This window comes from Kryptolebias marmoratus, linkage group LG3 (genome assembly GCF_001649575.2).
Source record: "Kryptolebias marmoratus isolate JLee-2015 linkage group LG3, ASM164957v2, whole genome shotgun sequence".
In the NCBI taxonomy this organism is placed as follows: domain Eukaryota; kingdom Metazoa; phylum Chordata; class Actinopteri; order Cyprinodontiformes; family Rivulidae; genus Kryptolebias; species Kryptolebias marmoratus.
In genome coordinates this window covers 18,582,030-18,654,118 of record NC_051432.1, presented here as the reverse complement: position 1 = coordinate 18,654,118, position 72,089 = coordinate 18,582,030, and the positions used below count along the sequence as shown (strand labels likewise).

General features: G+C 39.0%; 2 protein-coding genes and 2 long non-coding RNA genes across 6 annotated transcripts in view; 1 reads left to right on the top strand and 3 right to left on the bottom strand.

Moving 5' to 3' along the window:
• Positions 1 to 385, bottom strand: part of tmem187 (transmembrane protein 187) — a 2,321-nt gene extending 1,936 nt beyond the window's left edge. Inside the window, exon 1 of the mRNA XM_017426572.3 lies at positions 1 to 385. This exon is cut by the window's left edge and continues 1,936 nt beyond it. Within this exon, the coding sequence (XP_017282061.1) occupies positions 1 to 259 (259 nt within the window). The 5' untranslated portion in view covers positions 260 to 385.
• An 18,452-nt stretch (positions 386 to 18,837) lies between these two features.
• On the bottom strand, positions 18,838 to 20,659 carry LOC119616913. The gene is made up of 2 exons (XR_005233001.1): positions 20,309 to 20,659; positions 18,838 to 19,241 (listed from the first exon to the last, which is right to left on the bottom strand). It is a non-coding gene; the product is annotated as an uncharacterized LOC119616913 (long non-coding RNA).
• A 5,014-nt stretch (positions 20,660 to 25,673) lies between these two features.
• LOC112450281 lies at positions 25,674 to 31,785 on the top strand. 2 transcript variants are annotated; one of them, XR_003038839.1, is made up of 4 exons: positions 25,674 to 25,829; positions 28,543 to 28,632; positions 29,320 to 29,482; positions 31,310 to 31,785. It is a non-coding gene; the product is annotated as an uncharacterized LOC112450281 (long non-coding RNA). The 2 variants fall into 2 exon arrangements; XR_003038838.2 differs by lacking the exon at positions 31,310 to 31,785 and having other exon boundaries at positions 29,320 to 30,332.
• Positions 31,786 to 40,385: 8,600 nt separating this feature from the next.
• LOC108231768 (vasorin) lies at positions 40,386 to 65,037 on the bottom strand. 2 transcript variants are annotated; one of them, XM_017409060.2, is made up of 3 exons: positions 64,791 to 65,037; positions 59,922 to 59,997; positions 40,386 to 45,233 (listed from the first exon to the last, which is right to left on the bottom strand). In XM_017409060.2, exon 3 carries the CDS (start codon positions 45,213 to 45,215, stop codon positions 43,086 to 43,088), a length of 2,130 nt encoding a protein of 709 aa, XP_017264549.1. In that variant the 5' UTR covers positions 45,216 to 45,233; positions 59,922 to 59,997; positions 64,791 to 65,037; the 3' UTR covers positions 40,386 to 43,085. The 2 variants fall into 2 exon arrangements, with proteins under 2 accessions (XP_017264549.1, XP_017264540.1); XM_017409051.2 differs by lacking the exon at positions 59,922 to 59,997 and having other exon boundaries at positions 64,791 to 65,036.
• Positions 65,038 to 72,089: the final 7,052 nt, after the last annotated feature.

Genomic DNA, 72,089 nt, shown 5'->3' with positions numbered 1-72,089 from the left:
ACACCTGCCTCAGGTAGCGGCTGTGCTCCGTCTCCGCTACTCCCGTCCTCCAAAACAGCCAGTACAGTCCCAGAAAGACGTAAGCCACGTTAATCAGGCAGTTAAAGGGCATCGCCAAGAGCGCGGGCATGGAGTCGACACTTTTCTCTGCATAATGTTCGTAAGTCAAGTCCACTTTAACCCGGTCGAACAGACTCGTGTTCGCTAAAAACACACAAAACACGAACGGAACCGACACGTGGAGCAGAGCCGACCTCATACCGCTGAGATATAATTTTTAACTGCGTAGAAATCAAAACCAGAGAGGTTAAACGACATGAACGCTGTTCTGTTTACTTAACAGGTTCGCAACGTTCAAAGTCGAAGCTTTGTTTTCTTCCGGGGTTCTGAATCACGTGGTGCTTAAACTCAGGGTTTGGATTGGCTGCCAAGCGCTCGTGCTGCCGCTTCGGCTGTTAGCTGCACACCATTTATAACCCGGCTAAAATAGAGCGGCTGTGAAAGCGGGGTCTCAACCAAACAGCTTGGTCTTTTTTTTGAAATCTGACAGAAAAATTAACTTAATAAAAAAACACATTTGAGGAGAGTTACGGAAAGGAGAAAGAAAGAAAGAAACAAACAAACAAAGCACAAATTTTCACTCATCGCAGATTACTCTATTGTAAGTTATTAAAATAAGGCATCTAAAAAAATTGCAAGACACACCTTAGTTCAATTTTGAAGGAAATGAAAGATCCAGATGGCAGGTGCGAAATACTGTCAGATCCAGATGTTGACTCCAGATAATCTAAAGTCTGGTTAGGTCTTTAAAATGTCATTCTTAAAGTGGGCAGCGGAAAGAATTCCTCAGAAGTGCCATATATAAAAAGTCCTTCTGAATATGAACACGTTTTGAGCCAGGCACCAGAACTTAATGAAAGATAGTATTTATTTAGGTTGAGAAATATTTCCTCTAGTCGGTGAAGTGATTTCACTCAAATTTTAGGATTCTTTTGGAGTTTGATCAAAAAATTGTATTGCTTATCAACCAAACCATTATGGACTGAAAACTGATTTTTGCAGTAACATGAAAATCATTCAGTCAGATGCTGTAGAACTGTTCAGCAGGGCTAATTGGCAAAAATCAACAAATTTTCCTTTAATATGGATTAAAACAGTTTATTCTGGTGAGTAGCTCCTTAAAACTTGTTGCCCGGTCACAGACTTGGAGCCAAAGTTCTGACAGATTAGTTTCTATGGAAAACTTTTCCGTGATTTTAAAACGACACTTTACGACGCAGGCAGTGAGAGTCCGTCATTAAGGCATCGTAACTTTTAGTGTTCAGAACAGAAAGTAGAAAAAAAATTGACATTAGAAGCCAATACCCCTTAATTTGTGAGTCTTAAAACCATCACTTCCTTTTGCCTTTTTAGGACTTTAAATCAGTGTGATTCACAACCATTCCCAGTCATTATAATGTCATAATAGCCATAAATCACTCTTGTTCGCTCATTACATTATGTCATAATGAAGGGGTTGTGATGTTGCTCATGCTTCTTTATCTTTTCGGTGGAAAGAGAGTGATTGCTTTTTTTAGTCTGGTTTCTGGTTTGGATGGAAAGAAAAGTTGGCAAGAAAGAAGAAAAGAACAAATGAGTTAATGGCTGAATATTTTCTTTATGTGTCTGTGTTCCTGACGAAGATAAAATAAGCACATCATAAATGTTATAAGATACTTTCATTTAGGCAGGACCTTTCATTAAAAGCTGTCCACCTGAGCAAACAAACAGACATTTATCTAAAGGATTCAGTTAATGAACATAAATGCTTATGAATGGCACATCTGCAGCTTTAAAGATGAATAAATTTGTGACTGTGTTTGCCCACAGACCAAACACATGCATGTTAGGTTAACTGGTTAAAGGTTAAATTGTCCCCAGGTGACTTTATATGGCAGGACTTGCCAGTTCAAACAATCAAGAATATTATCTCTTTGTAACAAAGGCCGTTTTCGGCCTGTTGGTCTTGAGTTTGACTCGTGCTGTGCAGGTTATAGAAGTGTCTGTTCTAAACAAGCCACAGTGTTTTTGTAATTCTTGTTAATTACCTTTTAATGTTCAAGTCACAGAACTTTCTTGGCGTGAAAACTCAAACGAGCAGCAGCTGACAAAGGTTTCAGTCCAAAGCAAGTTTAGAAAGTATTGGATCAAATGATAAAACATATTAAATGACAATTAAAAGATTTCAGCAGGATTATCAGCACTTTTTTCTGTTTTATATTTAAATGAAAAGATGTCTGACACTGTTTGGATGCTGCATTTTCTTTGCTGGAGTTTTACCTACTTCCTTTTATTTCTAAATTTACTGTTTATTTAAACTTTTCTTGATTTATTACTCTTTTTGATAATGGTTTAGATCAGGGCTGCATTATATTTAGATTTTAAAAGAGACTTGTGTAAAACCTAAACGACATTGCTTTTAAAGTCATGCCTAAGTTTTTAGAATAATCTTTTCCTTGTGTGTGTGTTTTTTTTTTCTTTCCGTTCCCACTGTTTAATTGAATAAATCAGCCTTCGTGGTAATAAATAGTCTCTGACCTTTCTGGATGTCAAAAGTAAGATTTCTGCCCATCGATGCCAACGGAAAATGGCTTTTTCTCAACAGCTTGGTATTCAAATCCGCAACCACATATTACTTTAAATGCTGAAAGTGAATAAGCAGAAAACCAAGACCTTTACAAAATGACTAAGTGGTCGATTTTCTTCCATTCAGCAAGCCTTTACCAAAGTCAATAACAGCCAATTAAACTCTGGCCACTACAAGCGACTTAAAGACATTATTTAACCTTTTCCAGAAATAAAGGCCAAAAGCTATACGGTCCAAACAGATAAAAGCTTCTGTCTGCCAATCAAGTGTGACTGACGAGTGGTTGCTGGGAGTAACTGGGAAAAGTAAAATGGAATCACGGGGAGCTCTAAACGACTTGGACCTTCCAAGAAAAGCCACCTCACAGCTTCTCACGGCTCGGCACAAAAGGTTAAAAACAGAGTGTGTCTGGTAATTGGGCTTGTAGGGTTGCTCTTGTGCTCCTATGGCAGAGCTGATGGATAATTATATTTCGAGTGCAAGGATGATGTCCTAGCTAACAAAAAGCCAGCGAGTGAGTGACAGGAGGCACTGGCTGCGTTTGTGTGGAGACGGATGGGAGTTGGTGACGAAGTGGGAGATCTGGGCCTGAAAGCAGCAGATTCAAATGGTGAGGCTGGTTTACCAGGATTATTGCTGAGCTTGTCCTTTTGACTGGGAGATGGATTTTGTTTTATGTGGAGAGCATTAAGCCTGGGATTGTGTCTGTTTTTTGTTTTTCAATGGGCTTCCCTGGCTGTCGAGAAGGACAATTGAGGTTTGCAGAAGAGGCACTGAATTCTTTATCCTTCAAGAAAGTGACAAATGGAGTAAGACCTTCACAACCAATCAGTCAAATAATAAAAAAACAACACCTGTAATATGTAACCTTGAGATTATCCAGGGTAGCTGCTCTTTATAATTAAAGGCCTTGCATTCTTTAAAGAAATGCATATCACCCACTGCCTTTCATTCCAGAGTTTTAAACTAAAATCATCTTTTCCTGAGAAGGGACGGAGTTGTAATCATTTCGGTCACACCTCGTCTTGGCTCACAGCTCGTCAGATCTCATTCTCAGAGAATGTTTTGTGAATGATTCTCAGCGACTACCACACCAGATTTTAGCCCAATATCTGTAAAACTGACTAAGTTTTAATCATTATTGTGTTGGCCAATGTTAATTAGTTATGGTGGCCATCTTAAATTGGGCTGACTTTCAACTGTTTCTTACTGTCTTGTTTACTTTTTATCTGTTTGCTTTGTTAGGCACTTTGTATTTGAAAAGCCCTATGTACATGAAGTTAAGTGAGGCTGATTTTAGTAGGGCATCCTTCTTTTCATAGTTGTCAGACACTATTTAAAATTTCACCTTTGTATGAGTGGTGTGCTTTTAATAAAGTAGAAATATTTTTAAGCTTTGTCCAGACACACACACACACACACACACACACACACACACAGAATTTGGATCTACTTACTCACTTGCCTACAAGGCCTGAGTGACATTCATCACCAATTTAAAGGTTGCTTCTATTCCTCCTAATTTCTGCTGTTTTATTTTTCCAGATAAGTGTCAGTTTCTAAGCTCTACAAGAAAACCATGGGGTTATGATACTGGTAAACTATGTGTTTGAGGAGTGAGTAATCCAAACCAGATTATCCTGTGATTCATCCCATAATCAGAGCTGCAATCAAGTTGTTTTAGGATGACCAACTTTGGCAACAAGGAACTGGCAACTATAACCACAGTGGATAGATATGCAGCAAAAAGAAAAGCCAATCCACAGATATTTCATTCCTGATCAGTAGAATTCAGTGTGTGTGTGTGTGTGTGTGTGTGTGTGTGTACAAGTGTGAAGCTAAATTGTAACACTGGTTTCAGTCTGTTTCCCATTTCCCCTCAATCAGGAGAACCTCTCATCCAATTTCACCCTTCCCCTTCCTTCAACCCCCATTTTCAGCTAATTATGGTTTCAGATCACTACCACATGCATGTGGGCACACACACTCAGGGTGTGTGTGTGCGTGAATGTATATTTATGCCCATCTCAAGAGGTCAAGGAGAAGTTTTGTACCTCTCCAGCTATTAAAAGCCTGACCCCAGATTTAGTATCAGATCACCAGATTGCCAAATGTTTTCCATATGGGTCTTTCCATATCGGTTCCCATATTAGTCCACAGTCGTCCTCCCGTCACTCTGCTACAGGAACACAATGACACAGAGCGCACAAACGGATGACCTCAGGACCTGTAATGTTTTTCAGATTTCCTTCAGATGTGTAACACAGACTGAGGAGCCTGTTTGCTTTCAGCCAAGCTACCAAATGCCCCACCCCCACCCCCTCCACCCTCTGCATTTTTTTTGGAAGGGGGGGTTGATTTATGGGGCTCCTGTGAAAGGAAGTATATCTGGGTGAAATCACTTTCTGTTGGGAAATTTTTGCAGAAAACCAGCAGCCCAGCCTGTGGAAAATATTCAGTTTGGCCCAAAAAAACCTAAATGTACTGAAATAAAGTGTAACTGGACCTGAGTGGCCTTCTGTGGGTGTGTGTGTGTTTAAAGTTTGCTATATATTGCCACCACACACAGAGTTTTATCCCTGCAGTAAATTGTAAAGGAAAACTGACGTAACTGGGTTTTTTTTTCCTGAATTGAAGCAAAATTTTGTTGAACAAAAAATTAATAAACTTTACTGACTATTTTCAAATTTATGCGACACAGTCAAGACTTGCGGTCCCACCGTTTGTGTGTTGTGGTTGCGCAGGTCGTCCTTGCAATCTTTGAACAATATTTTTTCAAATTTCAATAGTTTGCAGGCAGCTATTTGCCTGATCTGTTGACCTGATCTAATGTACCTAACCAAATAAGGTGAGTGAGGGTTTCACCTGTCAAATTACAGCTTTAATTGGATCAATGAAACACCAGATTTAATTCATTTATAAGTCATGTTTATGATGTATCTTTGCAGCAGACTAAACTCAACTATTAATTACAGGAAATTAGTGATAATTTTTGCAGCTGTCATATTGTATAGTTTGTTCGAAGTAGGATATGAACTTGTGTTCAGTATATGCTTGGCATGTATGCACGTGTGTGTAGTTCTTGTCTGCACATGTGTGTGTCATGACTGAAACGCCAGCAGGATAGCAGACCTGGAGAAAACCCCACCAGACTCCTGTGCTCCGAACACTAATCATTCAGTTAAAGAAAATCTCCTCTGCCGTCTCTCACACCCACTTTCTCTCTCAGCCAGGCTTCTCTGGTGGCCTGAAGCCAAACAGTCTGAGCTGTAAATTATAAAATGTTGGCAGCGTGGTCAACAAGAAGCACTTTGTGTATTATTAACAACTGCTGCCACTTCTGGTAAATCTTGTCGTTCAAATTGTTGCTTAAAGGTGGTTTGGTTAGGTTTAAGTGGACTTACACTGATCATCTATGAATAAGGAGTGTGTAATATGCAGTTGTTTCCCTTTTTGTCACTAAAACAGCAGTTATCAGGTTATTCCTGGAGAAATAATATGAAGCTCCGGGAGGTGCCTCAGGTTGCACAGGAAGTGCTACAGCTAGCTGTTTTATTAGCATTTGAAAAATAACTAAAGAGTTTTCTGTAAATAACTATGTAGTACAAAATTAACAGCATTGTAAAGGGTTATAAAATAAAGCTTGTGGGAACCGCTATTAAATTTATGCAACTGAAGTTGTTTTAAGAAGGCGGCTGTTCACTTTGGTCTTGGCATTCAAAGAGCTATCAGCTGAGTGTGGTGTCATTTAGCGTCATTCTTCCCATCTGTTATCATAATTCTAGTGTTTAGTTTCTTGTACTCAGTATGCTTTCAGTTCACTTAGGTTATTGGATTTTTCTCTGTGTCAGCCTTTGTTTCCTCAGCTCTCCTTGTTGCTCAGCTGCGCTCACCTGAGGCCCATCCACTCATCAACTCACCTTATTCTCTTCTACTAATCAGCTCTCACAATATATCTAGTTTTTACGGTTTACCCATCTTCTTTTTTTTGCTTGTGGCCTGGATACATGCCTTTTATTTGTGATTGAGATCTGCCTCCAAGTTTCCATCATTTCTTCAACTCCAATTGATGACCATAAGAATATTGTTTATAGTTTTTTTTTTTCCCAAACCGTCACTTCAGAGGATCTGAACTATTCTTTTAATTTTTTTAAAGATATCTTTTAAAGATGACAATCAGTTAAATAATCCACACCCAACCCTAACAACACTAGCAATAGTTCCTTGGTTGCTGTCCCTAAGGGATTGGCTTTGTTGCCAACATTAAAATGTGTGTGTAAAAATGGGGGTACCAAATTTTATAATTTCCCATCCATCAGCATAAATGAAGCTATGTAAGGATAAAATTTTCATTTGAGGTGAAACTGCACCACACCAACGTATGACTGTGCTGCATTTTTGCAATGTTTACTAATGTTTATTAATGTTTATTTGAGTTAAAAGGTAGCACAGATGTTACAGCTTCATCAACTTAGCATTTAAACACAATCTTCCAGTTAGTTTTCCAAACCACATTAGGCTCTTTAAGAACTGTTCATTTTCTGCTAAATTCTCCAAGTCAGCATGTCGCTTTGAGGATAATATTTGGTCTTATTTAATTGCTGACTGATGCTGCTGCCAGTCACAGATTCTCAGAATTGTCTAAATGTACAGTATATTGGCAGCTTGTGGTCAGTATGGACTAAATAGTCCAAAGAAATGCTGTAGCTGTCAGGCGGGTGGAGTCTATTTGATTTATTGTCTCTGCAACAGGCCAAGAGTTTTCTTTTAAAGCAGAAATGCAACCCAACCCATTCTGATTGTTCCCATGCTGCAGGTGGGGTTCTTTTTCTGATTTCTGTGGATCTTTTTTTTTTAAATTTTGTCTAGCTGACCTAGTTGTTAAACTAGGACTAATGATAAGAAGATATTTTATGGTGACAGTCTGGCACGGGAGCAAGCAGACAAAAACCTAACAAAGGAAAATTAGACTGGAACAGGAAGCTGGAACAATACATTGGGGTGTTGAGACAGAAAATATAAACAGTTTGAAAGTAGCAGCATCCACATAAAATACAGCCAAGAGAAACAGAGGACATGCAGGGAGGTCATTTGTCTGGAAGATAGATTGAAGTTTCTGTTTATATTAGAAACTTAGATGGGGAAGAGAGGGGGAACAAACCCTGTCCACTTTAAAGCTTTAAACTCTCTGCCTTTGGTGACAGACTTTGGCAAATAGAAGCCAAAATCTTATTTTTGCTAATTTTCAAAATACATATAAGAAAACAATATCTAGGATTGAGCAAAGCAGCTGGTAATTGTTTGAGATAAAAAAAGATGTATATTTGTAACCAAATTTTGTTTTTTCTTTTAAAACTTGAGATATGTGAGCTGATATCACCCACCTCCATGAAAAGTGAACGGTCATGTAATTGTGTGAGTTTGTCTGTATTTTAGCTAAATATATCATGGAACCACTGGATGGATTTCAATAAAAGTCAAAGTAATTATTGGACGTACATCTACAGCTGAATTCAATTAAAGATGGCCACCACAGCTAATCAACCTTGGCAAACACCAAAATGGGTATAATGGTCAGTTTTACAGATGCTGAACTGAAATATGGTCCGGTGGTAGCTGAGAGTCATCGCCAAAACATACTCCGAGTGCTAACAATCCGCACGGGAACTTAGTTTAAAACTTCTGCATGCAAGGCAGCGGCTGATATGCATTAGTTCAAGGAATGCTAACTTCAAATTACGTTGTATTGTCAGTTATATTTATGTTCAAAGATCTTTCTTTTTTCCTGATTGTCTCATAATTTCTTGTGCGGCTGTTAGTTACTGTAACTGTTACTGTGTGTTTAGAAACGGCACAAAAATGGTCAAAAGAGACAAGAAATTGAAGCCTTGCGTTTTCAAAGCAGTTGCTTTTGTCTATTTTAGTATCTCCATCACTCTGCTTTCGGCTTCCCCTCACTTTTCTGGAAAGTGTGCCAGTCTAACCAAAGACTCGCAGCCTCCCTCTCAGAACGGATGGGAATCTTCCTCAATTTGCCCCCAAATTGTCCTTAATTACAGGAACCCACAGGCGCAAAGAAGCAAGTGCTCTGTAATTAGTCGAAATGGAAATAGAGTCACTTTGTGTTATTCTGAAGAGATTACCGAAGACAAAGGTGTCAGACTGCCCCGTAAAAACACAGCTCTTTACTCCCTCATTTCAGGGTCTGAACTCTGTTATTTGGTGGTCAGGCGTATATAAATGTTTAACCTCGTCGCGAAAACACAAATTCATCTTGTCAACATGGGGAATGTTGAAAAATATAAGTATTCAAGCTCCTAGTGACCATGTTCTTGTTAAAATGTATCTGAAGTCTGAAAATGTTATTCCAAACGACGGTTTGCCAGAGGATTTTAGGGCAAAATTGCTGCTCCTGCATGAAGGGAAAATCCATGTTTTCATATAAAACTGTATCTTTCCTAACAAAATACACATCTAGAATTTTGTCCTAATGAAGATATGGACCCATACCCTCTGTGCAGGTTGTAATAGCTCCACATCACAGCTCAGTTGGTTGAAAAATTTTGGCTTACCACCCACACATGTCAGTGACTACCAGTGGTGCCACTTATTGTACAATAATCATTACAGAATGCATGAAGTCTACAATCATGTTTCAACTAAAACACGCATTTACTGCCTGAAACTAAAAAGGCTGTGCAAGCTTTATTTTTTTTAAATACTTTGATTCCAAGCAGCTTGACTTTCTTGTAGCTTTTAATATTCTGCTAATATTCTGCATCTTGACCTCGAAAACAAGGTGAGTGATGCCACTTGAAAATTATTTGGTGCATGAACAGGTGGAAAAAATTAAGTTTATTTTCAAGTGTAAACAGAGAAACATTTCAGATCCAGTTGTGGTTTCTGCAGCAATGGCTCATTTTTTTAAGCACATGTTGCACAATATGCTGTCACGATCAAAAAATGAGTAAAAAAAACAACCAAAGTTTTAAGAAAATCTTTGAAAGACCTTCAAAAAGCCTGAAAAACTATTTACCCAGGCCAGCTTTTAAAGATTACAAGAAATTCTGCGCCAGCTTTAGCCCACCATATTTGTTTTCATATTTTCAGTTGTTAACATGCTTTTTCCTTTGGTGTCACAGATTGAATAATTTGAACAATAAGCAACCCTTTATTAAATCTATATTTAGTTTAGAATGGCCTTTCTCAAACATTTACTGTGTTTCACTGGGAAACTACCGACACAAGCTTCTTTTTCTCAAAGATCCACATTTCCCTGCCAGTCTCTGAACTAAACTCAGGCTAAATTTATCCAGAATTTCAGTGTAAAACCTAATAATTATAAGTTCAAAAGCATAGTTCAAGGCCTACCTAGTTAACACCCTTCCCCAAATAGCATATATTTGTAAGTGGAAGTCTGTTTTTTGGTCAAAATAAATAACAGTAGCGTTTAGACTGATGTGACCACAGGCACACTGTACATTCTGAGTTCTTGTGGCTTTTTTCTTTAACATCGTTTGTGTGTTTTTGCTTACATTTTTGTCTGTCTCCCTTTCTTCCACTTTAAATATCACTTACTCAAATAGAGACTGTCAGCGGTAAAGCAGACGGACTTCGTTCCACACGAGTAGATAAAAGTTGGGGTTAAGAGGGTCCTGCTCTGTTTCTCCCCTCCTGTCAGTTTTACAGCAGGCGCCTGCCTTCATCTGGGCTGCGCTGCACGCTCGGCGCAGATTTGCTTTTGGTGAAATGTACACAGATGTTGACACTGTCGTGTAAATACAGCTTGGCTGGGGGGCCCAGAGGGGCGTCATGTAAGGGAGGTGAAATCCACAAAAGGTACCTAAAAGTAGTGCATGTGCTCTGGTTCAAACTGAGTGAACGCAGATGCTGACGCTCCACTTTACTTTTTTCTTTTTTTTTTTTTTCCGCCCATTCACAACTAGGAACTACTGTTCCACTGTTTGCAGCTGAGCAGCTCCATCCAAACATTTAGTATTTAGGTGTCATTTTTAACCCTTTACACTGTCATCATTATTTCAGTGGAAATATTGTGAAATTCCTGACAGTAAAGCCCCCAGGCTGTACTGGAAGTGCTACAGCTGCTCCTGCTGCTGTTTGTGCTCACGGACAACCACAGAATTTTCTGTGAATAACCAAGTAATCTGCAATTAATGATGATGAAATGATTAATCATGAAAATAGCATTTGCATGAACCTTTCTGAAGTTTTGTTTAAGGTACCAGTGATCTGCTTTAGTCTTTGCCCAGCTTGGACTAGCCGTAGGCTCATCAGTCCGGTCAGAACTAAAATCCATTTCTCCAAACTGAGATTTTTTTTACAAAGAGCTATCTACAACAGGTAAGATGTTATTTGTTCATAACCTTTCCACAGAGCACCATGTTAAACCTTTTAAGATACATTTTCCAGTTTAAAAAAGCAACATTAATGAAGTATTTATAAAAATATAAGCCTAATATAATTAATCACAGCTAATTATGACATGAATATTCATTATTAGATGTGCTGGTGTTTTTTGGCTGTAGCCACAGCTGCCATTTATTGTTTATATTATTAACATCCTGTCCTCTTCGGCAAGCTGCCTCACGCTCTTCTGTGAGTTATCTTTCTGCAACAATTCACATCAACACAACAGTTTCTTCAGGGACACTTAAGTCCACAGACACAACAATCTCAGCCCGTCAGCTGCAAATACAAGCAACATTTCAAGCATGTGGTATTTCTTGGTAGCTCTTTATCAGTATCCAGTCAAACTGCTCCCACTCAGTATGGGTCAGATTTTATTTTTTGGAGCATTCGTTTCTGTTTCGGGTCAAAGTTGTGCTAAAGCTTGTTGCAGTTGTCATCAGGTATGAGGAGACCCGGCTGCTCACACAGACACAAGACGGAAAACCACGCAGACTGACACTCGCTGCTAAGGTCAATTTAGTATCACAAATTAACCCAACATGCATGTTTTTGGTCTGGGGGAGGAAACCAGAGAACCTAGAGGAAACCCACTGAATGAACACAAGCCCCAGGCAAGATTTAAAGCTGAAACTTTATTACTGTCGAGCTGCAGTACTAAAGTAACGGTGCCATAACAGTGTTCTGACTCACAAACAAAAACTCTGGTCCGAGTTTATCTTTAAGGAGGGTAAGTGGAACTAAACCATTCCAGCTCGATGCTTTCCACAGCGGAACAGTTTCCCTCATTCCAGGCAGCAAGGATTCAGATTTTTCCTTTCATTTGTTGGTTGTTTTGTAACTTACGGAGAAAGATGAGCGCTCTCTTTTTTTCCAGCCCCAAAGACTAGAACTGCTTTCTGAAAAACGTGCCCGTTACCAAAGTGTAAAACCTGTTAAATGACTTGAAAATCATCCTGACGGAGATGTAAAAATCTTTGCCAGATGTATTTTAAAAGCATCGCGTTGTTTCATATTCACCAGTCTTATTTGTGTATTTACAAAACTTCTACTCTTTTTCTTTCATTCACTAGCCTCTGTGATCAAAAATTAAGAACTAGCAAACAACAGAAAAGCTGATTTCCCTTTTATCTTTCTCAATAGCTTCAGAGTTTTCATGACAGTTCTTTATCAGATTGTGCGTCATGTGCTTAAGGACTTTGAGTTTTTATTCAGCTCTTGGGAGCTCTTTGAAAATCCACTTTCTGTCCTCTCTCTCCTCAGTCTGTCCTTTAAGGCAGTGCTGTTTCAGCAGGGGGTAAAAGGGAGTCCTGCGTATGTCCGCGTGTGTTTCACAGTTCACGAGCCCGCGAGTGCTTTTGTTGCCGCTGTCAACACTTAAAAAGACCACAAATCAACCTGAGCATGCATACTGGACTCATAGCAAGTTTAATTAGCTGCATTGGAAGTGCACGAGTGATTATGTTACGTCTGTTGTAAGCACTGCCATTCTGTGTTGACAGAAGCGTTGTGGCTGTTTTGGTGAGAACGGAGGGTGGAAGCAAAAGTTCTGAAACCTGAGCAACATTTCATAATTTCTCTGCTGCTTTTCCTGCTTTAGGGTCTTGTTGAGTGAAAGGGGAGAAAGTGGAGTTGCAGGGTACAAAAGAGAACAATGTGGGAGTTCATGTTTTGAGTAACTGGGAGATTATTTCATGGGTCTGAGGAACAACAAGTGTTTTTCGTCAGCAGATTTTAGAAAAACAGCGTTCTTCTGTAACACATCATGGTCTGGGATTAATCTTTAAACATTTCTTAAACGGCAAACATTTGCCTCTATCAGTGATTTCAGACGTTAAAGTTTGCCGTGAAAGTAGCTGAGAGTCAACCTCAACACATACTCTGACCACTAACACATTTTGAGAGACATTTTGCAATATCGGATGAGATTGTGCATGATTTGACTAAAATGGCTATAACCCTGTCATTTTTTTTACATAAGATAATCTTATTTTAAAACTCTGGCATGAAAGTCAGCAGAAGATATGCACTCCATTAAGGAATGTCAGGCCTTTAATTTATATGCTTTTTTAAAATCAGTTTTAACATATAAGTCAACTAAATTCAGTACTTTTCTATTAATTTATGCATACAGAACAGTAAACGTGTAATATTCATACACAATATAGACAGCATGTTCAATACTCCAAAGGTAAAACGCATCCAGAGGCCTTAAATCAAAACAAAAGCTAACAGAAGAGGATTGTGCCACATACTGGACGCAGAGGGGGTTTATTTTCTCTTGTGTTGTAACAGCTGCAGACGAGTGGAAAGAGTCATCACTACATATTAACATAATGCCGTAGCGGGATTTTACACGGTAAAAGTGTTCATCATAAGGATTATCCATAATGGACGACGGGAAACACACCCAAGCAGACTCACGCAGACAAGAACAATTTGTTTTCGCACATCTGCGCACATTCCTGCGACTGTCAGCGCCGCATGATTTTTGGCTCTGGTAATGGAGTCTGCAAAGGCAACATTTCAATAAGTCACCGCAATTAAAAAAAAAAAAGAAAGGAAGAAACATCTGCGAGCTCAGACTTTCACTGTGACGAAAACCTTTTTGCTAAACACGTTTCGGTCCCAGCTCACGTGGTGGAGGCTGTTGCCAAAGTCTGCCTTAAATTCACTGGGGAGAAAGGTTTCTTGCTGCAATCAAGAAATGTAAATTTGAGATCTCCCTGATGTTATAACGCAGATTGTTAGACGCGCAGTACCTTTCCATGTTTGGAAAGATGTTGGTTTTTTTCCCCCCTTAAATTTTAATTTCATCTGCCTTTCCTGCAGCTGACTTGAATTTTCTGGCCAATGCCAGTCTGAAGCTGCTTTAGGCTTCACTGTGTTCATATGATCTGGTTCATCCCATGTAATAAGAAACAGACTTTTCATACTTTTACTTCTCATCTTTTGAAAAATGCAAGCACCACACATTAACTAAACTTTACTTGACTTCAAGCAGGCCAGGACTGTGCAGGTATCCTTATAAACCCAGTATTGGTCTGAAAAGTTGAGTTCACAAAAACAGCCCGACGTTGCCATAGAGACCAGTCAAACACATTTACAGCCCACCTCGTCCTGCTGTTTGTGAGACGAACGTCTGTCCTTCCTCTTTCCACTCGGCTGTAAACACCAGGACGTGACAGTTCTCATGGCTTTAAAGTCGAGCTGAGCGCACTGACAAGTTTACACCACCTCCTCGCTCTGTCGACCAGACTGTTTCTGTTTGCTCAGACCACATAATTCAGCTTTTATTTGATTCCAGGCCACACGTAGGTGGGATTCTTCACAGTGCCGTAATCAAGACTTGTGTCAGGTGTCTGTGTTTGTGGATGATGTTTTATTATTCTCCTCAGAGGATTTGCAGGTGTTTAGTCTGCGCCATGACTCGATGGGCAAATAAAGATGCAAACAGGAAATGACAGGTTGATGGTTCATCATTCATGGTCCTGGTGAGACTGCCATAGTCTGAAAGAGGAAGTGGTAAAGAAAAACCCACCTCCCTTCACATCCCTTTGTGTTTAAAGAAGGCTCATTTTGCAGAGCAGTGAGGAATTCTGTGTTTGTCCCAGTTATTGCTGAGTTTCCTGTTAATAGTCGGTGCATAAACTAAAAAAAAATAATGTCTGTCTTTTTGTTTTCAAACTAAAAAATAAACAAATTCTGTAATAATGAAACTAGCAGTACTTAAAGAAAGTCATATTGCCTGCCAGAGTACGTATTACTGATGACTCTCCAGTACTACCACACCAATTCCTAGGTATCTGTAAAATTGACTGATTTAAAGTTTCTTTTTTGTGAATGGTATGAGCTTTATCTCACTGGACTACATCTGACAGAGACTAGTTGATGACTCAAAATTGCTTAAAAAAAAATAGGCAAATTTTCTGTTGCAGTCTCCAAGCATAGCTGTGTGGTTGTGTTTTGTGCACCATTTTTGAAAATCGCAGCCTATTGTCCCGTTCACAACTTTTAAAACTGTATTCTAGGCCATTCGCAGTAATTTGTTGCCCACATTGTTTCTGCCTTGCATACTTTGCTCTCACCTGGACAGCCACTCCTTATCATTTAATCTAACTCCAGTCCACTTTTGAAATAAAAATATGCAGATTTGAACCAGTTTTATAACACAATTATTTACTATCTGTATGATTTTTAGACCTGGATATTTGAAGCTGCTGTTTTCTGCCACAGGAGAGCTCTTGAGCAGGTGTCAAAATACTGCTGTAGTGCTCTTAACATTTATGAAAACTAAATTGAGAAAGGTCTGAGAAAGGTTTCAGAGCCCTGCAACAACTCGATTTTGGGAGAAATATTTTGAACATGTTCAAAATTCAAGTGGGAAGACTGATAAAATTATGTCACAAATATTTACTGGTTTTCAGAAAAACTCAAAGCAGAATTGTGCAATCAGTTGTGTATACAGCAGAAGTGAATTAACATTGTTCTAAGATATTTATCTCTCTTTTTTGGGCTTTAGGAGAGCCATATTCTGGGAAACTGTTCGTGGCAGAATTATCAGTCAACGATGATGTTTATTCAGTAGCAGAAAGTTCAACAGCTTCTGGGATGTGACGCTAACTCGTGTAACTGCTCACTAAAAACATGACATACAAGAGAAGTTTGTTCCTTTTCAACGAGGACTCATTATCCTTGATTAATTCAGGCCTGATACACCAAACTGCAGTGGTTTCAACAAAACAATGACAACAGACGAGAGTGGTGCCAGTGGTGCTGTTTACGTCCTGTCAGTCAGTGGTCTCCTAAACAAAGACCTGAAAGAACTCCGCTGAATTTAATACGTTTAAAGCCCATTTGGATCTTGTTGAGGTTTTGTTTTGTGGTTTCAAACATGAGGCCGCTCTTTCTTTTATACCAGTTCCAAACAAGCTTTTAGTGCATTTCCTTCTCTTGTTTTTGCATTCTTTCTTTATTATGTTGGTTTTTTTTTTTCATTTTAAATGTTCTTGTCCACATTTCTTTTCTTCTAATGATGCTTGGGCAATGTTAGATGATGTGTTGTCAGGTGCTTAAAAGACAGATTTGTGAAAAACAATAAGTGGCGGTGGGTGATTGTCACTGCAAACATGCACACAAATTATTGTCATTGCAAACATGCACACAAATTAAAACCTTGATTAAACTGAGTAATCATTTATGTGCATAGTGTTTCCTTGCAATAACGTTAACTAAATAATCATTTGAAAAACAAATCAAAAACATAATTTTTTCTGTATATGAAGGTAATTGCTCCTTGTGTAGTGTAATATTATTATGATATATAAATACATATTCAAACAAACTACTTTTGTATGTTTGAATCATGCACAATTTAAATTGATCCAAGTTCCTATGTACCATATTAGTTTTCTTTTACTTCAATCTGTTTTCAAAAGCACAAAAAAAAACAACACACAAACCTCCTCACACACACTGCGACCATCAGTCCAAGTCTCTTTGTCTGAAGAAGCTTAATGGGAAGGAAGCTGCTTTTTAGAGCACAGAAGTGAGTCAGCAGTATGAAGCCAAGGGTCCACTTCACCTCTCCGGGCCAACGTTTGAAAGGCAACATTGGTGAGAAAGCAGCCCTGGTGCAGCCGTCAAATCTGCAGCACGGACCACCCGCCTCTATCGACAGCCCACACTCAGGCTATTTTTAGCAGCTTAGCAAAAACTGGGTTTTAAATTTGGCTTATTTGATTGCTAAATGTTTGGTTTGGCTTGATCCCAGTTTCCTTCCACACATTATTTATATAGTAGATTTTTTTTTTCTAGACTTCTCAAAAGCATGACAAGATCTTACTTCACTCACCAATCAGCAGATCAGGTGAAACAGGTGTTTATTGTCTTCCACGAGGACAGGTCAACATGTGGATTGGGGACACCAGGACTGATCCGCCAGCCTTCTGAGTGGCAGAGAACTGCTCTTCCTGCATCGCAGCAACTCTGACGTTAGAATTACAGTTTCTTTTTTGTTTATCTTTTGTTAAGTGTTTAATTTGGTCTCATTTGGATTATTATCAGTTTTGCTGATTGGTTTTATTTTTTTGTTGTTGTTGTGGTGTTGTATCATTGCCACTAAATGTCCTCCATAGCTCATGTTTCCAGCTCCTTTCAGACCACTTGTATTTCATTAGTAATCAGCACACCTGTTCTCATTTAGTAATCACCTCTCTCAGCACAAACATTCCCTGTAGGTACTCACAGTATCTACCGGGGTTTTCAGATCCTCTTGTTTGTTTCTGTAAACTGTTTATTCTTATGAGTAATCTTCTGCTCTTCTTACGCTGCTTTTGGATGCTTTCACTCCTCATCCACCTGCTTCCTGTTTGCCTGCATTTAGACCCAAATGGGACATTTTTATTATCTTGATTTGTTTAAAAAGGGGGACTAAAAACTCTGCCTCAGCACTGAAACCTTCTGTAAAAACACCTCTGACTTATAAAGATATGGATTCTAGAAAACCTCTAAGCGTTACTGTCATGGAAGATAAAATCTGATGTTTGGTCTTTACCAAGTTTTGAAGTCGAGACCATATTTCCTCTTCTTTGATACAACTTTTCTGCCTTTGACGGTGGCTGGAGCACAACTGTATTAATAAATATTAGTGACTATTCTCTCAAAGTGTATACATATTACTCCCCCCTGAGACCTTCTCACCAACAAACTCTGGTTGTGGAAACTTCTCACCTCAATGAGAAATACACAAAATATACAAGTTGGGTTTTCCAGTCTCATTCCAGAAAAGTGTACTTTGTTTTAGCCATGACAGTGACCTTTGATATGAACCAAAAGCTGTGAAGTGGCGCATCCATGGATAAGAAAATTGTTGGATCCCATTTGTCTTTGCCTTTGGTGTTGGAGTCTCATTAGAGGTTTCTTTGAAATGACACATACATTTTAAATAACCTGTTTATTTGATTGCCTCTTTAGTTGTGACTTCTTGGTACAAATGAGATTATAAAAAATGTCCCCACACCTCGTAGCTTCCACTGACCTAGCTCAGTTTAAAGTTGCTAATTAAAGCCATCCTAATAAAATGATCACTGTCTTTTTTAAAATTGATATTATGCTACGCTGCCAATAATCAGTTTTCATTTTGTTCTGGGAAAGTAGATATTACTTCTAGTCAGTGAGACAAGCACACAGGTATTTTTATGCTCCACCACACGGACTGAAACACATTTTGCTCCTAATCTTTCTCCTTCTCCTTTTCCAAAAACAACAAGACCATGCTTTGACTCAGCCCTTCCTGCCTGCTCTCTTCTTTTCCACCAAACGGGACTTTCCCTCCTTCTTCTCCTCCTCATCCTCTCTGACAGCATTTGGATACCCCTGGAAGTTTTTACCCAGACAATCACTTTCACCTGGTATTGTACTTAACATCACTGCAGATCTGTAAAGAATACTATGTAAACGCCATGATTTGTAGGTTTTTATTGTTTTATTATTATAAAACTAGTTCATGTGTTCTGTGTAGTTCTGATTGTTTCTCACCTGCATCATATAATAGGTCAACCTGTTAACTTGTAAATGAAGAGATCTTGCAGACAATAACTGCCTTCAGTTTAGTTTAAGAAAATGAAATGTTCAAACAAATAAAACTAATAAAATACTGGATATACAAATCCAGCTTTTGAACAGCTTATTCCTACACAAAGCAGATTAGTTACTTTACAATGTATGCATCATATGCCAGTTTTTTATGTGTTTTTGTGAATTGAATGTTTTTGATTTTAAGAAAGTTTCAATTTTACAGCTAAAGTTTGTCATTATGTGTTTGGAGAAATGAATTAGAGGCTGTGAGAAACTGTCTCAGAGATGAATGTGCGACTCTTCTGGTTTACTGGCCATGCCATGAGGATTTACTTGTGTGTGTGTGTTACTTTGTCAGGACAAATCTGTGTTACAGTCATCTTGTAGGGACTCCCATCTCTTCAGGGGATAAAAAGCAAGTTTCAGAATTATAAATGATTAAGTTTTTCGGGTGACTGCTTGGTTTCAAAGTTCAGGTTAGGGTTAGGCAAGTAGCTGTTATGAGAGACAAACATTAGTGACACTTGTCCTCCTTTCTCCTCCCCTCTGACCACAGCGGATCTCCGTCCTCCAGGCTCCATCCCAGCCAGATCGTGGGAAGATACTCCTGCTGGAAAACAAAAATAAACAGATAAATAAAATAAGATAATGTGAATAAACCAATAAAAGCACAACTGCAGGAATCTGTCCAATCAGCAATGAGTCCAAATTTAGATGCAGACAGGAAAAGGTTTGGTATCTGTGTTTACTGTGTGAATTATTAAAGAGTTCCTTCATATGGTTGTGTGTGTATGTTTGTCTAGCAAAGGTTAAAGTACTAAACTTAATAATAAGCCATGCATTAAAAAGAAAAATTTTTTATTTGTCCCTCAAGAGGGAAACTTCCTTTGTTTTAGCAATGAAGTCAGACAGCACAATAAACACAGTATTACAATGTTTAGAAAAAAATGTATTATTATAAATAAAAACATGCATGTTCGGCTGCCTTCAGGACCAGGCCTCCTTTGAAAAAGAGATCTGTGACCTCAGTGGGGTTTGCCTGGTTCAATAAAGATTATTAAAATAATATAAATAAATATTTTGTTAGTAGTTTTTAAAACGGCAGCAGTTCTCTAACACTTGAGCAGTGTAATTTTACTGGTTGGCTAATGGTCTCTTGGAAATATTTCCCACTCTCTTGGCTTTATGTTCATAGAGTCACTCTGTAGGTCCAACTTGTGTTTTAGTGCTCTTTGAACCATTCCTGGTAAACACATTTATACCAGGTTCACTGCTGTTTAGTGTCAAAGTAACGTGCGCCTCAAGGATCCTGATTTTCTTTGCAGAACAGAATTTAACAAAATGATTTATTTCACTTCCTACATAATCATGATGTTTTAGCTAATTCAGTGTAAAAAATCACAATCCCATCTTTTAATAAACTAACTCATTGATGCAATCTGGTTAACTTCTTTTAGATTAAATCCGTCTTTGCGGGTCTTTTTGAGAGGAAATGGTTCTCCTGGGCATTGAGAGGTTTTCTTTGGGAACTCCAGTTTCCTCCCACAGTTCAAAAAACATGCAGGTTTGGTTAATTGGCAAATCTAAATTGATCTTAGGAATGAATGTGAGCGTGCATGGCTGTTTGTCTTGTTTACTGACTGTAATGGATTGGAAACCTTTCCAGGCGGTACCCACCTCTTGCTTGTTAAGACCTTGGACAGGTGCCAGGCGGACCCTGAACAGAACAAAGTGAGTCTGGAAAATGAATGGATGCTTTAGTTGATATAAGAAATAAATCAAAAAGAAAAGTTAGAAGCAACAACACTGATTCCGATGTGTCTGTCATTTGCACATTTTGAAATTTGCAAAAGTAATTTGTCGCTCAGTTGTTCCTAGTTTATCAGAAAACGCTCCTTTCAGAGACTTGAACCAAGGAAGCAGATGTCATGTTACCACCCACGTGGTCTGATTGACAAGTGGTTAACTAATGAGAAGTTCAAAGTGAATACAAAAAGAATTTGTCTGAAAACAAATGAAACTACACAAACAGATGGGCTGTAAATAAAAAGACTAACTAGAATCTAAAATAAAACCTTTAGTGACAAATGCAAGTTATGTCTGACTTTTTTTTTTTCATCATTTATCCACTGCTGAGAATCACTGAGCTAGGTGGAAAGAGAGGACCCACAAACAAGCAAAACACTAACTAGAGACAAATGGTGCATGTCATGTATGTGTGTGTGTGTGTGTGTGAGAGAGAACAGGCGGTGGGGAAAGAGTGGGCGTCGTACCTCAAGGGGAGTGGGGCAACTTTCCAGGGGACTGCACTGAGGTTTAGAGGAAGAACAGAAAACGGTGAAGGAGAAGAGGAAGCAGAAAGGAGGAGGGTTTGTGGATTAGGATGTAGGAGGAAAAAAAACTAAAACTGACTCTGTAGATCTAACCGTAAATACTGAGGTGACGTGTGAACGTGTGCGGGGGCACCGGGATGAAAAATGAGGCTCATTAAATGATGGGAAAAAGGAGGAAAAAAAAATCAGAAAAAGAAAGTCAGCAGAAAGGTCACGATGTCCTGATTTCCTCTTTGTCCACTCCTCTCTCTGCTTCACAAACAAGGAGCTGAAAGGTAACACACTTGTAAAAGTTACCTCAAACGGCTTTGTAAAGCAATAGTTCAGATCTTTCAAAGTGGGGTTTTGTGGACGGGTTATGAACAATCACTATCTTACCTGATGTAAATAGCTCTTTGAGCAACCTAAGTTTAGAGAAACACAATTTAATTCTGACTTTATATCATCATCAGTTAAACAACACTTTGTTATTTAAATGAAATTCTGTGATTGTTTTGCAAGTGCAAATAGCAGCAGCATCTAGCGTTAGCACTTTTGGTAGGAATACTGTAATATTTAAAAAAGCTAAAATGCAAAATTGATAACAGTGTTGAGATTTAGAAACTACTGTTTGCCTGAACGACTATGAAGGTTTTAAGATTGGATTTGTTTTAAGGAGGTCAGAATCCATTTTGGTCTTGGCTCCGCTCAGACTACGTATTAGCTCAGGAAAAAAAACTTTATTTCAATTAACTGAGGTCGTTAAAAGAGATATCTGCAACAGGTAAGATATGAAATGTCCATATTCTTTCCACAGAACCCAGCTTCAAAAGCTCTAAACCATCTATTTAACCTTTAGCACACACATTTAATGCCACACTTCTCCTCTTGGTACGCTGCACGCAACCACATGCTGTGCCCACACTGGCTGCAAGAATACAGATTTCAAATCACACACACACATTCATATTGCACAAACAGTCAAACACATATAAGTACCTCAACCATTAAAGCAAGCACCTAAGTACACACACCAGGAGCCAAGCTCAACAAGCACAACCAGCCTCTCTCTCACGCACACACACACACACACACACACACACAGTATGTTTATATGTGCACACTCAGAGGCCCTGGACTGTGGATGAGGGGATTTCCAGCCTGATGCTGCACAGCTGCAAGGCGACACCCAGCACACCGCCGTCCTGACGCAGACTGATGACCTCATCAGATGGGAGTGACTGAGAAAACAAATCGCACACGCCGAGAAGCAGAACTTTGACTTAGGCCTTTAAAAAAATATATATATACAATAATACAGCACACGTTGTGAAGTTTTGTGCAGAAGAGAAACAGAAGGAGATATTAGTTTCAAAAGTGAATTGCTTAGTTTAAAATTATTCAAATACATCCATTTCCTGCACCTGATGCCCATTTCTATCATTTGCTGCGCGAAAGGCGGGGTACAGTCAAAGATTTGTCCCAAAATAAAAGAGATTATTTTAAGAGTTAGCTCTAGAAAAGTCCTGGGAATCCTCTTTTATGAGTTTCTCAAATTTAAATGTCATATTGATGATCTAATTAAAAAACCAAAACGCTAAATATCCTTTTTTTAAACTAAGATATTTTATTCCACTTTCTCCACTTTTAATAAAACCTTATTTGAACCTCATAGACATTACTGCAATACCATAAGATGTAACACATTTCCATCATATTCAAAAAACCAAACTCACCAAAGAAAGGTGAAGGTGCCTTAGTACCATCTACCATCTTTTCTAACACAATTGTCTGCAGCTACTGTCAGAATCCTTGCATGTTTCACCAAAAACTGGAACCCAATATAATCTTACTTACTACACATACCTACACTACCAGGAGAAAAAAACAACTGGAAAGAAATGAACATTAAGATATATCAGATTCAGCTCTGCATGCAGAGAACCACAGATTTGGAAAGAGCTCGATGAGAAAATAAAAAAGTAACAATCTATCTTCACTTTCCAGGAAAAGCTAAAATGGAAGCTCCTTTCAATGAATCAGTAATTTAATGATTATATTTTGAATGTGTGGATTTTTGCTTCAGTGTTTCAATGCCTCTAATCTCATTCTGTTTTGACTTATTGCCACTATTGTTTCATATATTTGCTATTTTAAATGGACTTCCATGCTACTCTAAGGTAAACTGGGTGGTGGGATTGTTTGTTGTATGTTTAGTATAAATGCTGTTGTTGTTGTATATATGGGAAACTGGGCCCTCTGGTAAAGGCTTTAAATAGCTTCCTTGGGGTAAATATTTCCTGTATTTAAAAAAAATTGCTCAAATTTCTGCAGACTAAAAGATTTTCTGCAGTGAAACTAAGTGGTCTGCCCATTTTGCACTTATAGGAGCAGTCCATGCAACTTTTTTTATAATCTGTAACTCATCTTGATGTGAGGACGATACATTTTTGGGAGTTTTATGAGCTAAATAACATGTTGCCCTTCAAGTATACATGTTTAAATAAAAAGTGTGACACAAATGGAAGCAGAAAAGTTTAACTTTTATACCGCTGTTAATGTGTTCTTTAAGCGAATGCTATTAAATTTATTTATATAATCAAGACCCATTGTATTCAGATTTATAGGAAGTTTTAAGATTTTATTGTTCGTTTTGTTCTTGAAAGTTATTTGTTTGTTTTCACCCTGATGTATCAGAGTCAAATATGTTAGTGACCACTGCAGAAGAAGCAAGGACAATTTCATGATCAGTTTGGTGACGTATTTGGTTTTTATGCAAAAAACCCAAGTTTGAGTTGTTCCTTTAACCAAACATTTCTGAGACTTAGCCCCAGTTTTTGGTCCGCTTACCTACTTTGCAAAGTTTCCCAGGTCAGTAAAGTAAACTCAGCGTTGCTTAATGAGAAGACTGCAGACAGAGTTATAGGTGGAATGGGAGAGTGGGAATAACAAGATGCCTCCCTTGTTAGTTATTGACTGCTGAGTTTTCTCTTGAAGGATTTGTAGATGATTCTCACCATCCCTGTCAGCGGAGGAGTGATGAAGAGCCACATAAACCCCAGTGTGGCTGTGCCACTTCAGCTGAACATCCTCTATCAATTATCGATATGTTGAGAAGGGATGGAAAACTGCGATAATGCAACTTTGGAAAGTTTGTAGACACATTCTAATCCTGGGTCTGAGGACATACGGATGAAGAAATGGCGGTAAAATGACTTATTCAGCATGTTTTTTATAAAGCCTTCATTCTCTGCTCTGCTGGGTTGTTTTCCCCTCTGAGCTCCAGAGCTGCCAGAAACAATTTAACGACTCGCATATGTCCAGTTTGGCTTGGCGTGTCCACCTCAAACTGTTTCACACTGTGTGCAATTCACATCTGATCATCATCTGTTTCTGCTCGTTTTACTGCTCTCATTAACTGAACACAAGCCTCTGATGACAAATCAGGTTAGACAAAAAGTAGTAAAATTCAAAGGGCTTTTTACTGGACGGTTATAATATTATCAATGAAGGGAACACTTTGATTTGGATTTGTTGGAAAGTTTATTGCCAATGAATATCTTACCTGTTGTAGATAAGACCTCAGTTTAGCGTACAAATCTGACCTGACTGATGAGCTAATGGCTAGTCCAAGTGGGGCCAAAGTGCATTTCTGCCGTCCTACAACTTCAGTGACAAACATTTCACTGTAATTCAAATTAACAGTATTTAATAAACCTTTACACCACCGCCAATTTGTCACAACACATTTGTTTCCAGCAAAACTATATTATTTCTGCTGAAAGTGCCCCAACTTTCACCAGAAGTGCTACAGCTACCTGCCACTGCTGATAATTGTGCTTGCACCGTATTTTATGTACATAATCCTTTAATGTGAAACTGACAGGGATGTAAAGATTGATAAAACAGTGTTCACGTGAACCAGTAAGATATAATTGAGACTGCAGTTGTTTGGAGACAGCAGCAATCCACTTTGGTCTTGGCTTCGCTCAGACTAGCCTTTAGCTCATCAATCCGGTCATAATTAAACTCTATTTCTCCAAACTGAGGTTGTGCCAAGAACTATCTACAACAAGTCTGACAAAGTCTGTTTCTTTGCAACATTTAATTTGTTACAGTTCTGTGATAATCTGCCATGAAAGGCAAGTGATCTTGTGTGTCTGTCTGTTAACAAAATATCTCACGAACCACTGGACAGGTTTTAAAAAAAACTCAGGAAGTAATCACATAATCTACAACTGATTCAAGATGGTTGCCACAGCAAGCAAAGGTCAGCAAACACAAAAAATGTCTACAACTCAGTGATTTTTACAGATGTTTGGCTAAAATGTGGTGTGGGTAGTAGCTGAGAATCATTCTCAACACATACTCTGAGCACTAGCACATCACATGACATCTTCGTTTAAAACATTGGCATGCTAAATGGTGGGCAAATCCCTTTGATAAACACTTATTTCGTTTTTAAAGGTTTGCAGACAACTTTATGTACTTGTGAAGTGCTGTAAAAAAAAATCCCCTCTCCTTTCCTAACGTGACTTTAACATGGCAACATACAGTATCACCTCAGAATATCAGGTTAAAATGTAGTTCTTGTTGCTGTTTCCATCAACCACTAATTTCCACACCAGCTGACAGAACATGTGTTCAAAGGATTTGCTGGAGACACAAATAATCACCTCTTAAGTGAAAACAGACCCGGCAGGTTGGAAAGAGGGTGCAGCAGAAAGGTTAATTCCACAAACTGTGACAAAGTGGCTGTTAGAATCACTGATGTATGATGATTTAAGAGCCTCCGGTGAAGGAATATACACCTCTTCAACGTCCAGTTTCTCCAAAAAGGCGATTCGGTGGCCCACACTGTAGTTACGCATGGGGAACTTCCAAGTGTGAGTTCATTGAGGACTTTGCCTTCATGCCAAAGGTTTTCCACACCACAGCATTTAGTAGCCATTAGAATCTGCCAATTTCATGATGAATGTGATTATATGGGATACTCACAAAGCCTTTTGGTGTCTTTGGCCTGCAGCTTTAAAGCACACTGAAAAGACCAAAGAGTTTAAGTCTGGAGAAATCATTACCAGTCGGCATCAGGAGCAAGTAGGCAGAACTTTAGCTGAATCAGAGAAATCAAGTCCCAAAAACATATTTTGTTTTACAAAGTGGGAACAGTGATGGTACAGATGGTACATTTTGCTGAAAGGCAGGAAACAGTGAAGATAAACAGGATAATTTTACAGGTTTGGGTTTATTAAAGTCAACAAATTTTCAACAAAGACTTTAGGAAGAGATTGAAAATGTTTGTAATCTGTACGGAGCTTTTCTTCTACAGTTTGAAAACATATTTGCGTGAACAAGGGCAGTTTAGAGTGTGTGGAGGTCAGAGATGCCTCTCAGCAGTTCATGGTTCAATTCTCTGCTGGCTTCATTTTTTTTTCCGAGTTCGGTTGCTTTCTCACTAAAATTTTACACTGTACTGAACTTTTGCACATATTCAGAAAGTAATCTAATAGTTTTAATCTTAAGACACAACTTCCTTTTATTTTTAAATCATTAAGTATATCTTTTCATAATTTGATGTCAAAATTTTCCATCATGTTCTGAACTTTGTAGGTCTTCATTTAGAAAGTACTGACACAAATCTTTTTGGTAAGGATAGGTAAGAGTTGTTTCATTGTCAGCTGTATTTGTGACGATGTCACATCACAGTGAAGGTAGTTTCTCACTGGGCCGCGACACATATACATCATTCTTAATTTCCTTGCAAGTTGCAGAGACGTGTCATCTTGTTGTTTGAGTTTTGAATATGTTCAAGAAGATTTGTGCGACAGAATTTCAACTAAGCAATCAATTCCTAGAGAACATATTAAAAAAAAACATCCTTGGTTGACCAAAGTGGCAAACAAAAGTTAAACTATAAAATCATGGCAGGTGACCCAAAGCACAATAAAATCTGCATAAGATAACAGAATCAACTTTCACGGTAAAACAGTAGAAAACCAATAGGAAATCAAAACTACAACTACACTATAGTGAATTACAATAATCCAGCTGAGATATAACAAAGAATTAATTCCTTTTTCAAACTGATTTGGTGGAATGTAGATCCTAATTTTATTAAGAAACTGTAGTTGGAAAAAGTTTGTCTCAAATTTAAAGGCAGAGTCAAAGTTTCTGTCAGATGAATGACAATGAGCCTCTAATGAGCCGACAGCACTGCTGTAGCTGCAAAGAGTTGGAAAATCTTCTCTCAAAATACTGACAGAGTCTCCAACTCATCTGTATTCTGACGCCTGCACGAGCCACGTTAAATGTAGCTAAATCTTAAACAAATACTTTGGGAACTGACTGGTTAATAATAATTTTGGTTATGCTAGTTTAAGTATGTTGTTTACATTATTGTACACACCTTAAAACAATGAACAGAATAAAGTAGGATGAAGTGATTTTCACCAAAAACACGTAGACTTTCCAGAAACAAAACGTCTTTTCATCAAATTCGACGCTCTTCTCTTGTCAGCGAGCAACAGAAAGCAGCAAACATGGGCTGGAGTTCATGGACTTCTTTTTGTCTTTAACACAAGAGATACAAATGCAGACATGTCAGCATGTCACACTTTCCAAACGCTTTTGACGCGATGAATGAAATCCAAGTGCAACAACTTTGGTGGTCCTTCCATTCGGTCTTGGTTGTGGGAGAACGCTCGTTTGCTTCAACACACTGCAGAGATAAAAGAAAACCTGAACTGCCGTTGTGCCCTGAGGCAGACATTTCTTTACACATCGTGGTAGAAACGTAAAGCTCAGCAAACGAATTCAGCAGAAAACGGTGACAGGTCACATTTTTCTTCTGTCAGGATGTGAAGCGTGTTTAATCTAGCTGGTATTACTCGTTTTATCTGCAAGAAAACCCCAGACACTCTGATGTGAACTTGTGACTCTTAAAGAACTTTTTTCTGATGTTTTCTGAGGAGGTTTGAACTTTTTGCTTCCCTTTCAGTCACCATTCACTTCCTGTTGTCCTCCTAACTCGACTGTAGGAGTGAATGAAAGTGTGCATCATTGACTTTATTGTTTTTCTGTTGACCCTATGATGGACTGACAAGCTGTCCAGAGGTGAGCTTCAAGACCAGACAGGACAGTTCAGGTCTTTTTAAGTGGGGTTCTGTAGAAAATTTATGAACAATTAGTTTCTTACATGATGTAGCTAACTTTTTCAGTGACCTTTTTTGGAGAGCTGACTGATTTTTAATCATTTTTGTTATGTCTTGTAAAAGCTGAGCCATCTCTCACTGTTATCTTTACAGCTTTTTAGTTTTCACTGTTTCAGTAAAATATCTAAATTTAGTGCAGTTGCTGTAATGTTGGCAGTATACGGTATAAAGATAATTTTAAAAGTGATATTGTTGACCAGCTGTGGAGCAGATGACATCAGGTGATGGTTATAGTAGAAAGGTTTGTCTTAGATCATTGTTTCTTGATTTTTTTTTTTCAAGAAAACTGCCTGTGGGTTGTTTTAAAAGATAAAAAGAGAGGAATGTTGTTTTTTTCTGACCATTCCAAGAACAGACAGAAACTTTCCTAACTTCTGATCTTTTTTAGGAACAACCCATAAATAGTTGACGCACCAAGTGGTTTGACCTTCATCCTCAGCTGTTAGTGGAAGTTGAGAAAGATCTCAGACAAGATGAGGTGTTTTTCACCACACAGACCTACAAAAGTTAAGATATTTGTAACTAATAACTCACACGTGCCTGTAAATATCTTTTTTTCCCCTGCTGTGGCTCCTGTGCAAATCAAATTATCTTTCACACCAAAAACTGCTTCACTTACCTGACGATTCTGTGATGATTTTCTAACTACATACATTTTGTAAATAATTTGGAGATGATTTAAATGCACAATAACACAAATAATGTCAAGACTTGTGTTGGTGGAGATTCTCAGTCATCCAGGACATGGCAAATTAAAAAAAAAAAATTTTTTTTGTTGTTTTGCTTTCCATCTGAGGAGCTTTCTCAATTCAAGACTGGATGTGGAGTTCCAAGCTTTAAACTGCATGCAATTCTTTATTTATGCAGCTAAATTCACATCCAAATGCGCAACTATAAATAATATCAATGTGACAAAGGTGAACAAATGTTATAGGAGAAACTTTTGTATTTCTTTATGCATTTTGTTATTTAAATATACACAAATTTAAATCTAAATTAAATATCTGGGCATTCACATATTTATGTAGTATATTTTCACTTCTTTAGCAACTTTGATTCTGTGGTTGACTATTTGGAGTCCACCCATTCAGTTCACTTTCTTTAACAAATTTTGCTGCAGTTTATTTTGCAATGATTTAACTTTTGTTTTCTTTTGAGTTATCAGTTCCTCTGGAAATGCTGCTGGAGTTGCCCTGCCAATTACTGGAGTCCCAGCTGCATCAGAGCTGCTTGAAGAGCAGATTAACTGGGTTGTACCATGTTTGTCTGCAGAGGGAGAAGTTAAAATGTTGTACTTTGTTTGGATTTCTTCTGCCTTCTTCTGCCAGGTACTTTTGCTATTGTAAATAGTTTTTCACAGGTTACTATTTAGCACTACTTTGATTAGTTTTGTTTGTTTTGTTAGTAACTTTGTAATTTAGTTTTTTTTTTGTTTCTGTTTAATCCCCTTTTGTGTCAAAATGACCTGATCAGCCATATAAGTTTCCCTCTTGTCTCAGTCATCAGGTCAGTTAGTGCTTTAGTTTCCTATGATGCAACCTGAGTTAAAGATTTTTTTTTAAATTTCTGTCTCTTTTGCTGGTTTATGTGCTCCCTCACAGTCAGCATCCCAGTATGCTCACAGATGCTTTTAAACTGAGTTCAGATCTTCTGAAGTTCACATGATTTTCTATAAAGCGTTTTGGACTGGAGTTGTTTTAAGACTATAAGACTATTTTTCCAACCTTTGCATTGCGGTCAATTTAAGTTTAGATGGTTATTCCTGCAAAAATATAATAATATTTCTGCTGGAAGTGTCCCACGCTGCAGTAAAAGTGCTACAGCTGCTGCTGCCTCTATTTACCTTGGCAAAAAAATATGTAATTCTATGTAAATGACCATGTAATGTAAAATTAATGGCCATGTAAAGATTATAAAATAGTATTTGCATGTATTATGTCATTGATATAGGAGGACAGCAGTCCAGTTTGGTCTTGGTCCCACTAAGACTGTTAGCTTGTCAGTCTGGTCAGAAATAAACTCTTTTTATCCAAACTGAGCACAGTCAAAAAGCTACAACAGGTAACATGTTCATAACCTCCCAACAGAGCTGAATTATCCTTGTAACTTTTTTGATAAAGTTACAAACTCTACAAGCCTGAATCGTTCTGTAATGATTCAGAACCATGTTCTCAGGGTTTGGACTCACATGAGCTGAAACCAGACTTACAGAAAACAGACTTGTGCATTTCTTTTCAATTCCTTTAAATAGGAATACATAATCATATGAACTTTTTGCTTGGTATTAAAAACCGTTTTGAGGCAGATTTTGCTGTTGGTTTTTATAAACTTGTGAAGTTTTGACTTCAGTTTGTTGCAGAGGCAAATGAAAGGAAAGGTTTTCATAAACATCTCTTTTCAAAAGAAGACAGCGCTTGTAAAGGGACGCTAATATTAGAAAAGCAAATGTAATGAACCAGCCAAAGAAAAAAAACAAAAACATATGAGTGATGTAAGTGGTGATAAAGGTAGCTTTAGTGTGGAGGCTGAGGACAGAAAAAGACCTGTGACCTTCGGTGTGTGGGAAGGAGCGCATGTTGGTCTCACTGCAGTAAAATAACATTCTGATGCCAATGAAGCATGACAGAACTGACAGCAGAGGGAGTCTTTATTATTAACAGCAGCTAATAAAACCCCTACTTTATTTATGGCCTAACTCCTGCAGATTTTGTATCTACACACATCTACATATATTAGACTCATGGAGTTGACTACGAGTAGACTGTAAATCATGCAGTCAGATTTTCACCGGTTACAAACCCAAGAAGTGTTACTCAATAAATCACAACGAGAAGCTTCCATTGCTGAGCAGAGATGCAGGAAATAATTGACTCTTTACAATAAAAACAGAGTGAGAAAAACTATCCAACACTTTTTTTTATAATGATCATCATTTTGATGTTCAGATTTGGTTAAATCAAGTTATTCTTGATTTTTTTTCTTCATATTTTTAGCCTTTTTTGTTAAATGGCAAAGCAGACTTGATTTCTATGTTACATTTTATGTTCCTCTCCTCAGATTGTTGTAAAGTGAATAAAAAAATATAAAAAATTGAGAATGAAATTAATGTCATCCATTCATCCACTTTCTTTCACTTATTCATGGTCAAATCACAGAGATAAGAGGTCCAGGAGGAAAACCCAGACATCCCTCTCACCATCAACACTGAGCTTCAGGATCCTAGGACATCTCCAAGCCTAAGAGAATATATAATCCCTGTCTGTTTCAAGATCTCCTCTCCGTGGTACATACCCTAAAAACCTTCAGAGGAAGATTTTGCAGCACTCATCCCAACCAGATCCCTGAACCACCTCAGTTTATGCATTTAGATGTGGAAGAGCAGTACCTTTACAACCAGCTACCTCCAGATGAAGGAGCTCCTGACTCAGTCTCTAAAGCTGAGCCTGGACACCATACGGAGGAAGCTCATTTCAGCCACTCGTATCCAGAGTCTTGCTCTTTCAGTCTCCATCCACACCTCATGACCATAGGTGGTTTGGACTTTAGATGAACCAATAAATCAAGAACTCTGTCTCTTGGTTCGGTTCCTTATTCGCCACAACAGACTAATTATTTCTTTAAATTATTGCAAGTAAACAAATTTACCAAAATGTCAGTCAGTTCCTTAATGTTTTAAATAAATTCTATATTACAGTACTTACAAGCAGACCCTTGTTTTCATTATACAAGTCTTAATATTACTGATAAAATGATATCACAGCTAAGAAACAAGCTATTGGATGTACGTTCCACAAGGAAACTTGATATTTATTGTAAGGTTTTGGGGTTTTTTTGTTTGCAGTGATCTAGTCTCATTTGTGTTCTTGTTTTATGTTGAGCCATTTTTTGGTTTTATTTGAAATCTTTAGTAGATGATGATAGAAAATGCAGTAAAGTGTGAACAGGACAGGAGACAAGTGTCCTACTTGTCACAAAGTATAGTAAACTGTGTTGTAGTCAAATGCTATATATTCTCAGCAGTGGTCAACAAAGCATTTTAGGCAGATTTATGACAAGTTGAAATCATAGTGTACTTATGACCGGATATAAGTAGGAAATAGCTAACTTAGTCACCTCACAAAAATGCCCCATACATGTACCTAAATCACATCTCAGCCCTTCCAACTTCCTGTATTGTTTTCTGGCAAGAATGGTCTTTGCCGCAGCATTCTCCCATGAAACCCTGCCATGCATTTATTAGGACCTGCAACAACGTCTGACGCCCACAGAATAACGCTTGATCCTCTCCTGCAGAGTGGGAAAGCAGGGCAGATTTGAAAGGCTCAGAAGGCAGATTGAGAGAAAAAGAATAGGAAAGATGGAAAGAAGCTTGTAATGTAATTTTCAAAAGGGAATTTGATTTCATCTTGCAAGTATTTGGAAAGAAAAGAGAGGCAGGCTTCAGGGATAAAGCTCCCGTTTGTGTAACTTTCTGCTGTATATAAAAAAAGCACTGCTTTAATTTCTGTTTGAGAATACAGGAGGAGCTGCGGTGGAAAGGTCTGGGGCAAGTCCCGGGCATGGTTTTGATTAAGAGTTATGAGGTACTGCAGGAAAGGTTGCCAAAGTTTTTGCACATTCATAATTCCGGCCATCAGTCAGCACTCAGTCTGCTCGAACCTCAGAGGGGAAAAGACACCAAATGAGAAAAGCAGACCAGACACAATGTACAGAAATGTTACGCTCATTGGGAAATTCAAACATGTTTCTCCAGAACCAGAAAAAAAAGAACAGAAAGACAAAAAAAGCCAAAACCAGCTGTAAGGTCTCAACGTGAAATTGTTCACAAATTTTCACAGTTACCACGCTAAAATGCATCCTGACTTTGCTAGTGCAGACCATGCCTATTAGAAAAGCTGAGATAGAAGGAAAAGAGGGGTGTAGCAAGTTTTGCCCACCTTAGGTAGTACTAAATACTAAGATTAATGGCACAAAAGGGGAGGAGGAAGGTGTGAGGATTTAATGGTGTTATCAGGCAGATGTCAGAATGTCTGAACCTCAGTCATAACAGCGAGTAAAGAACACCAGATACAAAGGACATCTTATGGATGCATTAAACAGCATTACCAGCACTTGGACTTTGATAGCAGACACACTGGGATTGCACGAGGTATGGTAGTCGTATTATGCAATTGCCTGACATTTGGAGCATACAGATGTCATTGCGGTCCAATGCTGAAGTCAGTGGGTTTCATAGGGGACATACAGATGCCACGGTGGTCAAATGTGGGAACCAGTGGGTGTGTGAGGGCAACAACACATCATAGAGGTCACATCATGGACACTCAAGACAGACCACTCCAAGGTCGTATTGTTGTATTGTGAACAAAGCATCACAAAACCCGATAACATCTGTGTCTGCCATCAGGACACAGGTACTGGACTCTTTGCAACACCTCGTGTCATCCCACACCGTGTTTTAACACCTGGCAACAGCCAAGTTCACAGTCCCACGTGTAGGCTGCCATCTACTATGTTTTAGTAGCTTATAGTTGCACAGCTTAATACACTTATGTAATGGGCACACTTTCCAGCAGTGGCTTCTGCCAGATTTGAAAAATGACATTTATTATCAGCATTTAAACTACAACATGAAGATATATTCAGCATCACTTTTGTTTTTCCTTTTTTTTAATACTTGAAAGTTTTTTTTAAAAAAGCAAGGTACTATAAATACAAATGGGCTTTTAAGGCATTAAACTTTTTATCATGTTATATTACGAGAAAGCTCATTTACTTAAATGAGAAACTTGACCTAATGTTTTTGACTTTTTTTATTTCTGTCTTTTTAAAATCTGTCTGCAGTCCCCTCTGAAACCCTCCTTTGTAAAACACTGATCTAGCTCTTTACGTGTTCGGACAGTTTAAACATCTTCGGCTGGTTTTCTCCCAGACAACCAATAAGTTTTGTTGCTGTTTCTCAGGGTGATACTTCTTCATATCTTCTCTCTGCAGGGTCCATACCTCCCACTACTGAGTTTTAATATTCAGTCCTCCACCTGCGAGCTCAACTTTACCCAGGAAGGGCAGTGGTCTTTGTGCACAAATGGAAACACAGCTGCTGTATTTTCAATCATTTTTTTATTTGCTTGCTTGCTAATCATATAGGACCATATAGAGAGGAACAAAGGGATTAAAGCTCCTACATGGATGAGGTCTCTCGGCCTTCAAGTGTCTTTGTGTTATTCTCTTGATAGAAGCATAGTTTCTCTTGTCTTTTTGGGCTCCAGGGTGAAATCTTTGTGCCCTTGTCAGACTGCACCTGCCAACCGAGTCTCATCTGCAACAAGATTAAACATTTCACCACAATCATTACAGAGGAGACGGATACAACGACGGTCCTCATTTCTGAAGGGGAGGTTACTTCATTATTTAGAGGCCCTCGTTGACCTGTCCTGTGAAAGAAAAAGAGCTTGAGTCTGTCAGTCAACAAGCTGAAGTGCAAATGTAAAAAGGGGGGTGCAGAAAAAGGGAATTACATGCTAATAAACTGAAGGGAACAATATAAGTCTAAAAAAGCATCGTAGACATGAGACAGACTCCACCCAGTTTGAAAACGTATTTTTCCTACTTAAAAAGTGAACTTCAAAAACAGTCTGGCATAAAGAGCCATGATTCATGCTCATTTTCTATTCCCTTGAATTTGCAAAAAATGCCACTTGTGTTTTTTTAAAAATTTGTTTTGTTTTAATTTGTTTTCCTTTCCACCTCCAGTAGTCATCTATATGTACCAAGTGGCCCCAAAATCATTACTTTGGTAGGAAAAAGCAAACACATGCACAAAGAAGACATGCCAAACATTTGGTTACAGAAACCACAATGAAGAAGCATAATCCTTCCTGAGTTTGAAACAAATGAGAATTAGGGTGAATGCCCATTGCAAAAACCACTGGAAAGTCCAGAGTAAAAACAACCGGACAGTAGTTCATGCTTGTTTTTTATTTATTTATTTTTTTGCTTTGCTTTTTCTGTCCAAAGTAAACAAATTAATCACACTAAATCCATCCATTTTCTATAACCGCTTCTCCTTTCTGGGTCGCGGGCAGCTGGTGCCTATCTCCAGCGGTCAGCGTACACCCTGGACAAGTCACAAGTCCAACACAGAGGGCCACAAACAAGACAGACGAGACAAACAACCATTCACACTTTCACTCACACCTAGAGACAATTTAGAGTTACCAATTAACCCAACATGCATGTTTTTGGTCAGTGAGTACCTGGAGTAAACCTATGTGTGCACAGGAAGAACCTCCCAGCTCAAAAGCCTGGGAGGTGATAGCTCATATTTCCCTGAAAATGCAGATCCTAATTCAGGAAAACCTCAAAGATTTTGTTTTACGCTCTTCTTATTACCAATAGTTGATTAAAACCTTCATCTTGAGCACCTTTTCTGTCTGTTGCAAGGTTTTAAGAGAATGAAATGCAAATAAGGAATAAAAAATGATTAAGTTTAATCTTCAGACAAATTTTTGGTAAAGCCGAATTGCAATGACACAACCCATATGTCGGAGTTTTTATACATATCACTTTAGAAATAATTTAGAAATCACTTTGTTATTGTCATAAATGGACCCACTTTAGAAAATCAGCAACATTTAGGGTAAAAGTCAAAAACAATTCAATGCATTGTTATGTAAAGCATCAACATGTCTAAAGTTGTACACGTTAACTGTTTGCTCCTCTGTGTCTTTTTCTTCTCCCTAATTTATTGCGCTTTTCCTGTTTTTCTTCCTGCTGGGCCTTGTTAAAACCTGCTTTACATCTGGCCTAAAAAGCACAAATAAAACAGGGCTCTTTGTTACGGGAGGCAATTCAATAACTCCATTGGTATCAGTTTGTTGAGGGGAGGGAAAAAGCCCTGAGGCTCACAGGGACTTTTTGTTTTTACAGCAAGGGGGAACACGCTGAGAGACGGGTAAAATAAAGATGATTATAAATTACAATTATTTTGCAGAAAAGAACTGATGCCGGAACTTGACTCAAATGTCATTTTTATGTCTTATTTTAATTAAGAACCGAGAAGACAAAGAAGATTTTAGGGAACGCTCGTAAATTTAAACAGAAACATCCTGAAGTGGAGCGCGGAGTGGGCGAGCAAATTAAAAGCAGCGACGCTGGGCGGGGACCGAGGAAAACCAAATAATTAAAGCTGACAGGGAGATGAAATGTGTTACCGAAAATAACCAAATACCTCTCTCTCAGATAAGTGGGGCTGATCATAGTCTGTTCCTGCCGAGGGTCAAAGGTCACCTGTTAAGGAGGTGAAAGGTCAAGGGGAACGAGGCCTGCAGCGGTGAAATGTTTGGAGAAGAAGTGCGTGCAGGAAACCCGAGAGGTTTTGAGGAACAGATGGATACCGAATGTCAGACATGTCAAAATAAACTGAAATCTGTCAGGTGAGCATCCAGCACTCGGTATACATGTTTCTGTTAGTTGGGAAGTGTTTTAAAACTAACATCTGAACGGTCATCAGCAGGTGCCGAGATAAAGGGATGAAATGAATAAAATAATGCTCATTACAGAAAAATAAATAAAGGTCCTTAAGATTTTATGTTCTTAAAGTGAAAAATCAGATTATTCTTTCATGTCAGATTAGATCTGGTTATTCTTCTGAAGAGGTTAAAGTCGACAATCACACAAACTTCTCTCCATCCTTTGTCCGTGGTCAGCTCACGGAGGCAACGCAACCAGGAGGAAATCTTTTCTTCACATGTTACCAAATGAGGATGTAGCCTGTGATGTTGTTGAAATCTTTTGGCTAGATGCAGCGAGGCAAAGAGATGATGTCTCGACTAAAGATTTTTTTTTACTTGAATATGAACGTCACACTAACACTGATTATTAGTAGTGAGACATACCTGAAAGTAGTTAGTCCAACCAGTATTTACTTGGAGGATTGTGTCATTCTTGTGCTTTAAAATTAAACAGAAATCAGTTTACATGTATACTACCCAATAAAAGTGAGTAAAAAAATGGATTGATAGGTGTTTTTTGGAAGCAAGAAATCAGATATTTACAGCTCTGAAACTGCATATTTGTTTCAAACACGCAGTAATGACCCTTTCTGTGCAGAAGGGATGCCTTTTGCTGGTCAGACAAGTGTTTGCAAACCTGTGGCTTACAGAGAAAGATTCCTCAGTGCGGTGTGGAATTAGTCCTGCCTGTTTTGCTCAACACTGAAGGCCTGAAAACTTGGTGCAGTCCTGCCATCTCCTATCACAACATGACCCTGTCTGGACCTGAGGCTCTATTGTTGTGGCACAAAGATAACAGAAAAGACCCACAGCTGCAGCTCCAGGCCCCACTGAGCACAACGCCAACCAGCATTACCTGCGTTTTAACCCACTTTTTGTTTGCCCTGGTTCCATCTCTAAAGTCCTTTTTGATGTTTGGCTACAATTTGTCTTCTTTTGTTAAAGAAAACAATAAACTGCAACGCTCCACTGATTGAAAAAAGACTTATTCACAGAAATGTACAAATTTCCCTTACTTTTTTCTCCTTTCTGCTTTCATCAGCATCACATTTGTTGTATTTTTTCTTATTTATAAAAAGAGATGTCAATAACTCTGGCCTGCATCTTTGGGGGAAAAGATAATTCAGACTGAAGAAGGGAGTGAAATCCTGGGTGGTCTTGACTAAAATGTGTTAAAGGCTTGAATTTTGACTTCTGCCTCAGAGAGAATGGGAATCATTAGGAGCTCTGAGTAAGAGGACTCCACTGGATTTCACAGGCGTATGAATAGCAATTAGGCTTAATTCAATTAAACCTTGTTTTGCATTTCAGAACGTTAAACAGCCATTTGCAGATTTAGTCACAAGCCTTTCTTCTCCTGAGAATAAAGGACAAGAGTTCTTAACCCGGACAGCGTGAGAAGCCTTTTTAAAGAGATCTACAAAATAAACCTGAGCTGCTTCTCATTTAGTCATTTATTACATTAAAAATGAGTTTTTTTAATTAAATTTAAGAATTGTTTAAGGTCATTTATAAATACTACATATTAAATGTCAAAACTCCTCAGATCAGATCATCAACAAAATGGAAGAAAAACAAGATGCATGTCTTTTATATGACAAAGTCTTTGAACATTTATCTGTAAATTATGTGACAAAAGGAAGGCTGAGTTTGGGACTTAATCTCATACATTTATGAACCCAGAATCATTTAATAATGTGGATTTTCTTTCTGTTTAACAAAATCTCAGCAAGCTCTTATCATCAGATAAAGTTATAAGTTTTTATACCCTTAAACACAACTCATAGAACAAAGATCAGCTAAACAACCACATATAGGAAGTTTGTTACATTTTCGAATAAAAGTGATTTATTGAGCATTTCCTAATGCAGCATCGTCAACAGGAGAGGAGAGTATGATGATGTTATCTGCAGCTGCTTCACAAGTTTGAGACTCCCATTAGAGTCTGGCTCTGGAGAAGCTTCCTGAGTGAAATCAGCTGGAAGTTTCTAAATGGCAGCCATGATAAGAGATGTTCCATATGTGCTAAGCAAATGACATTTAGTGATGATCTCCTTTTCACATGACACACCAGGACATCCTTTATGAAAGATAACCTTTTGCAGTTGCATCTTCCCTAATGATGCTGGTGAAATCTTACCAATCGTGGTTTATTCACACAGGTAATATTGGCCTCTCTCTTTATAAACTTCAAAAATGTTCAGTTATGTTGATTTGAGAAATGGTTTTAATTGTAATGTTTCAAACATCAGTTTTGAGGTTCAAGAGGTAAACCATCTTTATGCAATGACTTGTAATAAAAAAGGGATCTCTTCTTTTTTCATAACATAATGCACAGGTGTGTCAGTACTGATTTATATTGCAAGACAAACGTGTTGCATGTGGAATCTGTGGTTGAGCTGGGGTTACACATAACGTAAACAGAATATGTGTACTCACACGCACACAGAACCAGGGAGCTGAGAACCTCACAGGGTCCATTTGAACCTTTATCAGGTCCAAAAATCTGTCTGCAGTTGGATTTCAACCCATTCGTTCTTTCATCCTTGCGCCTTTCTCCAGTAATCCATCTGTCCACCCGTGGCAAGTTTTGACTGTTTTCATTGCAACCACATTGTTGAAATAAATCTGCCCCCCTCCGTCCCCTGACCCGTCCTTCCTCTGCATGCTTCACTCTTTTCTCTCAGCACCCTGCAGCAGGCCATGTGGAACACGGTCTGTAAGCAAAAAGCACATTCAGGGCTGATACTGGTGACAGACTGTGAAGTTGGGATTTGTTTTTATTAAGGCCTTGTAGTGAATAATGTGCACATAATGACTGCACATACTACAGTGCACATAATGACTGAGTCAGCTAGATTTCCAGGTTCAGTTTAGAAAAAAACAAAAAATCACAGGAACCATGCAGCTTCAACAGGCTAGACGCAGCTTTAAAAAGTTGTTCTCTGTAGTTATTGTGGATTGTGTGCGTGTCTTTTTTAAGCAGCATGGATGGTTAACCTGTGTTGTGAGCAGCTCAAGCAACTGATAGCTAGTTCTCAAAGCAAAGATTAAAGAGATAGTCTGGTCATTTTTAAAGTCATGTTCTGTCGACTGTGCATCATTAGCTAGTACCTTATCAACCATGGCATCAATCAGACCACAGAGTGTGGAGAAAAGGTCAGAAGTCTTCATTAGACTAATGCATAGCCAAATGAGAGCCCATTTTATATTTTTTTTAGGCATATAAAACATCTTTTTTTCCCCAAAAATATCATACTGGTGTGAAAGAATGCCACATAAGTTAACATTAAACTTCTACACATTTGATACTAACTGCTGCTAACTATTTGACAGAACATGGCTTCAAAAAATAATCAGAATTTCCCTCAAAGTCAAGTCCAAGTTAATTTTTTTAAAGCACATTTAAAGACAGCAGTATCTAACCAATGTGCTGGACAAGAATAAATGCTATCATCGTTGTTGAGGCTGTTTGCGTCGTCTCCATGATTAATTTGTTTATTTGCCATGTTTGTTTGTTTCGAACAACAACAGCCCCAGGTCTCTGACACAGCTACTTTGTAGGTCAAAAGGTAAAAGGTTTGGAAACCATTGCTGTAATCCACAAAAAAAGAGAGATAAAAAAAAACGCTAAAGCTCTTACTGGTGAATAATTTAGCATGTATTAGCCACATTAAAAACAGCTTACGATGAATCAATTACAAAACCCCACACATGCTTTCATTAAGGCATTTTAATACTGTTCTTTTCTCAACATTGACAAAATGTACAAAGAAATGGTACTGCCAAAATAACTAGCAGACAGACAATAGGAAAAATAATCATGTTTCCCCAAATAATGAGGGAAGGTAGAGTAAAAAAAACAAACATTTAGAAATACTACAAACATTTTCTGGGCTTTGCTTTAACTGGCCAAAAATTATAAAGAATTTTCCAGTTACAGGTATGATACAGAAAGCAAATATAACCTAAAAGCAAACAAAAACAAAACATTTTTAAAAAGGCCTCTGAGGTTCTGGCTGAGCAGGAGTAAAGATTTCTTTAAAGCCAGACTCAACTGATTCCAATACTTTCATGTTCTTCATTTAAACTTTATAATGTGATATTAAATAGTGCAGTGGGATACAAAACTAAATGCCCTTTTTGTTCTTGAACTGCACATCAGCATGTAAGCTAACACTACAACTTATACCTAAGAGTCTGTAGCAAGGTTAGAAAGATGTTTCTTTGTAAAAAAAAAAAAAAAAAAAAAAAATAGTTTCATAATCAATTATGTTTTTGATTCCCAGGGAAAAGATTAAAATAGCTTTGAATCAGTTTAAAACTTATTTTTTTCTTTCTTGGTTGCTAGTTGTTTTCTACAGGAGTGACTCTGGAGGGGAAAAAGATTCTGTGAACACTTTTTTTTTCAGCTTTGGTGTTTGTAGACAGTCTGAGGAGTTATAAGGCATCAGCTGGCAGAGATTAAGTATTCGAACAAGTCTGTATGTTTATTCTGTGACGGTGCTTTGCTAAAATACTGTAGATACCATTACAGGGGGAGGAAATCTCAGGTGTGGCCCACTCCTGGTTGTGTTAGTGCTCTTGTTGTTCCCGTAACCTTTGCTGCAATCCATTTACTTCGGAAATCAAAACTGGGATCTGGGAACAACATCAAACCTGGCTTAATCATGTTCCAGTTGCAGGTCAGAAAACCGTTAGGAATTGTGCTCAAAAACCAGCCTAATATTGGATTTTGATGTTAGGGTTGGTTTGGAATCTCTTTTTGACCTTTCTGAGTCAAACTTTTCAAATATTTCAGACTTGAAGCTTGGAAATTTTGTCTTTTGAGTAAACTAGAACACAGCGTTAGATCTGCTATGGAGCAAAAAAAAAGGTCATGATGAACTCAGATCTGCTCTGCAGTGCAGTACATACTCTTTGTTCTATTTGTGATGATTTGGGTTGTTGTCTTCTTTCAGCTCGTTGTAACTTTCAGTCGTTCGGCAGATGGTGTACATGTTTCCAACGACTCCCTGCGGTTATAGCTTCTTGAAAGACTGCACACAAGTCCACTTCCCTTGATTAAATACCCACAATCCTTCACTTTGCTGAAAGCTGAGCTTGATACAGACGTATATCTCAGTGCAACCATTTCCCTGGTGTATAATGTCTAACAGTTCCTCAGATACACAGAAAAAGCTGTTCTGTACTAGACTCCTAATTAAATCTTAACATGAATACAGTTTTGTGTGTTTTTCACTGTCGCTAGCTGCTTTTATATTAGGCCTTGCAAGAATTTAAGCTGGTATTTACTTCTGCATTGAACAAATACTGTAACTCTGGATACTTTTAGCATTGTATCATAGATGCAAATAGAAAATAGAGAAAATCCTTGGTGCTAAATGATTTTTTTTTCAAAGCAAGAACAGATACTGTTTAAACTCATAGAATACTGAATGAATATTTACAACAGAAACACATGGCGAAAGTACAAAAAACATTTACAATAAAAACAGAATATTTTGACATCAACTAGGAAAAATAAGTCTGTTCATAACGGCACAGAATAATGACAGCAAAGTCCATTCTACTTCTGTCTTTCACAGAAATTTTCATTCCAGATAAGTCAAAGGTTTTGTAGTGTGTGATTTGAAGAATCCTAAAATTCATCAGACATTTGGAAAGACTGTAGTTTTTCTTCACATTAGATGATGTCAACAGCCAAATAAAAAAAATGTACAACTTTTATGGTCACTATAAATTTTCTAAAGTTACACAGTTTGTTCCATCTCCACATGACCATCAGTCTTGTCTGAGTAGAGCATTGGAAAAGAAAACTTTTTTTTCTCAGTGCAAGTTTTTCTAGTCCACACGGTGCCACTTGACTTGGTGGAAACTCCAATTGATGTCAGTTTGTTTGATTCAAACAACTCTTCGTTTACATCATTTGGATCACTGTCAGTTCTCCAGTTCTGTGGCATTTTTCTCATTTTCATATTTCTTTTTTCCAGCAACAAGATTAAGGCTCCTTTGAGGTGTTTTTTATCAGAACAAAAAAAGTTTGAACATCTGGGGTCAGTGCAAGAGGGCACTGTCCACTACTGAGACCCTTTTAGTTAATTGCACTTTATTTAATCACTTGATTAGGTTTCTACCGTCGTTCAACTCTGCTCGATGATCTTCAATCACTTCCTTCTCATTGTCCCATAGTGGTTAGGCATATTTTAAATATGCTGTAATCCTAAATGCACCATTTAGTGCCTCTTAAATTTCAATCCGTTCTGTCATGTCATTATGTGTGCAACAGAGGATAATAAGTGCCCTTTCTCAGACTGTGAACATCTGATATGGGAAAGAAAATTAGAATTAAACCACCATGTGGGTTATAGCAAGATCAGGAAATTCTCTTAAGAACTCTTTAAAATCTTTGTACTTGTTAGAAATAAGATGGCTTAAGCGATGCTAGATTGTTATTTGATGAGCATTGTTCTTGCATCAGGGGTGTTTCATAGTCCAAACCACCATTTTGTTTTAACAGTGGAGGCAGTTGAGAAGTCTGGCAATAATCTGTCTCTGGCTGCTTGAGAGGTAGTGTACCATTTACCCCATTGTCCAGGCAAGATTTTATACCATCTAACTCAGTGGGGTCCGGATCAGCTGGACCCAGCTCTAGCTCCATTCCTGTATTTGCCCACTTCTTCCTCCCCAGACAGATCAGGGTCCCAACCACCACAGCCAAGCCCAGCACCAGTGCTAGGACTATGAGAGCTGTGATGAGAGTGCTTGTTATAGAAGTATTTGAATTCACTCTAGGCTGTACAGACATCACAGGCACCTCCTCGGTGCGAGCCTCTGTACATGACCCTGTTTCTATTGAGCTGTTCCCCTTAAAAATACTTTTCTCTCCAAGGGGACTGGCACAAACTAAGTAGGTACAGTTGGGCTTTAAACCACGCAAAGTGTATTCAGGGTAGGATGTTGGTAAACTCAGTAAGATGGGGCGGCGATCAGGCCCTGAAAGGTTGCGATAAGTCAACCTGATGCCACGGATATTTGGCCGTGTCTCTATGAAGCGGTGCAGGTCAAGAAGGATTGATGTGGAGGTCACATGAAGAGAGGTGATTGCATCAGGTTTATTAGGCATCGCAGGGGCAACTGAGGAAACTTCTGTTGTCGAAGGTTGCCGTGGCTCAGCACTCTCTTTCTCGTTCTCACAAAAGAGGCCAAATATTCCAGAGGGACATAAACAGCTGACAAAGCCAAGAGAGTCAAGAGTACAAGTAGCCCCATTGAGGCAGATATTTGGAGGGCAGAAATGCTGCTCGTTTTTCTCATTGTTAGAGCTCGGTGAGACTGGATCTTCTGAAAGAATGGGGTAACTATCTGTTATTAAAGTAATGGTTTCTTCACTAGTTGGCAGAGGAGGAAGAATGGCTTTAGTATGGATGGTGTCTGGAGGTGTGGTTGGAATTTGAGGAACAAGAGTATTCTCTTTGGGAGAACCAGCATATTCCGTTGTGGTTGGTGGACATCCAAAATCTTTGTGCTCCAGTTCTGAAAGCATCTTCCCAGCGTTAACTAGAGGAAAATGACATCTCGTTATCTCAGGCCCCTTCAAATTCACTTTCTTCTCTTTTAGCCAAGCAGGAAACCAGGCTAATGGACACTGACAGTTAAATGGGTTCTCAGCCACTGCCAGGTGCATCAACTTTGGAAAGCTTTTGAAAAATCCTTCAGAAAATCCCTGAAGATTAAGTCCACTGAGATCTAGTTCTTGAAGTCCAACCAGTTTTTGGAAGTCCTCCACCCTCAGCTCAAGTAATGGGTTGGATGCCAGGCTAAGTTTGATTAGCCCCTTGAGGGAGTCCTGCCTCAGGGCCTGAGGGACTTCATTCAACTTGTTGCCTGATAAGTCAAGCTCGTGGAGGTTCCTCAAAGAGGTTATGACATCTTCATCCACAGAGGTTAGCCCTAAGGACACCAATTGAAGGGCCTCTAAGTTGGGTGTATGGAGGTCTGAGGGTCCCAGAGTTGGAATGTTATTGTGGCTAAGGTCTAACAGAAGAAGCCTGGGGAAGTTAAGAGAAGGCAGGGAGGTGAGCTGGTTTCCTCGCAGCTTGAGTTCCAGTAACATCTCCAAACCTTCAAAAGCTTCCCAGTGAATGCTCTGAATCCGGTTCCCATAGAGATACAGCCTCTCTAACTGAACCAACCCAAAGAAACTGTCTTTGGAGATGTGAGTAATGCTGTTAGCAGATATGTCCAAGTTCTTCAACTTCGACAGCGATTCAAATACCCTATCAGGAATTTCTGCCAACTCATTCTGGCTCAGATCTAGTGTCACCAACTCCTTGAGGTCTTTGAAGTCATCTTGGGACAAAGTGAGAATGTTATTCTGGAAGATGTATAGATGTTGGGTGGTGACAGGGACTTGAGGTACAGTGCTGGACCTTCTATTGATGCAAAATATTGAGTCTGGGGCATTGCACGTGCAGAGTTCTGGGCAGTCAATGGATAACTCCACAGCAGAGATGAGTAAGAAGAACATTAGGTAAAGCAACATCATGATGGCAGGCCTGTGATTCTGAAAAACATAAAAAAGAGAAGGGACAAGTGTTAATAATTTGCTTGCTAAGCAGATCATATAAAAAGTAGAACTGGGTGAAGTATTGTCTTTTTATTCTTTTAATCATTTTCAAACTGGAATCAAATTAGCCAGTGTTGTTTGACTTTAAACTATTCCTTAATTAGGCAAGTTTGTGAGTTTGAGCGTGAAATTTGGAAATATAATTCAGGCTTCAGTCTACGCAGCCCTTTTTTATTTTATCTATCATTTTAAAATATTCTGCTCTCCCCTGTTGTTTGTTAATAACCGGTTACCCTCGTCATCCAGCCAAGAATCTGTCATGTGCCACATCAACTGAACCCAGAACACTCTCACACTCTGCATCCAATCAGACCTGCATTTCATTGTAATAGCATGATATGAAGCTGCAAAACGAGTTCCATTTGCTTTTATAAAAAAAACGTTAGCAACGCTGTTTTCTGCAACAGTAAGGAATCAAATTAATATCTGTTCCCACCTGTTTATATAAGATTTGACCACAGGGTAAAAGAGAAACGTCACTGTCAGAATGATAAGAAACAGATCAACACACAGCTCTATACATGCACACATATTCCTGCAAAGGTTCACACCAAAGACCTACACACAACCGAACAGTCAACAACACAGCTGGATTCTGTTACCCACAATTCACTGCAGTCATCCCTCACTGTGAGACAGAATGAGAGGCCCACATAAACCTTCGTCCTCCCCCGGTGATAAGAGAGAGGTAGGAGGGGACCAGAGATGAAGGATTTTTTCTCTTTCTTTTGAGAGCAGAGAGGTAAACTGAGTAAGGAAGGGGCAAAAAAGAGATGGAGAAATTTGGAGTTTTAAGGTGTGGTAAAACTGCTCAATTAATCCACAATCTGCTACAGACCAAAGTTAACTTCTCTAAACCTAAAGTGTACAACAGGACTCAGATATGAAGATATAGCAGTGTTGTATATATTCTTAAAGAAAAATCCTAGAAAATCCAGTGCAATCACAACTACTGCTGTTCTTCTCTTTGGAAGATGATACATGGCAGATTTTGATAGTGAAGCTAAGTACGATTTGGCATGCACAGTTTGAATTCCTAGCCTCAGTTCAAGTCAGATTCTTGGTACTAGAATAAAGAGAGCTCTAATTGTTGTTTGCTGGGATTTAATTGTAGTCACTTCATATTTGTTTCTGGTTGGGTACTGAGAGAGAGAGAAAGGAAAGCAGCCCAGCTAATAGGAGAAATCTTTATTGTTTACTGCACGCTACAGCAGCTGGGAGCTTTATGAGACATAAAAAAGTCACAACAAAACATGAAACTTACTGATGACAAAAACAGGTGGGGGGAATCTTTAAAGCAGTGCCCTTTAAATAGATAAACCAAAAATCAGCTAATAAAGACTTCCAGTTTAGGGAGTGAGGCAGAGGTGAAAGAGAGAAACATAAAAAACAAAGCAGGGATCATAAATTGTGTCAGAGAGTTTGTGTACAGGAAGGTTACGTCACTTTGGTTCAGGAAAAAGGGGACATGAGTTATTGGTACCAACTCCCCAAAGTGGAATATTGTGTTACCTCATGCCTGAACAGCTTACCAACAAGATCTGTGTTAATGACTTCAATATTTCTAAGCAGATAAAGTATATCCTGTATAAGTGTTGTGTTGCACAGGAATGTGTACACACAAGCACAAAAAAGTGCAGATAATACAAACGAACATAAACCATAACCACAGGAAATTTAGGGAGTTCTTCTGAAGTTGGGTTCTGTAAAAAGGTTATGAACTATTATCATCTTACTTGTTATAGACAGATCTGCTGTTAATTTTGCCATGGACCTTTTTTATCAGTAGGTAGAATTCTGTGGTAGCCAGCTGTAGCACTTCTGGTGAACTTGGGGGCACTTCCTGCAGAATATCATAACATGTCTGCCAGAATAGCGGTGTGATGTGAAACTAACAGATGTGTAAAAGTTTAGAAAATAGTGTTAGCATAAACTGCTATCAAAGATTTGAAATTTGAACTGTTTCAAGATAGCAGCAACCCACTTTTGTCTTGCCAAAAATTCTAACACAGTAACATAACGTGGAAGCTGAAACCAAAACAGCACAGCACAATTAAAGTAATTAAACAAATAGGACATTTACCTGCTTAAAAAATAAAACTACACCTCAGATCATTTTTCCAAGTGTTGACTTCTGTTGATTCACATAGTTTAACTTGTTCAAATATTACATTTTCCAATACATTTCAGATGTAAATAGTTATTTGATACCTTAAAAATCACTGTGATTGTGTGTTGGAGAGTTGATGGGGCTTACAGGGAGACAACATAGCAGAGCCCATAAACTGAATATTTCCAAATTAACTTTAGAACAATGAGACACTTCATGCATCTATTTTATGTCAGTGTCTCGACCCCGAGGAGCAGTGGTTAGAGCTGTTACCTCACAGCAGCTTCAAATTCCAGCTGCACTTTGCATTTGCATGTTTGCCTCGTGCAATCGTTGGTTTTCTCCGGGTACTCTGTTTTTCCCTCACAGACCTGAATTATGCACACTAGTTTAATTGCTAACTCTAAATAAGTGTGAGCGTGAATGGTTGTCTGTCTCATTTGTCTCTATGTAGCCCTATGATGGACTGGTGACCTGCCCAGGTCGAATATTGCCAGGAATTAGACAGTGAGGGACATCAGCTGATTAGTCAGTGCTCTGATTGGAAAGTTAAGCAGACGATGTTACAACACAACACCTTCTTTGTAAGTGGTGACTTGTTGACAATCAGGTCTTGTGGCTGAATTTACACAGAGCTGACTTACAAAGGGCAATGTGGTTTAAATATTCACAGGTGTGGTTCTTTTATTCTTGGAAAAACACTTTGGTATCCAGCTTACAGTTCAAACAACTTTCATGCTTTAGCTCTAAATTCCTGTCTTGTGGTAGTCAATCCCAAATAGAAACATTTCTACGTATAGAATGATCAGTATTAGGAAGAACAAATACGCTAGACAACCATACAGTGCATATATAAATAGCAACCTAAGCGACATGACAGTGAACAATCTAAGCAGAGTAGCAGATAAAACAGACCAAAGCACTTTCTAACTCATATCAACATGCCAAAGTGAATAAAATGAACCATGTGACTGAGAAAATCATTTCTTTGTTTTTGCTGTGCTTTATTATTATTCATATTTAATTTAACAGCTGCGTGCACACACATGTTACACAACCAACCACTTTTGGAACAAAATAATACCATGGTGTGTAAGACTCCACCTCTTCCTATTGTCAACCGCATTTCCAAGCTTTTATCACCTGCTGGATCTAATCCAGATCACGTCTTTTTTTTTTATCTGCTTTACTTTGTTTGTTCTTCTCTCCTTCCCTTCCTGCCATTAGCCTCCTCTAAAACCTTCTCAGTGAATATACTGATGTCGGTTCTCAGTTGTCCGCGTAATGACAGTCCTAAAGTGATGAAATAGAAGGCAACTAAAGAAGGCAACGTGAAAGGAAGTTCAGTTCGTGTCTATTCAAGCACTTTGCGTTTCTCAGTAGATCTTCGTTACTCAGGCACCTACGCAACTCGTGCTACAACAGGTGAAAAACAAACACCAAGACTCTACAGTCAGTCAAATACAAAAAGAGGATGCAGAAATGTAAGAATGCACAGCACACACTCATAATAGGCACACTGGTCACTCCCAAGTGGAGTTGATGCTGAAGTAATTACACTGAAGTTATGCAGCAACCTCCAAACTGGATTATCCACCAGTCAGTCATTCTTTGACAGTGACCACCTGACACACTCTGGTGCTCCATTGTCTTCAACAGGTGTGCAAGCTTTGCGTCTGCTGCTATGACAGAATTGCACTGTGGCATTTAGGTGTGCTACCACTGCTCGTTAACTCTAAGCTTGACTCACCCTCCTAAAAATAAATAAATAAACAAACAAACAAAAAACTGCCTATGTCAGGTCAGTCTTTGGTTTGAGATGTTGAGTCTACGTATACCTTAAAGTGGCCGTGAGTCAAAGCAAACACAAAACGCCTAAACAGAGTCTAAAGAAAGATGCAGCGGTTAGAAGAATGATTGTGTTATTGTGGTTCCATTTGTGAGAACTTGGACTTTTAACACCCATCTTCAAACAGCTGTTTGGCAGAGATTTTAGCTATTTACCACGGACCCATCACGCCTGACCTCACTGACTCTACTAGAAAAGCACCTGCAGTATTAACATTTCTGAAGTTAAAATTCTCAATATAGGCAGAGAAACCAAAGAAATTATGGCTCATATATTGCTTGAATATAACTAATCAGTGATAAATGCTGCATGTTGGTGTTTCTGTAATACGATGGTAAACTAAATTAATAACAGAAACTAGCATTCCTTCAAGGAAGACATACTTTCTGCTGCCTTGCATGCCAAAGTTAAAAAAATAAATAAATCTTAGCTCATTATCTGTAGACTTAGAGTTATAGCCAATAATAAATGAATAATATATCTGGTCCTGTCTAAATTTTATCATGAAATGACAATCTCATATAACACAATACATAAAAACTATATTGGTATTTGTTTAACTAAACTGGCTATAATGAAAACAAGTGCACTCATATTTCTGTGTGAGCCACAGCCAGGTTAAGATGACCAAATTCAATGATTAACTGATCATCAGCAAGTCTGAGCAATTCCGTAAGAGCAGACATTTTGGCAGCTGCTCGGGACCATTTGGGCATGTGTTAACAAAGTGTCACAATGAACACTTTTACCAGCATTCATCTTAGTGAAACTCACTGCTTCCTGTCTGTCTAGAAAGGTTATAAGGTCATTTGAACTATTTTACAGCGAGAAAGAAAGAAAAAATTTAGGACAGCTGCCAATCTGCTGAGGGACTGGTGTCCCATCAGTTTGTCCCAAAGTTCATGGCTTTAAAATGGTGGCCGACAGTTTCTTGTCAGTGCAACACTAAACGACAGAGTGACCTGTCTTTTGGCTTTGATTTAGTTTCTCTCTCAAGGAAGTAAAAGAAGCTTTAACAAAAAGGACAATAAATCTGCACCTTTAACCAATTTTAATTATGACTCATTTAGAAGATTACATTTTTTAGGAATAAGTCGCCTCAACACTCAGATAAATGTAAAGTTTGCTTTGTTCCTACTAAAAAAAAAGGATAGAAGCAAACCTATAACCACTGGGGGAGCAATCATTGTTTTGTTGCCACCTTCACGTTTAGATTTAGACTAACTTTGAGTGACATGGTTTGTTTAAAGACATGCTTAGACTATAAATGCCTCCAACGAGGCACCGAAGGCACAGCCGGGCATTTTGTATTAATAGCTACAGATGCAAAACAGCTCAGAATGGGAGGATTGCACCTGGGTTTGTCTTCACATTTCAACTGCCTGTCAGCAGCTGGCAATAAGCCTGTCACCTGCACTCAGCTTCACACAGGTGTGCCAGCAGGCAAATGGCAACAAGCGCAACCTTGTCAAACATGTCGGTTCCTTTTCTCTCTCTCTCCCTCATTCTATGATACACATCATCTTACTGCCTGTACAAATGTATCAAATCCTTCCAGGGAAGTAAGATAACCTCCATTTACTTTAACGTTTTGTGTGCACAGTAAAAGAAAAGGTTTTATAGCTGAGAACAGTGTCATTACTTTTTTATTTCGACGTTAGTGTATCAAACTCGAGTTACAAATCTTGAGCGGATTAAACTAATCATAAAGAACGGAAACATATTAGCTCGAGGGGATTTTCTTTTTTCCTTGGATTAAACTCTTAAAGCAACCATATGGTGGCTTTTCATCCTGAAGCAGAGAAGTCTTATTATTACCCACTCAGCCTTCGTGGGTCTGTCAGCTCCTGACCTGCCATCACTTGTCGCTCAACTTAATGAGGTGTTCACACCTGGGGAAGGCATCTCCTCTGAAGCTGAAACACTGACTGAAGCAGCAGAAGCTCCTTATTTGCCATATGTTCCCTGTGATTTTTCTTTTCGCTCGCATATTACTGCTTATATCTTTGTTATCATTGCTTTTTAATCAGTCTTGTTTACCCATTCATCCTCCCCCTTCAGGTCTGATGATCTCCTGCATGAGCCTCTGTATGCTTGTTGAAACCCAGTCCCAGTTTTCAAATGTTGGCCTCTGTCAGATTACAGCCTGGGCTGGACTGTTTGGGGATGCCTTGGGGTTGCAGATATGCTGCCTCTGGATTTGTTCAAGTCCATAACGGTGTTGCATTGCTTTGTCTTTGTCTGTACTTTACCAACCTAACGCGTGTACACATGCAGGTAAACAGACGTCGTCCCAGTGACACATGAGTCATATGCAAACCGCCTGTGCTAATTAGGCGGAGCGCAAACTTCCACATCCAGCATTAGACAGGATCCATGCAAGTGCTCGAGTTTATTTAAAAGCTACTAAATTGGGTAACAATAAGCATGTTGTTACAATTAGCAGGTTATTTTTCAGACCTCACATTTACCCTCAGGATTTTCTTGAAAGTTGCTACTGTTGACAAATTTATATGTGGTAGAGCTCAATTAATATGAACTGTGCAGAGTTTAAAATTCTTGATATCAGCAGAATGGTGAACATTATTCATATACATGCAGAGTACCAGCCAAATCTTTGCATACAGATACTTGTTCACTTTTACTGAGTGTCCAATCAGTGTCTGACTTTTAACTCATAATGTAAATGTCCCATTGGGGCTGCACCATAAGAAAAACATTCAGTTACAGTATTGTTATTGAGTATTGTGATGATTATAATGAGTTGCAATAAATCCACAGTCTCGTCATCTTCTGTCATCATGACACCCATGGCCCTCCCTGTGAGTGTGTGTGTGTGTTCATTTATAAAATATCTTATGACCAATTTTAATAAAACTCTCAGAAAGTCATTGGACGCTCATCCAAAACTGATTAACTTTTGGAGCCAGTTTGATTCAAGACGGCTTGACCTTCGACACAAACAAAAATAATTTTAACTCAATAAAGATTACAGATATTGAGCTAAAATTTGTTGTGGAAGTAGCTGAGAGTCATCCCTATGATATATTCTTAGAGCCAACAGGTTGTGTAAAAACTTTGGCTTGAAAGGTGGTGGGCAATATGCATTTTAGCTTCATTATCGTCACCCTCATTTAAATCTGGTGTGGGCATAAAAGTCAGTGGAGGTTCTTCTAAATTGGTCAAAACTATAACTAGCATGCAGAGTTTAAATGTACGACAGTTGGAGAAATAAACAAAAAAAAATCACTTTGATTTATAACAGTCCAAGCTGTCTGTTATACTGATTTTGCTAACACTGATACATTGATATTGTGCAGCCTTATTATACACATGTGTTCGTTAAAAAAGACAAATAATGGGTTTAAGGTTCATTATGGTTTCAGAAACACATTTTACAAAGTCTGAATCTTAGATCAGCTGCTCGTCTGTGATGTGCTGCACACAGGGACATGAGTTGTTGTTGATAATTAATGATAATTAACAGCTGGAGCAGCTCTGCAGGACAATGTGATGACTATGTTTCTGAATTACCTCCAATTTCTTTGTTGCAATTAGAAATACACATCTAATATATTTGTATACTTATACAGAAATACCAATACATTTGTGGAAGATCATCATGGTTATTACATAGTTAGAGTTTAACTCAGTCATTCTCTCTGAAGAATACATTTATTAAATTACATTTAAACATTTCAGATTAAACTATTTATTAAAAAATATAATTTTTTATTCATCAGTTTGCTCAAAAATTGTTTCTGACATCCTTTGGCTCATCAGAAGCTCCAGACCCAGGTGTGGTTCTTCCCACTGGACTCCTGTCTTCACTGAAACTTGAAGACACGATTTGCTCTGGAAATTTACAGACGCACACCGGAAAATCAGGAACAGTCAGTGCTGTTGTTCACAACCACACGTATCAAGATTCAATTTCTCTGATGCGAACACGACTTTATGACGCAATGAATGCTACAACTGCTGCACCCTTCTAATCTCTTGCGTGCACACACACACAACGACACACGGAAACTGAACCATGCCCAAAGGCCTCTGTACCAGCGATCCCCTGCAGCTGGATCACCTCATTTACCCAGTGTGTGGATGGATTTACTGCTGAGAGACTTCACAGGAAGTGTCACAAAGTGTACGCACACATAAGCACACACACACGCATATACACACATACATATTGGATTATAATTGGAAAATTAGTTCACCTTCCAAAAAACTTTAAACAGTTTCTGCTTGACGGGGGAAATATTCCCATAGAAGGATGTTGTTTTGACCTGTGTGTGGGACAAGTGTTTACTTTGTCACTTATCTATTTACTTTAACTCCTTACAGATCCTTTAAAGTAAACACACACACACACACACACACACACACACACATGCTCATTCTTGTCTCTGCTGGAAGGGAAATCAATTAGTGCAAACTGAACTGTGTGTGTTTGTTTGGTTCGGTTAAAGCCACTGACCTTGACTGGTTCATGACCCAGAAACAAAGGCTGTATTATACATAGGAACACACACACACACAAAAAAAAATCACAGTTTTTAACTCTTTTCGGTGCTGTTCAGAGCTGCCCCATCTGCTCCATCAGTTTTACAAGACCAGGCCTGCTCCCTGACATTATTTTCACAGTTTGAAGGCAGCTGCAGACACGTAAAATGTGTCGTGGGAGGGCGACTCTGCTGAGAACCATTTGTGTCTGCAAAAACAAAATATGTCTGAGCAAAGTGCATCGTGCTGTTGTTGAGAGGCAGGTTGCAACCAAAAAAATATATCAATTTCACATTTAATCTTCATTAATGTGAAATCAGATTCTCCAGTGTCCATCAAACGTTTACTGGAACTCCTAATGCAGCTTAAATTCAGACTTTTGATGACTTCATAGCTACACACACACACACACCAGAAAGCTTATCACTCCTTAAAACAATTAATCATGACAAATTCCAGTCTCACTGTGTTTGACACTTTCTTTACTCGCTACAGAAACTGATATGAAAGCCATAAACAGAAAATCCTTCAATAAGAAAGAACTTCTGCTGGACCCAGAGTCACATTTAATTGACCATAATTTCTTTACAAACATTGCAAGAAAAAAAAAAAAATCAAGATGACCCATAAATGATTTAGTTACTAAAGGTCAAAGGTCATTTAAACACTCAGTCTATTTTATAAACCTTTACATCCCAGAAAATTTTACATTACACATTTTTTAATATAAAATTATATAGTTATATGCAAGCGCAGATAGTGGCAAGCGGCAGCAGCTAGCTATAGCATTTCTGATGCAGCCTGGGGCACTTCCTGCAGGAACATTATCATATTTCTGCCAGAATAACTATATATTGTGTAATTACCAGTGGCATAAAGGATTAAAAAACAGTGTTTGATTGAACTGTTGTGAATGTTTGGGACTCCAGTTGGTTTGAGACGCCAGTGATCCACACTGGTCTTGGTCCCGCTCAGACCAGCCGTTAGCTCATCAGTCCTGTCTTAAACTAATTCTGCTAACTAAGATCCTTCAAAGAGCTATCTAGACCAGGTAACACAATGATTTCTAATGTTTACCCAGATCTCCACTTCTGCACTATATTTTTATCTGTAAACATCAAGCAGAAAAAAATCTGAGTAAAAATGACAAATTTATCAAGGAAGCAACAAGAGAATGGAGCCACAGATCTTGCTGTTTACTGTATATCATCAATAATCTCAGAAAAAAGGTATTGTTTGTGATGTAAACAGCCCACCTAGTTTTTGTTTTTCTGTTAAAGTTTTTCCTTAAAAAGATTACTAAAGTGTAGATCTTGTCAAATCAGCTGAAACTGAATGGCTGCATGGAAAAACGAGCGTGACCAAGTCTGATAGCAAGAAACACCGACCGAAAATAAGTTAATACATTTTAATGGTCTCTTCTAAAAGTCCAGCTAAGCAGGCCTGCCTGTGTCAAAACTCCAACCAGCGCTGACTTTGATCACATACGTGTAACTCCATATGCTCCGAGTTAAAACCCAAGCCTGACTGCACACTGCAGGGTTGAAACTGGACTCCGAAGTGGAGACACGTGAAGGACTGGCGACGACACGCTTCACTGCAGACCAGGCGCTGACACACGACTCTGAGAAAAGCCTTGAGGTTTGCAGGAGGAATGGGAAGAAAGATTTCACGTAAATAGGCGGACTGAGTAGACAGACGCCCTCAATTCTGTTGCACACACTCACACACAGTTTGGCATACGTTGATTCACAGTTTATATATATCGGCCAAGCATTCCTTGAAGGAATGCATGTCACCCGCTGCCTTTCATGCCGGAGTTTTAAACTGTCAGAAGGACCAAAGTTATAGCCATTCGGACAAACCTTGTGAATGACAAGGTAAGACACAAAAATATTATCATCCACCATTCATAGCAGTGGGTGACAAGAAGAAAAGCCACCGATTATCTAACCATCTGTGCTCACCTGGATATACTGTATGAACATACTCCCACTCAGCTGCTCCCCAACCTGCACCTCAAAGATCATCCCAGGTTCATTCAGCTGAAATCAATTTATAAGCAAACCTTGCCCAGAGAAATAGATTCCAAGTTTAGATCAGATTCCGTTAAAGATAGCAACGTTATGGGTTCAGTTTCAAGGGAAGACTGAAACTGACGGGTTCTTTGCAGACCTTTGAACACAGTGAGCCTTTGTTAAACAACAAACATGCCAACAATCATGGAATTAGTCACCGTTTATGTGTCGTTTGGCCAATTTCCTTATCTGTGAGTAAGAAGACAGGTATTCATAGGAAGGGCAGAGATAAATTACACGAATATTTACAGGATTTCTTTAAAAAACAATCACAGCTCTGTTTCAACCAGACCACTACAAAGCTGAGTCGTTCTTTTTTCACCTTGCTGCTCGATCCTGAACATGTTTCAGTAAATTTCACATCGTTCTGTCAATATAGATTCTAATTTACCTCTGAACGATGTGTTAGGTCATTGCTGGGTTTCAGGATATTCATCTTAATTTGAACTGGATGCATTGAGTCAAGTTTCTGATCAGGACTATGTCTGCTTTAGATTTGGTGTAACTAGAAAGTCAAAATAATTGGATATAATTGTAACAAATTCCACTAGCCATTAGCTCATCAATTTGGTCAGAATTAACTTTTGTTTCCCTAAACTTAGGGTGTTTAAAGAGCCATCTACAACAAGTAAGATAGTAATTGTTCAAAATCTTTCCACAGAACCCTGCGTAAAAATTCTGGACAATCTCGTTAATGCACAACTTTAAAACACTTTAAGTAAAATTGCGAGGCCTTTACTGTGTTTCTGGACGAAGGAGTCAACCCTTTAAAACAACTCTACATACATAATTAACATTCTTCCTGTGCAGACCTGAACTCTTCCATCCTGAGGAGGGTCAACAATCTTTCTCAGTGAACTCTGATGGAGTTCTTAATCAAGAACGTCATCCCGCTACTCTGAAAAATGGCAGCAATCAAAATTTTAACGAGCGGAGAGTTGTGAACCAACCATCAACCCAATCAAGCCTCAAATACCGTGCGTTTATTTTCAGCTGCGGCTGAGCCAGGAAAATTGCTCCGTTAATGGCTGCTGCATTGTCTGATTTCTGTCATCTGTCGCACTGAGAGCAGTCTGGTGTGTTTTGGCCTTATCCGAGGTCTGAGTAATGTTTCTGCAGCTGACTGACCTGCTGACCGCTTCATTTGGACTTGAAGTGGTCTCTGTCTGTGTTTACGGAGTGTCGTGTGTTAGCCAAGAACATTTGGTACGTAGTGTTACACATGACGGACAGAAAGTAATGAAAACTCCTCTTTAAGAATGTGAAAACAGCGGCTGGCAGGTGTCTGAGCCCTGAAACAGAATTTGGCTTCTGTCAGGCTGTTGCAACTTTGCCACTGGCGGTTTTGCTCGAAATCTGGGTCGTATTTTCTTTATCAATCAGATGAAAATCTGTACGATTTGCGCCAAAGTTGGAGTGTAAAATGTAAAAGTATCTGTTTAAGAAAAAAAAAAAAAAATTGTTTGACAGGATATTGTTGGATGTTGAACAAAATTTGCACAGTTGTGACACCAGCTTGGGACTGACTGCTGTTCAACTATAAAAAAAACTATTTTATAACTCACTTTTAGGTAGAATGTTATAATCTATTACAATGATCAGACTTCATAGTGTCCAGCTTAGTGTTGTAGTACTATAATCGTTGGGTTTCTGACATTTGTTGTTTTCTGTTTTTCGTTTCTGTTTGAGTGACCCACACTTGCAGTATTAAATTCTCCTGCTCCCATTGTGCTTCAAAGCTGTGGTGGCCAGACTTTTAATTTACTTTACACGGCTCTGAAGTGGGTTTTGCTTCTCATCTGAGAACAAGATGTCTAAATTAAAAAATGCCACAGACATGCCCGTGACCACAGCTGGCTGAACTGGGCTCAGAGGGACCGTGGAGTCTAAAGTTGGATGAAAATAATGCATCTGACGAGGCAACAGTCTCACAGAAGGCTGTTTTTATGCTAAAAATAGAGGAAATGTTTGAAAACAAAGCATCTTTTTAACAATGAAATGAGTGAATTTGACTGTTTTTTTATTTTTTATTGAACATCTGTTGTCTATTTACATACACACACAGCTTCATAAGTTATATTCAGACCTCAATGACCAACATTCTTCACTTTGCCAACATGCAGAAAATGAGAAAATGTCTTGTTTTGTTGACATAAAGATGACAGAGGCTTTACAACGTCTGCTTGACATAACAATAACCCAACGCTCCAGGATAACCCACAAACAAACACATAACTGACTAAAGAAAAGGGGAGAAAAAAAAATCAAATGTGCTGCAGGACATTTTTAAAAACACGTGCAAGACTTTGGAGCTGACTGTGGCTCTGCAGAGTTATTGAACATGCCCAAAAACAACCCCAAATGCTATGCGAATACAAAAGCAAAAACAGAACTGTTTTGTTCTGATGACAAAGTGGATCTTCTTCTTTGGGTCACATTAAACTAATACTGACTGCGAGTCGAGTCGGTTCAAATCAAAATGGAAGAGTTCAGACCGAGTAACCAGCGAGGTCTGACTGGAGGGAAGGATTTTCCTCACGATGTTCAAAGCATATTGCCATGTCTCATGTTTTTTAAATGATGTATAGTGCAGCTTTTTCTCCGCAACATTTGCTTTTAAGCAAAAAAAAAGGCTAAACAAGTTTTTGGTCCTAAAATATTTGGTCTAAAATTAATGGAGGTTTGTGCTGCTCTGTTCAAGGCAGACGGAGGTTTCGCCAGAAGAAGAAGAATTCTGCCAAATTGTTAGTTTAGTTTGAGGAAGAACAGCTTAAAGTGTAACAATAACTTTACTCATCATTTTCAAATCATCTAATGGTTAGATGATGGTTAGAAAGTGTTTCTTCCAAGTTCAGCGGAGGCTGTGGTGATAGCTTTCAGGAACGGTCTGAAACTCTTCAGCTGATGGCATCTGTGAGCAATTCCTTAACTGGACTTATCTCTTGACGTTACAAATGGTTCTTGCTAATTTGTGCTTTTCTTACAATTTTTACTGCTGGACTTTACTAAACCAATCTAGACAAAACTGTGGTTCTACAACCACAGATACAGCTTACGCTGGTGTAGGTTCTCAGTCATCAGGACATGGCAAATCCGAAAAAAAAAAATGTTTTAAACAAAACAACAACTTGATAAAGCTCCCCAGACGGGAAGCAAAACATCTTCAGCTACAGAATAGAAGTCCAGCTGTATTGCTTTTTAAAACTTTTTGGGGATTTGTATCTGTGGTTGTTCTGCTTCATCAGGTTCTTGTCCCGGTTGGTCGGACTGGTTCACCCTTTGACTCCTGACCTCCTAATCCCCTACCAGCTGCAGGGAGGCCCCCAAAGAGAAATATGTGACTCTGAATGTGTGTGTGTGTGTGTGTGGGGGGGGGGGGTCGAGTGTGACAAGAAGATAAAAAACACCAATGAATGCTGTCATACAGAATAAATGTGTTTAAATATCCAAAGTTTTAGTGAGTTTTTTATACATGATAAATGATTGTGACTGGATGTGATTAAGATAAAAATCACAAGGTGCTTCACATCAAAATCACAAAAAAGAAAGATAAAATAAATCAAGGTCTAATAAAAACAAAAGCAATCTCCATGCCCTGGTGGTGACTCACGATTAATTCCTTTGACATATGGATCAAATGACAGATTCCTATCAAAAGTCGCCCCCTTTTTTTAATGATGGGTTTAATGGAAGTGGAAAGAGAACCCAGGTTTCTGAAGGGACCAAGTTATTCAAAGCACAAACAGTAACCTCCCATTTTCTCCTCATTCAGCTGGAAGACGTTATCAGATAACCAGGATATAATACATTTCTAACACCTTTGCAGGACAGATATGTTGGAGACCTGGATAGGTGTAAAAGTAATAAAAAGCTGAATATGATCAGCATAGCACTGATAACAGATACAACAAAAATATTTTAAAAGACAGTGTAAGGGAAGCAAATAAAGCACAAATAAAATAGAGTGGAACACCACCCTTAAGAGTATCTGAAGATTATTTAAAATAGGATTTAGCACCAGAAAGGTTTCTAAACATTAAATAAGAAGCAAACAGGTCTAGAGTTGTACCAGATATGCTCACCCAGCAATTCAGTGTCTGAAGCAGCCCCAAGTGATCCACAAAGGCTGGACTTGAGGCTCACTACGACTGCTGATTCCTAAGGGGAACATACTTTGGGTTATAAAATGGCAAAAACTGAACAAGTACCCTCTAAAACCTGGTACCAAATACACTTGAGGCTGTTGTTTAACACATAAGAAACCTTGGAATTTGAGGAGCGCTGCACTGTGGTGGTTCACTCTGTCGCCTCGCATCAAGAATCTCAGCTGTATTTAGTTTACACGCTCTCTCCTTCAGCTGTGTGAGTTTTCAGCTTCCTCCCACTGTCCAATTAGTGACAGAACAACACAAAGTTTAGGGAAATGAATTCTCGAGATCTTAAGTGCAGATCTGTGATTCCGCTGATACTACAGAAAGGTTGGTTGACATGCTTTCTCCGTCGCTTCACTGCTGTCTTGTCTTGTGGGTTCAGTTTCTCATCAAACCATAAATCTCTACAATCTAATTAAGGCAAACAATCATGTAAGTGCTTCTGTCTGTGTGTTTGCATGTTTATTAGCAACATATCTCATGAACCACTCAATGGATTATAATGAAACTCTTAAAAAGTAATCATCGTTTCAGCATTTCAAACTATTTGTTGTTATTTATGCACATTACATAAATTTATGTTAGCTATAAAAGTAAACTTAGCGTGCTGCTTTGACAAAAGTCTCATCCAACAGACATGTAATCTTCACACGTTCCTCTTCTCAGCAGCAGAGCATACAATCTGCCACATATCTTTGGCTCCATATTTGTTGAGCTTCTTGTGACAGATGCCTAAATTTATGCCAAAGGGATGCAGGCGGACACACGTACAGGAAAACATCAAAACACCTGAGGCAACGGTGTCACATAAATCAATCAAAATTTTTTAAAAAAGGGTACACAAATCAACATTTCCTTCAGTGTGTCTGTCCAAGTTTCCCAGCACTGATGTTGGCTTTCTGTTTGTCAAACTCAGCTTGTCTGTTTTAAGGTGCTCAGCGCATCGCAGGTTCAAACCTTTGTATTTGAAAGTGCTTTGTGAGGCTCTGCTGCCCCCGGGCTACTGTCAACTTACAACGTGAGTTTGTGTGTGTGTTAGTGTGTTTAGCTCAGGGGAACGAGGGCTGCTGAATGAGGATGAAAGGGTGTGTGTGTGCGTGCGTGTGTGTACAGACTATCTGCCCTCAGGTCAAAAAGACAGAGAGGGGCTCAGAAAAGGGGGCTGGAAGGTGGGTTTGCTCAAATATAATACACTTCCCCCCATCCTAACACACACAAACCCAAATGCTCTCAGGTGTGGCTGGTATCTTTGAGTGTGGTGTGTTTTCTTAAAGCGATAGTTCAGGTCTTTCAAACTGGGGCAGCAATCTACTTTGGTCTCAGTCCTGCAGGGACATGCCATTAGCTCATCAAACTGGTCATAATTAAACTCCATTTCTCCAATCTGTTCAAAGAGCTATCCACAACAGGTAAGATACTAAATGTTAACAAAACTCCACTACGAAAGATCTGAACTGCTCCTTTAATGATGTCAGCCAGATTAGTGGTGTTCGATGATTAAGACCTACTTCATACACACCACAAACACTCCTTTATTACTTCATAACAGTTCAATAATATGAAGTAAATTTTAGGGTTTCTGTAAAACTTCATCCTTTTGCAGAAATGTTCAGAGGCGTCCGTGTTGGCCTCCCTCTTTTCTCTTGTTTCCCGAACCACCATGTTTATCCAACAGACTGTGAGGATAACGGGAGGGGGAGACACGCTTCACGGGTTAGCAAAGGAGTAACAACCTCCAAACCGTGCAGGCTGGTGAAGGGCGTGAGCGCCAACAAAGTAAAAGGCTCCGTTCTGGTGAGCATGTAAAGCCTCGACCTGTCTGTGTGTTGTTTTATGCACAGATTCCTTTAATGCCGAGGCGGTTGGTGAAGACGTAACGTGAGACGGTGTATTAAGCCGTACTCTGGATCATTTGAACTACACAATATTCAGCAAGTTCATGGCGTAGTTGGCTTTTGTAGACAGACTCGTCAGCTAAGAAAACATGAAAAAATTCCCAGGTTCTAAAGAAAACAAATCACGGATGTTCTGTTTTGGTTTGTTTAGTAAATCATGATTTCTATTTTGTGCACAGAAAGTTAGAATGACTAAGGTTACTTAAATCAGATCACATATTGACTTAACAGAAAAAAAATCTTTTTATGTATCAATTGGTGGCTTGATGCTGGATCACTGCTCCTCTAAATGATCCCAAATAATCTCTAAAAAAGGCTCTATATATCTGCACAGAAACAATGAAGAATCCAGAAATGAAACAGTCGTGTTCTTATGTGTAGCTGAGATTAAAAACCAGCATCAATATTAGGAATTTATTTTTCTGAAGATTTAAAATTACGTTCACTCAGTTTATGTTTGTAGAAGGTTTAAATGATGTAACTGAACTGTTCAAGCGCCAAAATATATATTAAAACCCTAAAATCAGATTTTTCAATTAAAGGCCTAGCATTCCTTGAAGAAACATGTATCATTTTGTGTAGAAAGGTGGGAGTTGTACCTTGAAAATAACATCATGTCAAACTCATGCAGTATCGCAAGATGTCAAAAGCATTATTTCCCACCTTCACCTTCACCCTCAGCAGGTGCGATTGGTTGATCAGGCACAGATATTCTCTGATTTAGATCTTTTGCAGAGGTTTCATAGCGCAGCGTTTCATGGACATTCAAGAGTACAAGGTCCATTTTTATTAGCCAAACAGCAGAACACAGAGATATAAAAAATATAATAAATAAAATGGGGCTGAAGAAGAGCTAGAGCAAGAAAAAAGAGAAAAGTGGGGGAGAAAAAACCCCACAGTGCCTAAAAAAGCAATCTGAATAGCTAAGATGGAGAAACACGCGATGAAAGCTGAGAGAAATGTTGCTCTGGAGAAGTGATGGAAATATAACTCGCAAGATGTTTGAGGAAGCAGATGTCAAATGTGACAGAGTGACCAAAGTCTGACCTGAAGGGAAGTGTGTGTGTGTGTGTGTGTGTGTGTGTGTGTGTGTGTGTGTGTGTGTGTGTGTGTGTGTGAAGGAAAAACACAAGGCACACTTAAAACCCACAAAGAGGAGGGGCTTTAAGTTGCTGTTGGATAACAAATGAAATCTTTCACACACACACACACACACACACACACACTTGTCTCTGCAGAGCTTCATCCTCCTCACCTTGCAGCTCCTAACTTCCCTCATGAGGTTATTAACTCCCTGATCAGTGAGCTTTGCTTTATGTTCTGTCCTGTTTAGTTGCTATGGTGGCATGACCCGAACACTTATTAGCTGACCCTTGGGATTAGACCAACTTTGAAAAAAAAAAAAAAAGGGGGGGGGGGGTAGGTTGGGTTAAGCCCTCACCTCGAGGTGCTCACCAAAAAAAAAAAAAAACAACCTTTAATTAAATTGCTGAGACACCCAGGCAGGAATGTTTGGTCTGTCCTCTCGTTCCGCCGTACGTCCATCCTCGTGTCCTCACCTCGCTTTGCTTTTCCCAGACACTCGTCTTCCTCGCTGGGTTTGTTTTAAACTCCTCCTCAGAGGTCCCAATAAAAAAGGTGGACGCAGAAGGTCCCAAACTGCTGTCTGGTTTTATTAAAAAGGAAAGCTCAGTCATGCATCACAGACATTCTTTTGAGATCCTCTGAATGTATTGCCAATAAATGAGCACGCAGCACAGATTTAAAAGTCTAGACTTGAATAAAGCTGAAAAAAAAATCTGTATTTTATCTTCAGAAATGTTTCCGAACAGAAACCTTTACAAAACTATAAATTAAATAAAGGTTCGTGAGTGTATTTTACATTAAGCTGTCTGGTATTACTCAAAGTATGAGCTGAGGATGACTCTCAGCTGCGACAACATCAAACTTCAGCTCATTATCAGTAAAACTGACATTTCTGTGACAGCTAAAGTCAATTATCTGGAGCTGTCCTTGAATAAGACAGACTCCCAAACTTAATCAGTGTAGATGTGCAGCCAGTGATTACTTTCTGGGAGATCCTAAAATATTTTGCTAACATGACAGCCAAACAATCGAGTTTTCTTAGAATCAAGGTTTTTCATCACAACCTAATAGTGTTTCATAAAAAACATGCATTGATTTTTTTTCCCTAACATAAAAGATTTTCTGTTAATTATGTCTCTTCCAAACTGTTCAGCACAAACAGACAACCTAAAAATGTACAATATAAAAGACCACAGCAGAAAAGTTTGGAAACATATTGAGAGCCAATCGCAGGAGAAGAAAACTTGACCAGAGAGGAACAAAAACAAATTCGGGTCAGCTCCCTAAATCTGACAGACAGGCGACCCCAATCGCCCTCTCAGGGTCCCAAACTAATCACGCAAATAAAAGTTTCCTGAAAAAGCCAGGGGGGTCAGAGAGAAAGCCCGTGGAGGGGCAGCTAACAGCCTCTAATCCGAGAAATTCCACACGAACGCGCTCTGAAGACGCGACAAAGATAAGAGCTGATCCTGGTTCCTCCTTATCTCTGCAGGGAGACGTTCATCACGGTCTGTTGGTGGGTCCCTCTAACCCGGGACACACTGAGCCGGGCCAGGTCCTGACCCGGGACACACTGAGCCGTGGATACAACACGAGCTTTGACATATGGAGGCACGAGGAGCCAATCATGGATCAGTTTCCAGACCTTCTAAAAAGTTAACCAATTCTTATCTGCAGGTTTTATTGCTTTTTAGCTATAAAAGTTGGTGACAGAGCAACAATTTTAACTTATAAACAAATATAATAGCAGCCAGTGAGCCGAACCCCCTCTTCTGAAAGTTTACAAATCACAACAAAGGCGCGTGAGAGAACAGTTTACCTTTGGTGAAGTAATCCAGTCCTCCGGAGCGCAGCGTTCCCTCAGAGTCTTTATCCACTTTTATCAGCTCGTTTCTCCACACTGACACTGGAACAAAACAAACACACAAAAACAAAAACGTGGAAGAACTTTTCCCTTGAACGCAGTAGAGTTCGGGTCCAGTCAGAGTGCGAGCTGAAGAGTCTGCAGCGCGGCGCGCAAGGAGGACGCGGCTGCGCTGAGGGCGCACACTGAGCGCCGCCGCGCAGCTCCGACGCTTTAAAACAGGGAGCTCAGTGGGAGGACCCGGAGCGCGCCGCGCGCGCCTGTGCGCGTGCCCGACACCGACTGCACCTGCAGAGCAACGCGACAGACCCAGAAAAGGTGGGTGTCAGTAAACCTGCTCCACCGGGCGCTGAAGGAATCTCCTGTCTGAGATGCGTGTTCGTTTGTCTGTTGGCAAAAATATCTCACGAACCGCTGGACCGAATTTGATGAAACCTGCAGAACCTAATCACTGGATGTGCATCTGCAGCTGATTAACCTTTGGAGTCAACCCGATTCAAGATGGCCGCCACAGCTAATCAACCGTGGGGAACACAAAAAATGGTTGCAACTCAAAATATAAATATTGAGCTGAAATCTGGTGAGGTAGTAGTTGAAAGTCAATCCCAACATATATGTTGAGCACAAACTGATCATGCAAAATCTTTGTTTAAAACTTTGACATTAACTACTAGAGTCAACCCTGTCTGTCTGTTAGCGTAATATCTCACAAACCAAAAATCAGATTTTAGTTAAACTCTGAAAAAGTGATCATTGGATGTACATCTATGAATGATTAACTTTTGGAGTCCACCTGATTCAAGATGGCTGCCAAAGCTAATCAGTTTTTGCAAACAAAAAAACGGCTTCAACTCAGTCAGTTTTGTAGATACTGAGATGAAATTTAGTGTGGTAGTAGCTGAGAATCACCACCAACACATACTCAGAGCGCTAACAGATCATGTGAGATCTTTGTTTAAAACTTTGGCGTCAAGATGGCGGGCGACACGGATTCCTTCAAGGAGTGCTACTTTCATTCAGGCAAAATGAATCTAACACCATCACTGACCAAAAAAAATAAATCCAGCCCACAGATATCACTGACACCCATACACAAACATATGAATAATCTACAACTGCAGAATGTCAACGAGCACATGCATGTAAAGTGTTGTAATTAAATACACACGTTATTTATATGTGTGTGCGTCAGCCGGCTCACACACGCTGACACATGAACACGCTGGGAGCCTAAAATGAAACGGTCAGTCAGACAGGCCAGGACATGCATGAGTGCTGTTCAGATTAAATCATGTATCACTTACAATAAACACACACAGGAATGTGCACGCTGAGCCAAAGGTCTAATGTTGCTGAAAAGTTTCAGAGTGCTTTTTCTGGAAAAGTTGTTAATCAAAACCTTAATGTAGAAGTTTTTTTCTCTCTCTCATTCAGGGTTTGTCATTGCAAAAATAAAATAAAATGAAATGCAGCCAAGTTACAAATGAAGCCACCTGAAGGGCGAAAGTTCAATTTTATGTCATTTTGATGTACTGTTTCTTAATTTAAAGCTAACGTATAAAAGAATAAATAAATTAAATGAAGCTATTTATGAAGCTTTGTCATAAAATCCAAATGTATTTCTAGTGAAAGTGAAACGCAATGACAACTCATGTTAAGCTGGAGACTTTTTTCAGTTTTTCTTGTGTTGTTCAGTGTTGCACTAAATAAAATGTATCAGTTTATGAGTTTTAATCACAATACTGAAAGTCAGGTTTTCACAAAGCGCTGGTGGTGAAGTGCAGGAGAGAGTCGAGGAAACACGAGTTATAAGGAAAACAAATACTACAAGAATGATGGAGAATGTGACAAAGTAAAATCTGCTTTCACTCTGGAAACTGTGCAACATCATCAGTGACTCAAAAGGAAGAAAGCATGTCAGAATAGTTTCTAACTATATTTTCTAATATCTTACCTGCCATAGATAGCTCTTTGAACAACCTCCATTTGGAGAAATATAACATTTAAATGTGTTTCTAGACATCTTGATACACGTCCAACTTATATTGTGATTGCTACAACATAAACATTTACAATGCTATTGTCTTTGCATTACATGACTGTTTGCAAGAGCTAATGGCACTTTCAACAGGACTATTATATATAACATTTCTGCTGGACTGACCTTGTAGATTTAAACTGATGGCAATATGAAGATTTCTAAAATAGGATTTAGATTAACCGCTAATAAATTTTTAAGGCTTGACTTGCTCAAAGATGGCAGGAATCCACTTTAATGTCGGGCTAGCTGTTAGCTCGTCAATCCAATCCAAGTTAAACTCTATGGATGTTATGCACATGATGCAATCGGATATCTTTCTCAGTCTGGTCATGCACCTCTGCGCCCATTTTACCCAACCCACTCACACACCCCTGTGCTTAACGGAGTTTCAAAAAGACCTCAGAGAGTTCAGGCTGTTGGAACAGCACCAAAACAAAGAGACAACGGGAGAATATTTATGGTGAAACTCAGAGTACAAACAAATTCAGGCATATTTTATGAGCTACAGGTTTCTGGGTGGTGGGTGGACATGATTGTTGAAGTATATTATGACAAAGATTAGGCTAAATAGACCAATGAGCATCTTTAGTTTGATTTCTGCTCTGATTTTAATGGCTCTAGTCTGTATATTCTTTGGTTTTCCCAAATTGAGGTTAATTGATGCGCTACCTCCAACAGGTAAGGTATTGTCCATTCATGACCTTTCCACAGAGCCACACTTCAGCAGATCTGAACTGTCCCTTTAAAAGAACAACTCATTTTTAGATTTAGATGCCTAGATCAACTAAGCTCCACTCTTCCTGCACACAATGTGTCATAAATCAGTGGCTGTAATTCTGCCACTGAGGCCTCCTGGGGCTGTGGGATCAGAGCAGGTTTTCCTATTAGTTGTGTGTCTGTGCGAGTGTGTCAGTGTGAGAGAGAGGAACCGATTCTGACAGCAGTGCGAGAAAACAAACACGGCGATCCAGGGCCTTCGCAGGTATGTTTGATCTGCTGTCAGCGCTGGAACGCTCACCGCAGATTTTCTCATGGGAAGAAATCAGTCAATACAGAAATAAACGATAAACCTTCCTCAGTGCTGTTGTCAAAAAGGCAACAGGAACCATTTCACCCGATTGCCTTTTGAAGCTATGAGGAAATATTCAAACACAGAATCCAGAGCTTTGGTTTATTTCATTTCCACCTGAACAACTGCTTGTGTGGCTTTGGTGGATCTTTAACAGATGAGGAAGTTATAATTAGCATTTGGCTTTTCTAAATTCTTTTTAACAACCCCTACCCCTTGAGGAAGACATTACACAGAGTTGTGAGGAACAACTAAATGTGCCCCTTGCAGTGAGGGCTGTGCTGCGTAAAGTGGGAGTGTTTATGTGATTCACACAGTAAGGATTGTGGAAGATTTGACCCTTCACAGAAACCCCCCAACAAAGCGGAAATGACTTCTTTCTATGTCAGACCTCTACTTTCCTTCTGTGCCTCCTAAAATCCTTGGTTTGTAGTTTTAAAGGCGAGCAAATGAGGGACAAAACAAGCAGAAGGAGTGCGAAAGTGTGTTTACACGGAGTACAAGAAGCAGCATGCTCACAGGCATTAATTTGTGTGTCTGGAAGCGCCTCTGCTTGTAAAACGCACGTATGCCGTGTGTTTCCCAACACTGGTAAAGTTTCCTCTAATGAGCGCTGGTGTTCAAGGAAGGGGGGGAAAAATGTTGTGGGTAAAAGTAAACATGAAATAACGCAAAGGAATTCGAGCCTGGAGTTGCTCTCCTCATGGGAGGCAGAGTCAGTGTTTGGGTCCGAGCCAGAAGCCTTAAACGAAGACCAAAAAGGCATCCAAGATTTTTTTTTTTTTTTTTTTTTTTAGTAAATCCTGTTTCCTGGTCTCTGATATGCTCCATATAACTGAGAAAAAATCAACTCAGTTCAATGGGTTTCATTCTCATGATATAATTTGTTTTTTTCTTTACCATATTGCTGTGTCTCTGTGTGTATTCTTCTTTTCTCGTCTATCATTAGCTCTTTTTGTCCAGCTGCAATATTAAAATCTTTCAAACAATTGTCATGGTTTGTGGGGTCTTATTTTTTCATACGTCATTCTTCTACTGAGACCTTTCATTTTCTCAGCCCGTTCCCTGGTTGGTGTGTTTTAATTATCTGCCTGTCTTTCTGTCTTTAACTCCATCAGGATTTGTAGCTGCAGAGTTCCAGTCTTCATCTTGTTCGTTCCTTTTTTTCGAGTGTTGTTTTCATTTTCCTCACTCTTCGCATGTTTATCTCCAGTTGGTGTTTTTTGGACATCCCGCCTCGCAACGTCCTCGGCTTGTTTGAAATGAGAGGGTTTTTCTCTTTCTCATCCCGGCTCATTTCTAATCCCAGCTGCACAAGCTTCTGACAAACTTCATTCAGCTTTTAGATAACGCTCAGTCCGAGTTCAAACGATTGAGTTCATGCTCCTTTTATTGGTTTCATATCGCAGCATTTAGCTCAGATAACCGAATACATTCATGAATTTACAAAAGCTTCACTAGACTCTTGCTGATGTCCTGATATGATCACAACAGATATCTATAAGGAAGCATTTAATATTGAGTTAAAAACTCTTTTTTTCCTTCCACCCTACCTTCCCTCCTTCATTCCTTCCTTCCTTCCTTTTTGTTATGAGGAAAAAAAAAACTATTTACTGATTGGCATGATGATGATGGGCCGTGCTGCCCTCTAAGTGATACAGTCCTCCAGTTATGATGCTTGTTTGAAGCCCAGTTATTTCTTTAGAGAAGAGCGGAAAATGAAGAATCAGGGCACCGACGTGATCGAACAGGCAATGGGAAAGTAAGAAGAGGGAAATGAGGTAAAAAGGAAGAAGGGATGAGATTTAATTGCTGGACAGTAAGTGGGAAGTAGGGAGGAAGGAAAACAACGAGGGGGAAGGAGGGATGGGGGTGAACCGGTCCTGGGAACCCGTATTTAGTGGCTGCTGCAGACTCTGCAGTTGTTTACCTCGTCAGTGTTGTTTTCACATAGCCTTTAACCTCGCCGTGTGGACCGCAAACAGATGTTGAGTTTCTGCTCACAGCCATCAGTTGTCCCACATTCAACAGGCTGCGGTAACGAGACACTTTGTCAGGCCGAAACACCTCCGAAGAAGAGACAAAAACTCAGGAAAATTGTGTCATAAAGAGTAAAAGTTAGGTAGGTTGTTAGAAAACTTCTGTGTTAATCAGTACTTAAGCCCTGACCACGCATACACACACACACAGCTGAAAGTCAGTGTGGAAACAGGTGGGGAGGACTTCCTGTCAGCTGGCCTATGGTAGCTGTTGTCTTATCTTACAAAACACATAATTACCAGTCCTGAAATAGTTCAGCACATTATAATTATAGGCAGGTGGAAAAGAGAGAGGAGTCTTAGAGAAGTGAAGGGTTATTACAGGAGGTCAGGATAGCTCTTAGTGCTGATTAGTTTGACTAATAACTCCAGCTTTCTTCAGCTTCTCGTTTAACCATCCAGCTCCGCCTAAATCTGAGTTATTAGTCTTTATTGTAATCATAACCTGAACCGACCCACATCGGATGGTGTGCCACATTCAGCTGAATCAGGTGTGAGATGTCTCACGATCACGTGAAAACAAAGACAGTGAAAACGATGAACTTGTCATCAAACGTTAACACGTGCAGCACAAATCATCACAAAGGACAGTCTAACTAATTTGAAATGTTTCCCACTTAGAACAAGGAATTGCCTCACTTGAATCTATTAGAACATAAAGAGAAAACCAAAATTTACATCTAAAAATGACAAAAAACTAAGTGATCCTAAGAAAATGTCTCACAGTGGCGTCGATCTAAACTTAAAATATGGATTTTGTTTGTTTGTTTTGACCAGCTTATTTTACCCTGAGTTTCTTTTTGGAATTTTTTTTCTTTTTTTTGACATTATATCTCAAGTGGCATCAGCAACAAGTACCAGGAAAAAAAAAGTTAGATGCCACTTTAGGTGAAACCTGAGTTCCTGTTATGACTTACGGCTGAACAAAAGTCATGCAAACGTTTGCCTTTGCAGTGGTGCAGACATAAAAATGCAGCTTCTCTAACTATAATGAGGAGAAACCCCACCCTCAGCGTCCCACTGTATAAACCACCAAGACAGAAACAAAGTATTTACTGATGATGCTCCTGTTTGTAGTCACTATTACCGTTGCTCCAAATATTTCATATATTTCTATATATTTACTGGTAAAACAACAATCTCTTTAATCGTTTCTGCAATAATAACTGAGAGAAATACTGATGGGAAACACTTAGTGTAGCAAGTATTGTTCTAGTGTCTGGAGAAAGATCAGAAACCAAAAAGGCCCAAACACTCGCTTCCTTGCGTGTACATGTATACATGTATGACATGCTCTGTGCGTGGTTCTGTCTCGGCCTTTGAGGGACGAGGGAGCGGCTCACAGCGTGGGGCCTCCGGCTGCCAGGACGGCCGTCGGTTCTCACAGCTCCGGGGAGACGCTGTTCCTGACAGGGATCGTGAGAACCTGATTGGCAGGGGTCCTCGCAGGGAAGAAGAGTTTGTCTTGAGCGTAAAGGCAAGAAAAAAACATCTGTGTTTAGTGAAGTGAAAATAAATAAAAAAAAATATGCCTTTAAAACAAAAAGCAGCTGATATAAATATTGATGCTGCTTTTGACCTGTGGAGTATCCTCTGATCGTTATGGATTTGTTAGTTTTATGTTTATGAAATGTTTAAAATCATTTCTCAAATATATATTGTATATATATCTGAGGAATCCAGTCCCTTATTAGCTGCTGTTTGTTTTGGTTTTTCAAATGAAAATGTCATGTTCCCATTACCGTAAAGCTGTACTGACTTCTTATTCAAATAAAATGAAATAACTGAGCTGTAGAAAACAGGGCATTCAGGTCTATCCATATTTGGAGATTAAGTGATTTAGATAACAAAAGCAAACTGAATGTTAAAGGAATGCATATCGCCCACTGCCTTTCATACCAGAGTTTTGTACGAATATTATTTTATGTTGACAAATGATGGAGTTATCGCCGTTTTGTTCAATCTTAAATGATTTTGTGAGATGTCACTGTCAGAGTATGTGCTGTGAACGACTCTCAGCTACTACCACAGCAATTTTTAGCTCAACATCTGTAAAACTGACTGGCAGCCATCTTGAATTAGATCGAGTCCAAAAGTTCATCAGT

What these genes read in the sequence shown, in the direction of transcription:
- LOC108231768 (XM_017409060.2), bottom strand. Translation starts at nt 45,215, where the DNA reads ATGATGTTGCTTTACCTAATGTTCTTCTTACTCATCTCTGCTGTGGAG.